General features: G+C 42.2%; 1 non-coding gene and 1 pseudogene across 1 annotated transcript; both read right to left on the minus strand.

Annotated features, from left to right (window-relative positions):
- Positions 1-2,207: 2,207 nt before the first annotated feature.
- LOC123570858 (U6 spliceosomal RNA) lies at positions 2,208-2,314 on the minus strand. Its single transcript, XR_006695075.1, has one exon. It is a non-coding gene; the product is annotated as a U6 spliceosomal RNA (small nuclear RNA).
- Positions 2,315-38,463: 36,149 nt separating this feature from the next.
- On the minus strand, positions 38,464-39,777 carry LOC102140829 (aspartate aminotransferase, mitochondrial-like; annotated as a pseudogene).
- Positions 39,778-72,089: the final 32,312 nt, after the last annotated feature.

Raw genomic sequence — 72,089 nt, forward strand, 5'->3', positions numbered from 1 at the left:
TTCAAAAAGACACCTAAAGGCAACACTCTGGTGATGGCTATGCCAGGCATGCTGCCTTGACAACTGTGGCCGTCCTGGCTTGGGGGCTGGGGCAGATGTGCACACTTCTGCTTCTGACTGGAACAGAAAGGCAAAGAGGGAACGCTGCCAATGCCTTTGTGCAGATTCATCATTTTCAATGCTCATTCTTCACATATGTTTTCGATCTCACACAAAACATGGACTTCTGGTTTCCATTACCTTTGTTTCATTTCAGAATATAATGTTTTTTATAGCCTGGGGAAGGGAGGGAGAAAGTAAGCGTGTGAGCTGATATGATTTTTATTTTTCCATCAGAAGAAAGAGGGAAAGAGAAAGCCAAGAAACCAGGGATGGCAGAACTGCCTGGGAGTTGATTGCCCAAGCATTTATTCCCCAAGCATTTATTGAGTCAATCATTGATTCCCCAAGCATTTATTGAGCACCTACTCTGTGCATGCAGAGAGACGGGATAAAACAATGACTAACACATGGTCCCCGCAGTCAAGTAATCTGCAATAAGCAGATAAACTGACTCATAGCACAAAATACAAGACAGATTTTTCTTCTGGAAGGGAAGAGAAGAAAGCAGGGAAAAGATAAAGGTTAGGAAAAAAAGAAAAAGTGAAGAAATAATAAAAGGAGGGAAGAAAAGATGGGAGGAAGTGAAGAAAGAAGAAGGGATAGGAAAAAGAAGGGACAGAAAGAAGCTAACATGTATTCATCACTTCCTATGTGCCAGGCACTATGCTAAGAACCTTACATCTTGTATTTTATTTAGTCCTCATAACTTCCCTTTAAGGGAAGCCCATTTACCATTTTACAGGTGAGAAAACAGAGGCTTAGGTAATACCCAAGGTCTCAGCTGGTAGCACAGTCTGGAGGTGCGCAGGCCACAGAGCTCCTTGCCTGGCCTCCTCACACAAAGGTGTTACCAACTGGCTCTGCTCTAAAGAAAAAACCCTCCTTCTTACATGCCTGAGGAGCCCAACACCTGGTTATTCCACTCGCTCCTCAAAAGCCTCCCAGAAACATAGCCAGTTAAAATGGATGGACCTTAGAGATCATCTGATCCAACCCACCTGAGGAGACACACATTCAGAAACAGGTGGAGATTTGCCTGAGGTCTTGTGGAGAATACAGGAGACCTGGGGCCCAGTCCTCCCCACTGGAGCCCATGGGGAAGTCAGCAATGCCAACAGCTAGGGCATTTAATTGCTTCCAGACCAGAGAAGACTGCAGTCCACCCTCCTCACTCCATCCCGTCCTGGCTGAAGCATTCCCAGGTCTGCTGAGCAGGAAGGTTTATTTTGGCAGAAAGCTGGGTGCTGTCCAGCTCGATAATCATTTGTGTTAACACGCCATTATGTGTGTCGTTAACAGACTTGGCAACTGGGACTTGGCTTTTTCTTCCCTTACATTTTCTTTTCATTTTCCAAAAATAGAAAAATAAAATGCAACTCCCATATATGAATCAGAAAGACCAAGATTCCCAGCCACACAGGTGCTTGCAGACTCTTCCCGGAAGAAGAGGCTTTACCAAAAGCATGTCATTGCCCAGCAAGTATCTCATGGCTTTGTTCTTCAAGGAGGCTCCATCTGACATCATGGCTAGAGTTTGCTCCTCCTGACCAGGGCTCATACATCCAACCTTTCCTACCATGGCACCCAACTGCCCTCTCTGCCAGCCTAGCTCATGGAATGGAAAATGTCAGGGCTGTGGAGTCAAACAGACCTGAGATAAAAGACTGACTCCACCACGTTGTGTCTTTTGATAACTTGATGAAGAGATTTAACCTCTCTGTACCTCCGTTTCCTCATCTGGAAAATGAGGGTAACAATGAAAAATTATATCATTCTTCTCTTTATTTATGCCATGCTTGGCAATTCATCTATTTAAAAATGAGAAAGATAAAGAGGGTTAAATGATAATGTTGTACTCCTGATATTTAACAGGATTTGAATATAATGTACTCAGAATATAATGATAAATCAGACACAGGCCTTGCCTTCCAAAGGCTTACAGGCTCACAGGGGAGCTCAATATAAAGAAACTTAATTCCTTTATTATTCCACAAATACACTGTAAGCCGTGCTCCCCAAGTCCAAAGTTAACACCCTGGTTCAAGCCACCATGTTCTCTGACCTTGACGACTGCAATTACCTCCTTTTAATATATACGTATGTGTATATATATGGAACACTTCACGAATTTGCATGTAATACTTTCACAAGGGCCATGGTAATCTTCTCTGTATCATTCCAATTTTACTATATGTGCTGCCAAAGTAAGCACTGCAATTACCGTCTAACTGGTCTCCAAGTTCCCTCTCTTACTCCTCCAGTCTGTTCTCAGCAGAGAAGCCAGCATGATTCTTTCAAAACATCAGTCTGATCATACCATGCCCCTGCTCAAAACCTCCCAATGGCTTCCCATTCAACTTAGGGGAAAAAACCTAAATTCTTTACCTTAGCCTAGAAGGTCTGATGATCTGGGACCTGTCTGTCTCACTGCCCTCCTCACTCATTCTGCTCCAGCCACACCAGTCTGCTAGCTCTTCCGTGAGCACACCTAGAATGTTTCCACTTCAGATTCTTCATTGTCTCTCCTAGAATGATGCTTCCCCAGGTATCTGCACAGCTCCTTCCCTTACTTTATTCACGTCTCTGCTCAAATGCCACATTGTCAAAGAGGCATACTATCCAAAATAGCATCCCCATTGCTTACTATGCCCTTACTTTGCTTTAGAGAAAGACTCATCACTTTCTAAATTACATCATATACCTGTTTGCCTGTGTTTAGCCCCTCTCACAAGAAAATAAACATCCAAAGAACAGAGATTTTGGATCACCGCCTTGCATGTGCTATGTACTCAGTAAACATTCATTGGGTGACTGAATTAATGCAGAAATCAACACACACTATGTGCCAAGCTCTACACTAAGCACTGGTGAGACCAACTGGACAGAGTTCTTCCCTCCTAGTCAACGAGGGACTTGACAGAAGGAAACTCAGTAGGAAACCTGAAGAGGTACCTGTTCCAGCTGCAGAAGTTCAAACCCAGGGAATCATTTCAAAAGGAAAATATTTTTAAACCATGTGTTAAAGAATGAGTCAGAGTAGCCAGGTAAAGATGGGAAAATTAGGGGGAAGGAGAGGGGATCCTACATAGAGGAGACATTATGAGAAAAAGCATAGAGGAAAGAAAAATATTGGTGTGTTTTGAAGACCACAAACATTTTTGTTTTGCTGGGGCTATGTGTGTGTGAGGGTATTAGGGGTTAGTGCAGAAAAACAAGAGATGAATCTGGACACACGAAAAGGAAGAGATCATGGAAGGACTTCTATCTCAGTTGGGGATATTAGATCTTATCTGCTATAGGAAGTCATTAAAGAAGAGTAACATGGTCAGTTTTACGAAGTTCATTCTGACCAATGGGTACCGAATAGATTTGAGGGAGGTCTAGGTGTGAAGTATAGAGATAAGGTAGCTAATAATACAATAACAACAATAAAAATTAGAAGAAAAAAATTTGCTATCCATAACTACAACCATCTTCTAAAGAGGATAGATCCTATTAAATGGGAGAGGGACCTTTTGTTCTGCTAAGAATTTCATTGACTTTGATTATACAGATTTGAGGGCAGAAGGTGTGGAGAGCTGAGTCCTCTGTGTGATAGAAGAAAATAAATCCCAGAGAATCTCACTGGAAAAAAAGAGAAGCTAAGGAAAGAGGAGAAGGAAAGAGGAGCCAGCAAAACAATGTGATGTTACTCACTAATCAGAATGAATTTCCAATGAGAAAAATCAAGAAGCAAAGGAGCTTTTAAAATCAGGAGTTTGTATTTATGATTTTAAGCTGTTTGCTAAATAATAGGAGCTCTACTTCATGATATGATGAAATCACTGGTATAAAATCCCTCCCACCATTAAAACAAAACAGAACAAACATAAAACTGAACAAAATATAGAAGGCAACAGTTTTCTGGCATTGGACAATAGGCAACACATGACTGTGATCCCTGAAAGGAGATAAGCTTGCAAGGTGAGCCCCACAATTGCCCCAGCTCTCTGGGAATGGTTTCCCTCACTGCAGAACAGAGAGCTAGAGTCTGAGCAGAGCATAGTAGTTCTGATGAGCTGACCAGGCAGACGCCAGAGTTCACAGCAGCTGGCATGACTACAATCTGTAGGGTACAGCACAAGAGAGGAGTGAACTGCATAGACAGGGGTCCCCAGAAGCCTGTATATAGGTGCCCTGTGGAGTCCTTCACTGAGAGCGAGGCTATGCCTTCTCAGGGTGAGAGTACACAGGCTTACCACAATGTAACTACAACAGGATAGATAACAGAACAAAGATGCTAGAAGTTAAACAGTTCTAGAAGACAGAGGAGATATAGTCCAGCCGGAGCAAAGGCATCTTATTCACACTTCAAACCTCCAACTGAGAAACCAAAATGGTGACAATTTAAGAATAAGAACCACAGACTAGAGTAAGGCATACTTTTGATAAGCACTGTTCAATATAACTTTCTGCGATAATTTTAATGTTATCTGTACTTTCCAAAATGATAACCACTAGCAACAGGTGGCTACTGAGTACTTGAAATATAACTAGTGCAACTAAGAAAATTGTCTTAAACCATTTTATTTAATACAAATTTAAATTGCTACATGTGGCTGCCATATTGTGTAGCACAGCTTTAGATACACCCTAACAAAGCCTAAAACCAGGCCTTCACAAAATTCACAGGGGACACAGACTTTGAGGTTGATCCCATTAAGTTAGAGGAGCATGGGAAAGACATTGGGCTTTACACAGAGCCTGCCTATCAAAGCATAAATATGAGCCTACAGAAATTTAAGGTGATGAGACAGTAATTGAACCCCTTACTGCCCACTAGAATAAAAATTAGCATTTTTTCAGAGGAAAATAACAGAATCAAAAATCTCTGTAACATATTACCAATGTTCCATATAATCAAAAATTACTAGATATGCAAAGAATAGAAAAACATGACTCCTAGTCAAGAAACCAATCCCAAGATATACTAGATGTTGGACATAGCAGACAATTACTATAAAGTAAAAGTTATAAATATGTTTAAATAATTGTGGGAAGATGCTGTTAATAAGTGAACGAATAGGAGATCTAAGCAGAGATACTAAAACTAAAAAGAACTAGGACTGAAATTCACGATAATTAATTTTTTTTAATTGACAGGATCAATGGACTTAACACAAATTGGGGGGCAAAAGTGTAATGAACTTGAAGATAAACCAATAGAAATTATCCAATCTAAAGAAAATAAAAGAAAAAGATTGGAGAAAAAATGAACAAAATCTCAGGATCTTCAAAACTATGCCAAATGGTCAAAATACATGTAATAGATGACCCATAAGGAGAAAAGAATAAAAATGGGAAAGAAAACATTTGAAAAAATAATAGCTGAAACATTTCCATAGTTAGTAAAGATATACATTTATAGATTCAAAATACTCAGTGAACACCAAGTAAGATAAATACAAAGAAAAACACACATAGATATGTCAGGGTCTAACTATGAAAACAACAATGAGTCTTGAAAATAGTCAGAACACAAAGATATGTTTATACAGATGCTTCTTGACTTATGACAAGGTTATGTCCCAATAAACCCATCATAAGTTGAAAATATTGTAATTTGAAAATACATTTAATACATCTAAACTACTGAATATCATAGCTTAACCTAACCTACTTTAAACATGTTCAGAACATTTACCTTAGCTTGCAGTTGAGCAAAATCATCTAACACAACAACAGTTTTATAATGAAATGTTGAATATCTTACATAATTTATTGAATACTATATGGCAAGTAAAAATAAGATGGTTCTATGGATACTTAGAGTACAGTTTCTACCAAATACATTGCTTTCATACTATTATAAAGTCAAAAGATCATAAGTCAAACCATCATAACTCAGGGACTGTCTGCACAGAAAACAATGAAACCTTACCAGCCAGAAAGGATTGGGGTTCTATATTTAACCTCCTTAAACAGAATAACTGTCAGCCAAGAATTTTGTATCCAGAAAAACTAAGTTTCAGAAATGAAGGAGAAATAAAGTCATTTTCAGACAAACAAATGCTGACTTTGTCACCACCAGACCAGCCCTACAACTATTGCTAAAAAGAATTCTAACTCTTAAAACAAAAGCTTGACATGCACCAGAAGAGAACCTCTTGAAAGCATAAAATTCACAGGTCCTATAAAACAATAACACAATGAAAAAAACGAAGTATCTAGGTAACAATCAACATGATGACTAGAACATTACCTCACATCTGAATATTAACTTTGATCATAAATGGCCTAAATGTTCCACTTAAAAGATCCAGATTGGCAGAATGGATTAAAAAATTACAAATCAAATATCTGCTGTCTTCAAGAGACTTGTCTAACATATAATGATTCATATAAATTCAAAGTAAAGGGATAGAAAAAGATATTCCATGCAAATGGAAACCAAAAGGGAATAGGAGTGGGTATTCTTATATCAGATAAAATGGACTTTAAAGCAACAACAGGTTAAAAAAAAAAAAAAGACAAAGATCATTATAGAATGATAAAAGGATCAATTCAACAAGAAGATATTACAATCCTTAAAATATATGCACCTAACTCTTGAGCTCCTAGATTCATTAATAAAAAAATTACTACTAGATCTAAGAAGTGAGACAGATAACAACACAATAATAGTGAGGGACATCAACACTCCATCGAAAGTCCAGACAGATTATCAAGACATAAAGTCAACACAAAAACAATGGACTTAAACTACACTCTAGATCAAATGGACCTAACAGGTATTTACAGAACATTCTACTAAAGAACTGCAGGATATACATTTTTCTCATCAGCACATGGAACATTCACCAGGATAGACTATATACTAGGCCACAAAACAAGTCTCAATAAATTTTTTAAAATTGAAATCATATCAAGTATCTTCTCAGACCATGGTGTAACAAGACTAAAAATCAACTCCAAAAGGAACCCTCAAAACTATACAAATACATGGAAATTAAACAACCTGCTCCTGGATGATTTTAGGTTAACAATGAAATCAAGATGGAAATTTAAAAATTCCTTGAAATAAATGACAATAGTGACAAAAGTTATCAAAATTTCTGAGATATAGCAAAAGCAGTGCTAAGAGCAAAGTTTACAGCATTAAATACTTACATCGAAAAGTCTGAAAGATCACAAATTGACAACCTAACGTCACACCTCAAGGAACCAGAGAAACAAGAACAACCCAAAACCAAAGCTAGCAGAAGAAAAGAAATAATAAATGGGAGCTAAATGATGAAGACACATGGAGACGTAGAGAGGAACAACATACAGTGGGGCCTTTAAGAAGGTGAAGGGTGGGACGAGGGAAAGGATCAGGAAAAATAACTAATGGGCACTAGGTTTAATAGGTGGGTGATGAAATAATCTGTACAATAAACCCCCAAGACACAAATTTACTTATGTAACAAATCTGCACTTGTACCCCTGAACTTAAAATAAAAGTTAAAAATAGAGAAAAGAAATAGCAAAGATCAGAGCAGAACTAAATGAAATTGAGACCAAAAATATTCAAAGGATCAATGAAACAAAAAGTTGGTTCTTTGAAAAGATAAATGAAAATGGATAGATTAGCTAGATTAACCAAGAAAAGAAGAGAGAAGATTCAAATAAGTTCAGTTAGAAATGAAAATGGAGACACTACAACCAACATCACAGAAATACAAAAGATCATTCAAGACTACTATGAATACCTCTATGCACACAAACTAAAAAATCTAGAGAAAGTGGATAAATTCCTAGATACATACAACCCTTCTAGATTAAATCAGGAAGAAATAGAAATCCTGAACAGATCAGTAACAATCAGTGAGACTGAATCAATAATACAAAAAAAATGCTAACGAAACAAAAAGCCCAGGGCCAAATGGATTCACAGCTGCATTGTACCGGATGAAGAATGAGTACCAATCTTAATGAAACTATTCCAAAAAATTAAGAAAAAGGAAATTCTCTCTAACTCATTCTATGAAGCCAATATCACCCTGATATCTAAACCAGGAAAGGACATTAAAAAGAAAACTACAGACCAATATCCCTAATGAACATAGATGCAAAAATCCTCAACAAAATACTAGCTAACTGAATCCAACAGCATATCAAAAAGATAATATGCCATGATTAAGTGGGTTTCATCCCAGAGATGCAAGGTGGTTTAACATACATACACAAATCAACAAATGTGATTCATCACATAAACAGAACTAAAAACAAAAACCATATGACCATCTCAATAGATGCAGAGAAAGCATTCAATAAAATCCAGCATCCATTTATGATAAAAACCTTCAACAAACTAGACATAGAAGGAATATACTTCAAAATAATAAAAGCCACATATTACAAACCCACAGTCAACATCACATTGAATGGGGAAAAGTTGAAAGCATTTCCTGAGATCTGGAACAAGACAAGGATGCCCACTTTCACTACTTCTATTCAACATAGTACTGGAAGTCCTAGCCAGAGCAATTAGCCAAGAGAAAAAAGTAAAGCTTATCAAAATTGGAAAAGAAGAACCAAACTATTGCTGTTCACCAATGATACGATGCCCTTTCATATACCTAGAAAACCCTAAACACTCCTCCAAAAGACTCCTAGATTTGAAAAACAAATTCAGTAAGACTCAGGTTACGAAATCAATGTACACAATAGTAGCACTGCTATATACCAACAACAACCAAATTGAGAATCAAATCAAGAACTCAATCCCTTATGCACTAGTTGCAAAAAATACTTACAAATATACTTAACCAAGGAGGTGAAAGATCTCCATAAGAAAAAAGAAACTACAAGACACTACTGAATGCAATCATAGGTGACACTAACAAATGGAAACACATCCTATGCTCATATATTAGAAGAATCAATATCATGAAAATGACCATCTGGCCAAAAGGAATGCCTACAGATTCTGTGCAACTCTTATCAAAATACCAACATCATTTTCACAGAAATAGGAAAAAACAATCCTAAAATTCATATAGAACTAAAAAATGCCCCAATAGCCAAAGCAATCCAAAGCAGAGAACAAATCTGGAAGCATCACATTACCTGACTTCAAATATACTACAAGGCTATAGAGTTACCAAAACAGCATGGTGCTGGTATAAATGCAGATACATAGACCAATGAAACTGAATGGAGAACCCAGAAATAAAACCAAACACAACTGATTGATCTTTGACACAGCACACAAAAGCAAACTGAGGAAAGGACACCCTATTTAATAAATGGTGCTGGGAAAACTGGATAGCTACACGTAGAAGAATGAAACTGGATCTCTATCTCTCACCTTATATAAAAATCAACTCAAGATGGATTGAAGACTTAAATCTAAGACCTGAAACCATAAAAATTCTGGAAGACAACCTAGGAAAAACTATTCTGGACATTGGCCTAGGCAAAGAATTTATGACTAAGACCCCAAAAGCAAATTAACAAAATCAAAAATAAATAAATGGAACCTAATGAAGCTAAAAAGCTTTTGTACAGCAAAAGAAATAATCATCAGGGCAAACAGACAGTGGGAGGAAATATTTGTAAACTATTCATTCCACAAAGGACTAATATTCAGAATCTACAAGGAACTCAAATCAGAAAAAAAAAAATCCCACCAAAAGAGGGCAAATAACATGAATAGACATTTCTCAAAAGAAGATATACAAATGGAAAACAAACAAATGAAAAAATGCTCAACATCACTAATCATGAGGGCAATGCAAAATAAAACTACAATGAGATAGGACCTTATCCTTCCAATAATGGTCATTATTAAAAAGTCAAAAAAAATAGATGTTGGCATGAATGTGGTAGTAAGAGAATGCTCGTGGGAATGTAAATTAGTACAACCACTAAGGAAAACCGTATAGAGAGTCCTAAAAGAACTAAAAGTAGATCGACCATTCAATCTAGCAATCTCACTACTGGGTATCTACCCAGAGGAAAGGAAGTCATTACATCAAAAAGACACCTGCATGCATAGGTTTATTGCAGCACAATTCAGAATTTCAAAGATATAGAATCAATCTAAGTCCCATCAACCAATGAATGGATAAAGAAAACGTGGCCTATATATACACCATGGAATACTACTCAACCATAAAAAGAATGAAATAATGTCTTTTTTGGAAAATTGGATGGAGCTGGAGGCCATTATTCTAAGTGAAGTAACTCAGAAATAGAAAACCAAATACCATATGTTCTCACTCATAAATCGAAGCTAAACTCTGGGTACGCAAAGGCGTACAGAGTGGTATAATGGACTTTAGAGACTCAAAAGGGGGAAGATGCAAGGGAGGAGAGGCATAAAAAACTACATATTAGGTACAATGCACACTACTTGGATGATGGGTGCACTAAAATCTCAAACTTCCCCACTGTACAACTCATCCATGTAACTAAAAACCACGTGTACCCCAAAAGTTATTGAAATACAAAAAATACATATTTTTTTCCAGAGTATAACTATTTTATTCTACCCAGGTCATCACAAGTCCAATATTTTCAGTTGATGGTATCAGTAAGTCACAATTTTGCTGCCTTAAATTGGTGTTTTCTCCCATCCTTTTCCCTCCTTAGCAAGAGTCATTACAACTTTATCTCATTTTTCATTATTCTGCTTCCTGTTACTTTTACCTCATAAGGATATTGAACCTTTAGTGATTCAATGACTGGCTCAAAGGACATAATCAGTTACAGGAAGGTCTAGGGCTTGACTCCTTGATGCTTCTTTTTTTCTTTTATTATTATACTTTAAGTTCTAGGGCACATGTGCACAACGTACAGGTTTGTTACATATGTATACATGTGCCATGTTGGTGTGCTGCACCCATTAACTCGTCATTTACATTAGGTATATCTCCTAATGCTATCCCTCCCCCCTCCCCCCTCCCTCCTCCTCCCTCCCCACAATAGGACCTCGTGTGTAATGTTCCCCTTCCATGTCCAAGTGATCTCATTGTTCAATTCCCACCGATGAGTGAGAACATGCGGTATTTGGTTTTCTGTTCTTGCATTACTTTGCTGAGAATGATGGTTTCCAGCTTCATCCATGTCCCTACAAAGGACATGAACTCATCCTTTTTTATGGCTACATAGTATTCCATGGTGTATATGTGCCACATTTTCTTAATTCAGTCTGTCGCTGATGGACATTTGGGTTGATTCCCAGTCTGTGCTATTGTGAATAGTGCCGCAATAAACATACGTGTGCATGTGTCTTTATAGCAGCACGATTTATAATCCTTTGGGTATATCCCCAGTAATGGGATCGCTGGGTCAAATAGTATTTCTAGTTCTAGATCCTTGAGGAATCGCCACACTGCTTTCCACAATGATTGAACTAGTTTACAGTCCCACCAACAGTGTAAAAGTGTTCCTATTTCTCCACATCCTCTCCAGTACCTGTTGTTTCCTGATTTTTTTAATGATTGCCATTCTAACTGGTGTGAGATGGTATCTCATTGTGGTTTTGATTTGCATTTCTCTGATGGCAAGTGATGATGAGCATTTTTTCATGTGTCTGTTGGCTGTATGAATGTCTTCTTTTGAGAAGTGTCTGTTCATATCCTTTGCCTACTTTTTGATGGGGTTGTTTTTTTCTTGTAAATTTGATTGAGTTCTTTATAGGTTCTGGATATTAGCCCTTTGTCAGACGAGTAGATTGCAAAAATTGTCTCCCATTCTGTAGGTTGCCTGTTCACTCTGATGGTAGTTTCTTTTCCTGTGCAGAAGCTCTTTAGTTTAATTAGATCACACTTCTCAATTTTGGCTTTTGTGGCTGTTGCTTTTGGTGTTTTAGACATGAAGTCTTTGCCCATGCCTATGTCCTGAATGGTATTACCTAGGTTTTCTTCTAGGGTTTTTATGGTTTTAGGTTTAACATTTAAGTCTCTAATCCATCTTGAATTAATTTTCATATAAGGAGTAAGGAAAGGATCCAGTTTCAGCTTTCTACTTATGGCTAGCCAATTTTTCCAGCACCATTTATTAAATAGGGAATCCTTTCCCCGTTTGTTGTTTTTGTCAGGTTTGTCAAAGATCAGATGGCTATAGATGTGTGGTATTATTTCTGAGGGCTCTGTTCTGTTCCATTGGTCTATATCTCTGTTTTGGTACCAGTACCATGCTGTTTTGGTTACTGTAGCCTTGTAGTATAGTTTGAAGTCAGGTAGCGTGATGCCTCCAGCTTTGTTCTTTTGGCTTAGGATTGTCTTGGCAATGCAGGGTCTTTTTTGGTTCCATATGAACTTTAAAGCAGTTTTTTCCAATTCTGTGAAGAAAGTCATTGGTAGCTTACGGGGATGGCATTGAATCTATAAATTACCTTGGGCAGTATGGCCATTTTCACGATATTGATTCCCCCTATCCATGAGCATGGTATGTTCTTCCATTTGTTTGTGTCCTCTCTTATTTCATTGAGCAGTGGTTTGTAGTTCTCCTTGAAGAGGTCCTTCACATCCCTTGTAAGTTGGATTCCTAGGTATTTTGTTCTCTTTGAAACTATTGTGAATGGGAGTTCACTCATGGTTTGGCTCTCTGTTTGTCTGTTATTGGTGTATAAGAATGCTTGTGATTTTTGCACATTGATTTTGTATCCTGAGACTTTGCTGAAGTTGCTTATCAGCTTAAGGAGATTTTGGGCTGAGACGATGGGGTTTTCTAAACATGCAATCATGTCATCTGCAAACAGGGACAATTTGACTTCTTTTCCTACCTGAATACCCTTTATTTCTTTCTCTTGCCTGATTGCCCTGGCTAGAACTTCCAACACTATGTTTAATAGGAGTGGTAAGAGAGGGCATCCCTGTCTTGTGCCAGTTTTCAAAGGGAATGCTTCCAGTTTTTGCCCATTCAGTATGATATTGGCTATGGGTTCGTCATAAATAGTTCTTACTATTTTGAGATACGTTCCATCAATACCAAATTTATTGAGAGTTTTTAGCATGAAGCACTGTTGAATTTTGTCAAAGGCCTTTTCTGCATCTATTGAGATCATCATGTGGTTTTTGTCTTTGGTTCTGTTTATATGCTGGATTACGTTTATTGATTTGCATATGTTGAACCAGCCTTGCATCCCAGGGATGAAGCCCACTTGATCATGGTGGATAAGCTTTTTGATGTGCTGCTGGATTCAGTTTGCCAGTATTTTATTGAGGATTTTTGCATCGATGTTCATCAAGGATATTGGTCTAAAATTCTCTTTTTTTTTTTTTTTGGTTGTATCTCTGTCAGGCTTTGGTATCAGGATGATGTTGGCATCATAAAATGAGTTAGGGAGGATTCCCTCTTTTTCTATTGATTGGAATAGTTTCAGAAGGAATGGTACCAACTCCTCCTTGTACCTCTGGTACAATTCGGCTATGAATCTGTCTGATCCTGGACTTTTTTTGATTGGTAGGCTATTAATTATTGCCTCAATTTCAGAGCCTGCTATTGGTCTATTCAGGGATTCAACTTCTTCCTGGTTTAGTCTTGGGACAGTGTAAGTGTCCAGGAAATTATCCATTTCTTCTAGGTTTTCTAGTTTATTTGCATAGAGGTGTTTATAGTATTCTCTGATGGTAGTTTGTATTTCTGTGGGGTCGGTGGTGATATCCCCTTTACCATTTTTTATTGCATCTATTTGATTCTTCTCTCTTTTCTTCTTTATTAGTCTTGCTAGCAGTCTATCAATTTTGTTGATCTTTTCAAAAAACCAACTCCTGGATTCATTGATTTTTTGGAGAGTTTTTTGTGTCTCTATCTCCTTCAGTTCTGCTCTGATCTTAGTTATTTCTTGCCTTCTGCTAGCTTTTGAATGTGTTTGCTCTTGCTTCTCTAGTTCTTTTAATTATGATGTTAGGGTGTCAATTTTAGGTCTTTCCTGTTTTCTCTCGTGGGCATTTAGTGCTATAAATTTCCCTCTACACACTGCTTTTAATGTGTCCCAGAGATTCTGGTATGTTGTATCTTTGTTCTCATTGGTTTCAAAGAACATCTTTATTTCTGCCTTCATTTCATTATGTACCCAGTAGTCATTCAAGAGCAAGTTGTTCAGTTTCCATGTAGTTGAGCGGTTTTGATTGAGTTTCTTAGTCCTGAGTTCTAGTTTGATTGCACTGTGGTCTGAGAGAGAGTTTGTTATAATTTCTGTTCTTGTACATTTGCTGAGGAGTGCTTTGCTTCCAACTATGTGGTCAATTTTGGAATAAGTGTGATGTGGTGCTGAGAAGAATGTATATTCTGTTGATTTGGGGTGGAGAGTTCTGTAGATGTCTATTAGGTCCGTTTGGTGGAGAGTTGAGTTCAATTCCTGGATATCTTTGTTAACTTTCTGTCTCGTTGATCTGTCTAATGTTGACAGTGGGGTGTTAAAGTCTCCCATTATTATTGTATGGGAGTCTAAGTCTCTTTGTAAGTCTCTAAGGACTTGCTTTATGAATCTGGGTGCTCCTGTATTGGGTGCATATATATTTAGGATAGTCAGCTCTTCCTTACGAATTGATCCCTTTACCATTATGTAATGGCCTTCTTTGTCTCTTTTGATCTTTGATGGTTTAAAGTCTGTTTTATCAGAGACTAAGATTGCAACCCCTGCTTTTTTTGTTTTCCATTTGCCTGGTAAATCTTCCTCCATCCCTTTATTTTGAGGCTATGTGTGTCTCTGCATGTGAGATGGGTCTCCTGAATACAGCAAACTGATGGGTCTAGACTCTTTATCCAATTTGCCAGTCTGTGTCTTTTAATTGGACCATTTAGTCCATTTACGTTTAAGGTTAATATTGTTATGTGTGAACTTGATCCTGTCATTATGATATTAGCTGGTTATTTTGCGCATTAGTTGATGCAGTTTCTTCCTAGCATTGATGGACTTTACATTTTGACATGTTTTTGCAGTGGCTGGTACCTGTTTTTCCTTTCCATGTTTAGTGCTTCCTTCAGGATCTCTTGTAGGGTGGGCCTGGTGGTGACAAAATCTCTAAGCATTTGTTGTCTGTAAAAGATTTTATTTCTCTTTCGCTTATAAAACTTAGTTTGGCTGGATATGAAATTCTGAGTTGAAAATTCTTTTCTTTAAGAATGTTGAATATTGGCCCTCACTCTCTTCTGGCTTGGAGAGTTTCTGCCAAGAGATCTGCTGTTAGTCTGATGGGCTTTCCTTTGTGTGTAACCCGACCTTTCTTTCTGGCTGCTCTTAACATTTTTTCCTTCATTTCAACTTTGGTGAATCTGACAATTATGTGTCTTGGAGCTGCTCTTCTCGAAGAGTGTCTTTGTGGCGTTCTCTGTATTTCCTGAATTTGAATGTTGGCCTGCCTTACTAGCTTGGGGAAGTTCTCCTGGATGATATCCTGCAGAGTGTTTTCCAACTTGGTTCCATTTTCCCCGTCACTTTCAGGCACACCAATCAGATGTAAATTTGGTCTTTTCATATAATCCCACATTTCTTGGAGGCTTTGTTCATTTCTTTTTACTCTTTTCTCTCTACACTTCTCTTCTCGCTTCATTTCATTCATTTGATCTTCAATCACTGATACTCTTTCTTCCAGTTGATCGAGTCAGTTACTGAAGCTTGTGCATTTGTCACGTAGTTCTCGTGCTATGGTTTCATCTCTGTCAGTTCTTTTAAGGTCTTCTCTGCATTGATTATTCTAGTTATTCATTCATCCATTCTTTTTTCAAGGTTTTTAGTTTCTTTGCACTGGTTACGTAGTTCCTTCTTTAGCTCTGAGAAGTTTGATCGACTGAAGCCTTCTTCTCTCAACTCGTCAAAATCATTCTCCATCCAGCTTTGTTCCATTGCTGACAATGAGCTGTGTTCCTTTGGAGGGGGAGATGCACTCTGATTTTTTGAATTTCCAGCTTTTCTGCAGTGCTTTTTCCCCATCTTTGTGGTTTTATCTGCCTTTAGTCTTTGATGATGGTGACGTACTGATGGGGTTTTGGTGTGGGTGTCCTTTCTGTTTGTTAGTTTTCCTTCTAACATCAGGACCCTCAGCTGTAGGTTTGTGGGAGTTTGCTTGAGGTCCACTCCAGACCCTGTTTGCCTGGGCATCAGCAGTGGAGGCTGCAGAAGATAGAATATTGCTGAACAGTGAGTGTTGCTGTCTGATTCTTGCTCTGGAAGCTTCGTCTCAGGTGTATACCCCACCATGTGAGGTGTGAGGTGTCGGTCTGCACTTAGTGGGGGATGTCTCCCAGTTAGGATACTCAGGGGTCAGGGACCCACTTGAGCAGGCAGTCTGTCCATTCTCAGATCTCTACCTCCATGCTGGGAGATCCACTGCTCTCTTCAAAGCTGTCAGACAGGGACATTTACCTCTGTTGAGGTTTCTGCTGCTTTTTGTTTAGCTATGCCCTGTCCCCAGAGGAGGAGTCTACAGAGGCAGGCCGGCCTCCTTGAGCTGTGGTGGGCTCCACCCAATTCAAGCTTCCCGGTGGCTTTGTTTACCCACTTAAGCCTCAGCAATGACGGGCGCCCCTCCTCCAGCCTCACTACCGCCTTGCAGTTAGATCTCTGACTGCTGTGCTAGCAATGAGGGAGGCTCCATGGGCGTGGGACCCTCTGGGCCAGGTGTGGGATATAATCTCCTGGTGTGCTGTGTGCTAAGACCCTTGGTAAAACGCAGTATTAGGGTGGGAGTTACCCGATTTTCCAGGTGTTGTGTGTCTCAATTTCCTTTGACTAGGAAAAGGAATTCCCTTCCCCCTTGGGCTTCCCAGGTGAGGCAATGCCTCGCCCTGCTTCAGCTTTTGCTGGTTGGGCTGCACCCGCGGACCAGTGCCAACTGTCTGACACACCCCAGTGAGATGAACCCGGTACCTCAGTTGAAAATGCAGAAATCGCCCATCTTCTGTGTCGCTCACGCTGGGAGCTGGAGGCTGGAGCTGTTCCTATTCGGCCATCTTGGGCGTGCTCCCCCAAATACATATATTTTTAAAAAGTGCAACACAGACCTATTAATGTAACAGAATAGGCAAACTTCACTGAGATAATAGGCAAAGTTCAAACAACAATAAGCCTTTAAAAACACTATCCCTTTTTAAGTTTTAGTGTGGTAACTAATAACGTCCAAAATTATGTGACAAAGACTATGAAAATATTTTCCCCTTCTAACTACATATCTTCTTCTGCTATACAGATTTTCTTCAAATTTTGCCATCAAAAACTTGCAGCAGGATAAATGAAGAAACAGGAGAGGCCAGGTGCAGTGGCTCACGCCTGTAATCCCAGGAGTTCGAGACCAGCCTGGCCAACATCGTGAAACCCCATCTCTACTAAAAATACAAAAAATTAGTCAGGCATGGTGGTGGCACCTGTAATCCCAGCTACTTGGGAGGTTGGGGCAGGAGAATCACTTGAACCCAGAAGGTGGAGGTTGCAGAGAGCCAAGATCGCACCACTGCACTCCAGCCCAGGTGACAGTGTGAGACTGCATCTCAAAAACAAAAAGAAAAAGAAACAGGAGAATCTAGCTGTCTCCTCTTAAACCAAACATATATTTTCAGAAATGTAAGACAACATCTTCCTTCTCACTACATGATTTCTGGTTTGGAAAATGCAGTTATGTTCTATAAAAAGATGAATGTTAATGTGTAATGGGTTTAATATTGTTATTTTTAGCAAATTAACAAACAAATATTTTTAAATTTTCAAAAAAAGATTTATTGCTGACTTGTCATCAGAAACAATGGAGGCAAGAAGACAATGGACCAACATTTTAAAGTACTAAATGAGAAAAATCTATCAAACACACACTTCTATATTGATCAACGATATTCCTCAAACTCTAGGATTATATAAAGACTTTTTTTAATCAATTCAAGCTGAGAGAATTTGATGTCAGCAAACCTGCACTGCAGAAAGTGCTAAAGGATGTTTTTAGGCTGAAAAGCATTAATATTGCCTGGACACTCAGGTCTAAAGGCAAGAAAAAAACAGCACAAAACAAAATTGTTTTTGTAAGAGGTTAAACATAAAAGAATTTTTCATAATTTTCTTAAAAGACAACTAAACATTTAAAGCAAAAGTCAGAACACTGTAAGGCAGAGTCTGTAGCTTATGCAGAAATAAAAAGTATGACATCAAAAACAAAGTATGAGATGTTAATTAACAGAATTATACTGCTATTCCATCTGTGAAGTGGGAAATAAGTGTCAGGTGTGAATTAAGAAATGAAAAGTGTGACGAGTCAGATGAACAAAGTAGGATAATATTAAGTGTAAATATATTTATTTTGATAAGTTAAAGATGCATATTGTTAGCCATAGAGCAACCAGTAAAAAGTAATAAAAAGAAGTATGGATGGGAAGCTAATTGAGGATATAAAATGGAACTCCAGAAATATATATAATTAAGAAAGGAAAGGATAATTAAAGGAATAAAAACCAGAAGAAATAAATGAAAACAAATACCAAGGTAGTAGACTTAAACCCAAACATATTAATAATCTTATTAAATGTAAAGAGACTAAAACTCCCCAACCAAATTAAAAAAAAAAAAAAAGGAGAATGACAAACTAGATAAAAAAGCAAAATTTAAGAATATTCTGTCTAAAGGGATGTACTTTACATTTCAAAACACAAATATGTTAACAGTGAAAGGATAGAAAAAATGTATGTTATCTATTGTTACAGACTGAATTGTGTTTCCCCAAAATTCATATGTTGAACCCCGAACTGCTAATGCGACTGACTGTATTTGAAGATAGAGCCTTTAGGGAGACAATTAAGATTAAATGAGGTCATAAGGGGAGGACCCTAATGGAATATGATTAATGTCCTTAACAATAAGAGGAAGAGGTATCAAAAATCTCTCTCAGGTATCAAAAATCTCTCTCAGAGAAGAGGTCAAGTGAGGACCCAGCAAGAGGGCAGCCATCTACAAACAGAAAGAGAGACCTCGCCATCAGACCCTGATGGCAACTTGATCTTGACCTCCAGAACTGTGAGAAAGTAACTTTCTGGCTGGGCCTGTGGCTCATGCCTGTAATTCCAGCACTTTGGGAGGCTGAGGCAGGCGGATCACCTGAGGTGAGGAGTTCAAGACCAACCTGGCCAACATTGCAAAACCCTGTCTCTACTAAAAAATACAAAAAAAAATTAGCTGGGTGTGGTGGTGTGCACCTATAATCCCAGCTACTCGGGAGGCTGAGGCAGGAGAATCACTTGAACCCAGGAGGTGCAGGTTGCAGTGAGCAAAGATCACGCCACTGCACTCTAGCCTGGACGACAGAGCGAGACTCAGTCTAAAAAAATAAAAAGAAAGTAACTTTCTGTTGTTTAAGCCACCCACTCTATGGTACATTGATATGGCAGCTCTAGCTGACTAAGACATTATACACAGAATAAACATAATAAAGGTGGAGTTGATATATTGATACCAGGGTATTTGCTGTTTGTGCTGTGTGATCCCATTGAGTGACAAGTCTTTAATGAAACCTCCTACATTCGTGAAGGCTTTGTGCAAGTGTGTTTCCTTTCAAGAAAGAGCTTGGGTTTCATGCCTAGTTCTAGACACTGCAGAATACAGAGAGCATATGCTAACATAGAAACCTAAAGCAGAGATGACCATGAAAACCACAGCACCTTTGAGAATTTGCAGAACCTCAAAGAGGATATTAAATGCCCACAGACCATGAAATAGTGGTTTAATCTACTATCTTGGGATGTTGGAAACTCCAGATGATATCTGGGTTTAATAATTTTTTAAAGCACCATAATAATATTGATGATGAGGAGGAGGAAGAGGATAGAAAAAAGTCTAGGTCTCTTATTCACAAGTTCAGGGCACTTTTCAGTAATACATAGCACTTTTTGCTTTTCAGAAGCAAACTGCATAATGGATATTGTGATTAAATAATGCAGAAGTTCAGGCTACTGGAGGAATCACAAAGTCTTCTTAGAGGAGGAAACTTTTTTTAATTTGTCTCATTTTATTTCTTGGTAATTACTAAACCATAGTTGGGAGGTATTAGAATTCTGAGGACAAGGTTTGAGAAGTGTTATCCTATATAAGCTACTGTTTAAAATTATTAAAATCTAGGGGAGGAAACTTTCACATTAGACCATAGAAAGGGTACAGTTAGAAAATCTGGAGACAGACTGAGCAGGATATGGCACCTCTGTGAAGGGTCACCACGGACATTCATGAGTGATGTGTCCTGTGTGGCCTGAGGGCTCATTCCAACAAATGAGCACCACTGTCAGGATACTGGGGCCTTTTGGCCAGAAAGAAATTGATACCTTTATTCTGGCCTTTGGTTTTAATCCTGTCCTATAGAGAAAGAAAAAAACTACTTAACCAGGGATCATAAAACCCACCTGAGAGAGCTGGAAGACATAATCAAGTGATTCTTTTAAAATGTAAGGAACAAGCTCATCACTTATCTGTTCAAAACTCTTGAAGGCAGAAAAGAGCCCTGAGAGACGAGAGAAGGAGAGAGAGCTAAGGTGAAGGGTGGAATTCAGGCCAAGGTTTTACAGGCAGAGCTTCCTGCTGGGAGAGGAACAAGAATGCTTCTTGAGAAAGGTCAAAATAGGAAGATTTTTCTAAAATAAAAATCTGGTTAACTCAAAAAAGCAAAATAATAATAATTTAAAAACCTTCACTAGCTTCCCATCTCAGCCTCCCCATTTCAGCCCCATTGCACCCACCAAGTTCTTTTCCTCTCTGCCCACCTTCCCTCCCCTCTGCTGCAACCATGGGCTCCTTGCTGTTCTCCAGCACCTTGTGCACACTCCCAGTCAAGGCCTTTGCACTTGCCCTTCTGACTCCCTGCAAAGCCTTGCCCCAAATGCAGACACTTACCCTCACCCGCTTCACATCTTTGCTTAATGTTCCCCTCTCAGTGAGGCCATGCCTGACTACTCTATGTAAAATCACACCTCCTGCATCCAGGCCCTATCTCCTTCTATGCTTTTATTTTTTCTACAGCACTCATTACCTTCTAATGTACTGTAAAAATTACTTATTTATTTTGTTTATCTCCTGTACCCCTTGCTAGAATATAAATGCAGGGGCATCAAATTTTGTCCATTTTGTTCATTGCTGTATCCCAGTGACTAGAACAGTGCTTGGCAATATGTTAGAAAGAAAGAGAGGTGGAGGAGGAAGGGAGGCAGTGAGGGAGGGAGGGAGGGAGGGAGGGAGGGAGGGAGGAAAGAAGGAAGGAAGGAAGGAAGGAAGGAAGGAAGGAAGGAAGGAAGGAAGGAAGGAAGGAAGGAAGGGAAGGAGGGAGGGATGGGAGGGGAGGGGAGGGGGAGGAGGGGGCGTGGGGGAGTAGGGGAGGGGAGGGGAGAGGATGGGGGGAAGAGAGGGGAGGAGGGGGAGGGGAGGGGAGGGGGGAAGAGAGGGGAGGAGGGGGAGGGGAGGGGAGGGGGGAAGAGAGGGGAGGAGGGGGAGGGGAGGGGAGGGGGGAAGAGAGGGGAGGAGGGGGAGGGGAGGGGAGGGGGGAAGAGAGGGGAGGAGGGGGAGGGGAGGGGAGGGGGGAAGAGAGGGGAGGAGGGGGAGGGGAGGGAAAGAAGGAAAGAAGGAAGGAAGGAGTGAGGGAGGAAGGAAGAAAAAGAGGGAGAGAGACATAAGTCATTTTCACAGTTCCTGGCAAGTAGTAAGTCTTTAGTAAATGTCAGCTTTTATTACTAGATAGGGAAAACAAAGCCTAGAAAGAAGAAAACATGACTTGATCAAAGGCCACAGAAAGTTGTTGATGGGGCCAGCAGTAGGCCCCAGGTTCCCTAACTTGGTAGCTTATAGCAGGCCCTCAATAAATATTCACCTTTTTATTATTTTACTCTTTGGCAAAATACATATGTGGTAAACACACTCGTTTTATGTTTAACACTTTGCCTTCCTATTATGTGTCCAGCACTTTCACGTTTAATATGCATAATAGTTATTGGAGGTGAGAGTGTTTCTTTAATTGTAATAATGAGAACCCTGTGCTCAGAGAGGTCAAGTGACCTCTCAAGGTCACACAGCTGGTAAGTGGTGGAGTCAGAATTCATCTCCAGACCTGTGATTTCAAGTCCAGTGGTCTTTTCCTCATAATGCAGAAGAGGGGTGTGGCAAAAGGTGCCAACAGCTTGAAATGAAATCCATCACACCCGCCCAAATGCAAACCTCCCTCCACTTAGCCTCAGGCACGTTTTCATCTTTGCCTTGACCTTAAGAGAAACCTGCTGGCACTGTGGCGTCTGCCTTTGAAAGTCAGCTGCCTGTTTTTCAGACTCATAAATTGCCTGTAAGAAGTGTTTCATTATTCTGTCCAGGAGACATCAAATACCTGAGCTGTATTTCATGAAAGTTCCCCTTCAGACGTAGGCCACAGGGTAGGTAGCATTTCTGTCTCCAGGAAACCCCTGAAATCCACCTTTTGGATTATTCCGCTTGAGACAAATTAGAAGTGAAAGCGGCTGCCTGCACTCTTTCATGTTCAAGCGGAGCCGGGTGGTGTGGGCTGCCAGGCACCAAAGAATTCTTTATTCTTCCGTCACAGGGGAAATGGAGGAAAGAAAGTAAACATCGCACTTTCCACTCCTACATCAGTCATGGGGACACCGCGTGGAAGCCCAAAAAGTGTCATTCCAAGGCAGAAAGCTACTGAAAGGGCTGGGACTGTCACACCCAGAGCTGGCCTCCGTCAAAACTATACATTTGATGGAGATAAGTGTTGTCCTGTAATGATCTGAAAGTCAGGAGTCCTTGATGCAAAACCCAGCTTAGCCATAACATGGCTATGTGTCTTTAAGCAACTCACTGCCCCTCTCTACACAGTGACCACGTGACCTGTCACTAAAATCCTTACTAGTTCCATCATGCTGTGGCTTTTGCATTAACCAATACACTCAAGTCACTCAAACTAGTAACATATTTACCATATAAATGAAAAACGAATGAATATAAAGCCAATTGCTAAGCTTGATAAGCCAAAAGCTTCTCAAGTCCATCAGTTGATTTTTCACTTTGACATCAAATCTTTCTTGTTCGCTAGTGTATGTCAAGCAAACACCATTCTCCCCAGACGTTTACAGTCCTGCACCACATACTGATGTTTTGGTCAATGACGGACAGCGTATGCGCAACTGGTCCCATAAGATTACAATACTGTATTTTTACTGTGCTTTTTCTATGTTTAGATACAGAAATGCTCTCCACAGTGTTATAACTGCCTACAGCATTCAGCATAGTACCATGCTGTCCAGGTTTGTAGTCTAGGAGCACTAGGCTATACCACATAGCCTAGGTGTGTAGTAGGCATCACCATCTAGCTTTGTGTAAGTACAGTCTATGATGTTTGCACTGCCATGAAATTGCCTAAGGAAGCATGACTTAGAGCACATTCCTGTCATTAAGCAATGCATGACTGTATGAATTCGTTGCCTTCCCTAAGGAACTGGTGAAGCCAGCACAGACAGAGATTACGAGAGAAGATCCTGGGTGCTGCCCTCACAAAGCTGGCAACAGTCCGGGAGGGAGGGCAGCTAACATCGATTGAAGGCATTCTCTCTACTGGGCACATATATGTTACTGTATTAATATCTCAGAATAACCCTAGCAGGTGTGTATTGTTATTCCTACTCTAAAGTAGGGAAACTGGGACCTGAGATCATACAGCTCTTAAATGATGATGCTGGATTCAAATTCAGTTCCATTTTTCCAGGCTGTACTTGCTGCATGCTTGGCCAGGCCTCCTGTAATACTGGGGGGAAGCAGTAGGCGCCAAAAGAGCATGACTACCTCCAGCTGAGTGGTCTGGGGAGGCTTCCTGGAAGAGAAGGCATTTCTGAAGTGGGCCTGAAGCCAGTCAGGATTTGGACATTCGATCCCATCACATTTGCACACACGTGTGGACACACACACTCACACACTCACAAACACACGTGTGCACACTCACATGCACAAACACACGTACACAGTCACACTCACACATTCACACACATGCACACACTCACAAACACACACATGCACACACACACACAAACACATGTGCACACACACATGTGCACACACACATGTGCACACACTCATGCATGAGCACAGTCACACCCACTCTCTCACATACTCACTCACACACTCATTCACACACACTCACACATTTCTGTGTGGACTCAGGGTGGCCCGCAGCCACTGGCCGGGCTGGAAGAATGTATGTACACACTCGAAGGAGAGCTGTTATTTTAGTGCTGGTGACACTCCAGCCATGAAAGTGGGGGGTCCCAGCACAGTTATTATTTCTTTTTCCACCAGCAGAAAACATCTGTCCAGTGAAAATTATATTCACTAAGAGATCAGCAGCATACCTGCCAGGAGCCCCGAGCCCTCCCCTCCCAGCCTTCCCGTCAGCAGAGGCACAGCCAGTGCTCGAGTGGGGTCAACTGTGCATCTGCAGGCTCTCGGCAGCCTGCGCTGGCAAGAAAGTGTGTGTCCTCTGACAGGACACCCTAAGAACTACTAAAATGGAGCTCAGGACTCTCATAAACAGAACTTGAACTCCACCTAAACAGTCTCTGGGTCACCCTTAGCTGGCACTTACTTGTAAGTCACCTAAACAGAATGCCACCCTCATTTGACAGAATTCAAAACATGGTAGGAGGAAAGAAGGGTAAAGAGGAATACATTTTCAAAGACCCTAATATGTCCTAGCACTGTGAAAGCTGCCCCTCTTTCTCTCTCTGCCTCCAACAGACCACCCAGGCACTGGGGCCTTCTGCATACTCGCCCACTGCTTTTTGGTGCCTACCGGAGATCAGAGAGGCAGCGTATTGTGACAGGCACGGCTCTGGGTTTGGAGTACTGAACCCAAGATCACGCAGGTAAACAGACAGGACTGAGACAGGATGCAGAGCGTGGGACTGTAAGGTATTTGTCCCTTACATCCTTACCCATAGTACTTCCCTGCAGCAAGTAGTCCCAGTTGACTGTGAGGTCAAGAATATTTATAGGTGCAGTGAAAAGATAAGCAGCATTTAGATTGGGAAAGGTTTGAAAGCCAGGATAATGAATTTGAGCTTAATTCAGAAAGCACTAGGGAGCCACTGAAGGTTCTTGAGAGGGAGGGCTTATCAGGTTTGCATGTTGGAGATTCAAAGATGATGCATTATAAAGGATACACACATAGAATCTGTAACACATAAATTTTCAACTCTGGATTCCACATGGGTGCTAGTTTACAGAGAGATTCCCCCGAGACCAACCTGATCAGTAGACGTTCTGAATCATCCTTGTGAGGACTGTGGACAGGCAGCAGCCGGCCCACAGCTACAACCGATGGAGGCTGAAAGGACCGAGCACATACAAATTTGGGAAATAGCCATGCCATGCCCCTCTCCCAGAAGCAGGGCCCATATCTAGTCCTGGAACAGATTTCCCTGAGAAAAGGAAAGAGAGGCACCTGGACCCTAGAATGAGCATGGCTCATGACCTGGAGCAACGTATGTCCCCTCTGGGGCCTGGTTCACTCCTGGGTGGATCAGGCAGTCTGGACAAAAGTCATATTTGATCAGGTGCTCCTTATAAGAATAAGCAGGAGTCACACCCCTGCTCTGGGCCAGGCTTCATGTTAACTAAGTCATACCATCTCTCTTGTCCCTGGCTTTCACGGACTGGGATTTCCTGTGGGCAGGAGCCACGTCTGATGTGTCTTCACGACCTCAGTGCACTAGGCGTGGGCTCTGGAGTTATACTCTGAGTTCAAGTTCAAACCCCCCACCCCATCACTAGCCATGTGAATTTGGGCAAGTGACTTTATACTGTAGTCCCTCATTTTGTCTCTAAAATAGTAATAATAATTGCCTAACTTGTAGGCTGGTTGAGAGCAAATGACTTAAACCTTAAGGTACTTAGGGCAGATCAAGGCCAGGCACATGGTCAACAGCTGATAAGTGTTAGCTATTGGTAACATGAATTAGAGCCGTGTGTCAAGAGAGCTACTCGAAAGGACCAGTGAGAGTGCTGTGCAACCTTGGAAGGGGGCAGGAGGGAGGGTCTAGGCCCATCTTACAGGAGTGGAGGCATTCGATCCAGCAGAGCTCGAAGGCTGAAGTGTGCTTGAAACCCAGGAGACTGGGACAGTGGAGCGCAGTGCATGGGGGAAAGATAGATGGGTCCCAGGTTGTGGACGACATCACAAATGGACTAAGGATTTAGACCTCATCCGGAGGCAATGGGGTCCATCCAAGGGTTTTCAGTAGGGACTAACCTGATCAGACTTAGAGAGGTGACTCCAGAGCAAAAAGAATGACCTAGAAGGGACATCACAGTGGCAGTTAGGCCAGACCCACCAGGAGAGAGCTAACAAGGCTGGATGGGGCAATAATGGAGAGGAAGGAAGGAGAGGAGTCTCCAAGGCCCATGGACAGATCTCAGTGAGGAGGGAGGAGGAGTTCACAGGGTCTCTCAACTCCCTTCAGCTCTGACATTCTGGGATTGTAGAATTCCTCCAAGACCCTCCACGTGGCGACAGCTGGGCAGCATGCACACTTTGAGGATCTTGTTCCAGTTCCTTGGAGCTCATGAAGCAAAAAGCTTCCCTGGGGGGAGTTTGGAAAGCTCTTCATTGGCTGTGCTGTTTCCTCCCATCTCTCTCCAAAAAGTCAGGGGAATTACAATCAAAGCTAGAGCCAGGCCTGGCCAGGGACAAGGAGGGGCGGAGGCCATTCTCTAAATCCAAGGGGATCTGCATCCCCACCAGATAGCTCCATGCTCTCAGCTTCCATCAATCACACTTATGGCCTCCATCCCAACTGCGTGCAGCAATCTCTGCTGTAAACACTCTGTTTATTGCTCCAAGAGGTTCATCATACTTGGAGAGGCTCTGCCACAAAGCATGCTGGGACCTTGATGAGGTTGGACCAAGGGAGGATGAGGGAGCAGACTTAGGACTGGGTGATAAACAAGTAAGAGATGCTGTCCCTTCTGAAGAAAGTGTGCCAAAGGGAGCTGGTGTTTACTGAGAGCCTTCTCCTGGCGGGGTGCTTTGTGAGTATCCTCTCAATCCATCATCCCAACCACCCAGCAAGGGAGCTTTGTTATTATCATTTTGCCCATGATAACATTGAAAATTAGAATGTTAAGTGATTTGCCTAATTTCTACAGGGATTCAACGACATGCGTGGATTCCGACCCAAATTCATTAGCCTCCAAAACCTATGCATTCATTTATTTATTTTTTCATCCAACAAAAATACATCATGGGCCTACTATGTGCCAGGCACTGTATCAGAGACCAGAGATCCAAGACACATACATTTCTCAGTCATTTCATGGGAGAGACAAACAATATCAAGATAACAAATGAACAAGATAACTCCAGGTGGTGATAGATTGTGAAGCATATGAAATAAGGTGAGCCAATCTAGAGCCAGGTTGTTCAGATGTGGCCTAGATTCCAAATCTCGCCCGTGGTCTTTGTGTGGAACTGAAAGCTAAGAATGGTTTTTATAGGTTTAAAGGGTTGTAAAACAAACAAAAGAAAATATGCAACATAGATAGTCTATGTCTCACAAAGTCTAAAATATTTACTATCTGAGCAGACAAAGGTTGTCAGCCCCTAGTCAAGAGACTGAAGGGGCATCCTTGGTAGTGGATGGTGGAGAGGAAGGAGAGGAAGCTCCCAAGCCCACTGACAGGCCTTGGTGAGGAAGGAGGGCAAAGGGAGATTGGGAGAGTTACAGGGTCTGTCAGGGAAGACACTCTATGTGGAGGTGATTTTGAACTGAGACCTAATGATGGAAAAGAACCACCAGCTGAAGAGGCCCAGAGAATGAGAACTCCAGGTAGAAGGAACAGCAAATGAATGTAAAAAGGCTTTGAGGTAGAAACAAGCTTAGTATGTTCAAGAAATAAAAAGAAGACCAATGTCCCTTGAGTGCAGGAAACAAGAGGGAAAGTGCTGCCAGCTGAGCTCGTGGACAAGCAGGAAGCAGGTGACATAAGACTTTCTGGGCCAAGACAAAGAGTGTCCTTTCCACTAGGCCCGACCCTGTGGTGTGGCAAAATCAAATGAGAATCTAGTGGATGTCAGTCTGGCTGGGGTGTCACTGTGTCAGTATCACAATCTAGAGGTTCAAGGACAGTCATCAGAATCTGGGTGCAAGAGACACTGGAGTCAAACAGGTGGTAGCACCACCTCCCAGATGATGTGGTCATTTACCTTAGGACCGTCCCCAGTGGTCAGAGGGTACCAGGACGATGCTCCAGCATGAACAGGGTTTCAGGAGCTTGGCAGGCTGTCAGGACTCTTGCCAAACAAACTGGGATTCAAGGTAGGGCTTAAGCTCCAATAGGAAATGGAGAAATAAATATGACAAACCACGAATGACAGAGGATGTGATGGAGGTGATGGTTAAAAACAGAGACTTCCTGAGCATTTGGCTACCCTGGCCTTACTGCTCCACATCAAGCCCTGGGACCATGCCACATATACTGGCCTCCTGCCCACCGTGTGTGCCCTATCCTGGCCAGGCAAGACTCAGGAAATGAGTGGGGCCAATCCAGGGAGAGGAGAGCCACAGCGACTCCTCCTGGAAGGAGCTGGAGAGGTAGATGCTGGTAAAACTGTGCAGAAAGCAAGTTTACCTGGCTAATTACTGCTTCATCCGTGGTATGGCCATCTGTGCAAGCAGGCTACAGGGGGCTTATCCACACTCACAAGTAAATTCCCATATGATCTGCTTGCCAAATTCCTGGCCATGGGGAGGGAGAGAAGAGAATCATCTGTGTGGATTGACTGTAACATTTTGTACTTTGGCGACCACTTAGTTTAAAATGCCTGTTCTCCTAAGCGTGTACCCAGGCAAAATGTGTACTGTAATTTGATTTTTTAAAAACAACTTTTATTTTTTTTTTCTTATTATAAGAGCAACACATGTTCCTTTCGGGAAAATCAGAAAATACAGAGAAACCAAAAGGAAGAAAATAAAATCACTAATCCATCCACGCAGAGATAGTCATCAATGCCTTGATGTTTACTGTCCAAGCTTTTCTTTGTGCGTAGTTTATTACACAAATGTAACCCAAATATCCTCTGAGTCTCACCAATTGTGGGCTCACCTGAGGTATGACTAATGGTTACACTGCTGACTTGATGGCTTCTAACTGCCTGTTATCAGATTCCCAACCACTTGTCAAGGGCCCTCCCGCATATCCCTGGATATCTTTAGGGGGCTCCACGCACTCTCCGATGCCAGTCCATCCCTTGCCTGGGCCTCTGTTCCTTCTCACCTGCAAGTTGCGCTTTTTGCTGCCCCCATTTGCCCCTCCCAGCTGGCCTGGGAGGTATAAATTGGGATTAAGCACCTACTAGATGTGGCATGCATCATAGCGGGAGCCACACTGTACTGAGTCTTGAAAGGGGGCACAAAGATTCAAGTGAATGTGGTTTGTGGCCTGAAGGGACTCACAGTCTAATGAGAGACAGGCACAGGCAGAGATGACCCTGATGTGAGACAGGGCATGTGCTCCTTGTCGTAAGTGGCCACAGGGAGTGTGCTTGGGGAACATGATGCTGGGTTCCAGGAAGGAGGAGGTAGCGTTTTTCTTGGGCCTGCAGGATGGCTGGGATCATATTCAGGAGGTAGGAGAGAGACAGACAAGTGAGCTAGGAGAAGGGTCAGGGTGTAGGTATGAGAGCTGGGAGGTGAGGGCCTGGGGAAAACACGCAGGGGCCTAATTGTGTAGAACAGAGAGAGTGAAAGGAGAGAGTGACAAGAAACAAATATAGAAAAATACACTGGAACCAGGTCACAAGGCAAATCAGTGCCACCGATGAGATCATGGTCAGGACAGGCAGAATGGAAAATTCAAGAGGAAAACTCAGTTTTAAGAGTACAGTCCTTAAACAATTGTTCTTGAAAATTAATTTGTTTCCACTAACTCATTATCCTTATGCCACATATTATCATATGAGCATAGAAAATTACACTAAATACATTTTTATGATCCTAAAGTTGACGATATTGATTTTGATCGGCAATGAATATTTAAAAATAAAATTCTATACTTTCAATCTATTCAATATTTCTGTGGTCATTTTTCTTCATTTAGGTAGAAAAGTCATGACTATTCAATGTCTGTGTCTAGGCAAGGTGTACTCTTGGCATTTCAGCACACGCCCTTCCTTATTACTGTCCCACCTTGTAGCCTCTGCACCTGCTATTCCCACTGCCTGGAATGGCTTTTTCTCTTCCACTGCACCGACATCTACTCATCTTTCATATTTCAGCTTGAACATCACTTTCTTTGACTCTCCAATTCTGGGTTAGGTCTCCCTATCTACATTCCTGGGGTGGTCAGTCTTTCTTATTAACACTTATTAAAATTAAATAACTTAAGGGTACACTCGGATGTGAGGGTGATCTGGCTGTGACATCTGTCACCCCAATCAACCATTGATTGCCAGGGTTGATTTGGTTGACCTGGCTGGCTAGGCGGGTGTCCCCGTCCTCCCTCACCGCTCCATGTGAGTCCCCCCCAAAGCTGCACACTCAAAGAGAACGACCATCTCCAGTAGAGGAGGATCAGCCTTTGGTCAAGGGCATACAAGTAGCTGCGCTCCCCTGCTAGAATCTCCAAACTTAATGGTACAACCATGCACACGTGCTTAAATTCAAACAGTCAAGGCCTACATCTCCCACTTAAATGGAAGCTCAATGAGGGCAGGAGCTTTTTGTGTCTGAAGTGTTTTTGCACGTAGAGACGATCATTAGGCATTTCTCAAGTGAATGAATGTCACTCCCTTTCCAATTATGGTTCCAAGAAGTTTTTGATAATTCCAAGATTAAAAAAAAAAAAAAAAAAAAAAAAGTGTTGTCTCAGAACAACTATCAGGTAAATTTTTACAACAATCATCCCTTTATTTTTATTTGTATTTGATTTTTCATAGTCTCCTTACTTCTAGAAAGAATTTAAAGGAAATTTATGTACAAGACAACAGACCTGAGAAGCTTTAAATTTTAAGAGGGCCTGTATTTGATGTATAAAGTGATTTAAATCCATGATCTCTGCCTAGACTGTCTGGGCAGGGCTAAAGCCCAGAAGATGCCTTTTCCTTATACTATTTGCAAATGTGCTGCTTCTTTTGGGTGGGCCTTCCGAGTAGTTCACCTTAAAGCTACATGAGGAAGGGACCAGGGCTTCATTAACACCAGGTGCGGTGTATAAAAGCATGCTATCAGTTCAAATCTTTGGGATTAATTATTGCCTCAAAAGCCTTGTGAAGGGCTTACTATCCCCAGTTAGATGAAGAAACTTAGGCCCAGAAAAGTGAATGACTTTGCCCAAATCACAAACTGAAGAAATGGAACAAAAGTGGGCTTTTCTGGGGAACTAAGACTAGACGCTTACTGCTCTCTGCTGCCTCCTATTGGTGTGAAGAAGAAAGAGCAAGCCTCTCTGAGTTTGCTCCAGAAACGAGCCCTGTGTTCCCATAGTGGGCGGGGGGCACTAGGCATCCTGGCATGCCTCCTCTGCCAGCTCCCTTTGCCTTTTGTCTCCCTGCCTTCCCACCCCACCAGATCCTCAGGATCCCTAATTGCTTCTATTACGGGCTAATAGCCAGAATCCAAGAATTGGAGCAGTGGGTTCCAGGGCCAGCAGGGCCAGCGGTGCCAGGCTCGCTGCACATGCTGCGTGGCCTCTTCTTTTCAGCCCAGTGACTTGTCACCTGCCCTCTGAGTTCTAGGTGCAGCCCTGGGAGAGGACCAGAGATAGAGCTCAGCACTAATCCACATGCGTGTCTTCACAGAAGCGCTTCACTCCTGCACAATAGGGCCTGTTTCCTTCTCTTAGACAGAAGCAGGATATTAGTGGCTTCACTAGGACATTGTGAAATTGAAACAAGATCCTGAGTTAGGCGCTCAGAAAATGTCCACGTCCCTCGCTTCCCTTTCTGTTTTTGCTGGCAGTGTCGGCAATGACTGAAATATTGATTGCTCTCCTGCTCTGCTCCTTGGCAAGGGCCTTAAGGCTGATTTTCTGGTGGTGAAGTCATTGGATGCGGAGCCAGGAGGATGAGTAACTGCCTCTCTCCTGCTGAACTTCATCTTCTACAGGTGTCTGAGGCAGACGCAGCTCGGGCTCCTCAGCCCAACCCCGAATCAGGCCCTCACACCCAGCACGTGCTATGAGCTAACAAAGCAATCACAGCCAATCGTGGCTATAAATCCCCAGTGTTTATAAAGTCTTTGTGTACCTCTAAACTCAAATAACCCCAAGTCCCATGGGACTAGAGAAAACAAGCTACAATTGTTGTTCACTCATCAAAAGCGTATTCTTCAGAGGAATGAGGAGGCCAGGGTACAGATGTCGCTCAGTAAATCACCCAGTGGCAACTGGGGAATGGTTGCAATGGTGAAAAAAATCTGATCAAACAATGCTTTTACATGGGATGAAGGAGAGAGCAGGGCTTGAAACAAAGAAATCAGCCTGGACAGGACTAGAACCCAGAAGATTCCTTTTCTCTGTACTATTTACGGATGTGCTTCCTCTTTGGGGTGGGCATTCCAAGTGGTTCCCCTTAAAGCTACATGAAGAAGCGTCAGAGCTTCATTAGCACCAGATTCAGTGAGTTATAAAAGCATGCTATCAGTTCCAATCGTTGGGATTAATTGTTCTTTTGGTGAAGATGGAGAAAAACAAGTTTGTTATCCAACCAAGAGATGGGGCCAACATGGCAAGGATAGGAGCAGGCTGGAGTTCAGAGACCTCACCCCAGGCACCCTAGTTATCAGGTCTAAGGCAACAAGCCAGCTCAGAGACAGTATCCCCAGGTAGGCAGAGAGTGCTGAGTCCTGCTGGCACTATGTAGGCTTGGCTCAGGGCCTGTTGGGGTGAAATTCTAGGGCACTGGAGGGGGTGGGGATGTCAGAGAGGAACATCGAGAGAGCATCTGGTGACAAGATCAACCCCTTCATGAGTAAACTGAGGCCAAGAGCAGAGAAGAATAACAGCCAACCTTGCCATTCATTTGATTCATATTACTCAAAATGAATGGACAATTGTGGGCCTCTTGAATTTCAGTGCAGTGCCATTTGTTCTGAGCTATTTACTCATAAGAATAGAATTTAAGGGTTGTCAGGGCCTGAATCTAATTCTGTGATGACAAATGTGTGAGCTGTATGATGCCAAATTGCCTCTACCCACTCATGTAGCTGGAGTTAGTATGTATCTACAGGTTTGTTTCTGCCCAAAAGGCTTTCCCAAACTCCTTCTGCTGAGCATGCATAGCTCCTTGGTTTCTTTTAAGAGAAAGAATGCACTGCTCCATTCTATGAAATCTAAGTGGGACTGTTAGTCAGTCCTTTACCCACTTACCCACAAGATTGAGAGCATGTGACCTGAGTCTAACCAATCAAAATATTCTCTCCTGGCCACAGTGATTGGCTTGCATATGGGCAAGGCCCAACATAGCCAAACCTAGCCAATCATAAACCACTCCAGGACTTGTCTACCAAAGTTAGCTGGGAGGCCAAGCTTAATAATCTTCATAATCTGAAAAGCCTTTGCTTCAAAACGAGACGTTTCAGCAGTTGAACTATCAACCACAAACCTAGAATGACTTTACAGCTGCTTGCCACCGTAACTCACATTTGAAGAACCTGCTTATATGAAAGCCTATGAGAAAGGAAGAAATTGAACTTCCCAAAACTGGGTTCAAGACAACTTCGTAACTACGATGACTTTCTCAGCTAAGAGTTATTATAGTAAAATAATTACATAACTTTGCCAAAGTTAATTTATAGGTTAGAACCCTTTCTATCTTCAGGGCATATCCATTTAAATTAGGCTTCCAAGATGCTACATCACCTATCACAGAACTCCTTCACTTTCGTGACCACACCCTAATAATGGTTTTTTTAATGAGTTCTTTAGTACTTTACATTATCTCCCTGATATTAACAACTAAACTCACACAAACACAATGGTATGAACTATTTTACCTGCTATTATCTTAATTTTAATTGCTCTTTCATCATTATGTATATTATATATAATAGATGAAATTATAACCCCTCCCTTCCCATCAAAACTATAGGACACCAATGATACCGAAGCTATGAATGCACAGATTATGAAGACCTAAAGTTTGATTCCTACGTAATTCCTACAACAGACTTAAAACCAGGAAAACTATGGCTACTTGAAGTTGATAATCAAGTAGTCCTCTCCATAGAAATATCAATTTGCATCAATTGCATCAGAAGATGTTCTATAGTCATAAGCTGTACCATCATGAGACCTAAAGCCAGATGCTATCTCAGGACTTTTAAACCAGGCAACCTTGACATCTACAAGGCCAGGTCTTTACCACGGTCAATCCCCAGAAATCTGCAGATCTAATCACAGCTTCATACCCACTGTTCTTGAACTGGTACCCCTAAAACACTTTGAAAATTGAGCAACATCTATATTATAATATCACTGTAGAGCTGACTAGCATTAACCTTTTAAGTTAAAGACTGAAAGTTATGATCCTTCCAATGAAATGCCCCAACTAGACACATCTACATGATCTATTACTATTATACCCACAATCCTATCACTTTTCATTTTATTTCAACTAAAAATTTCAAAATTCACCTATCCAACAAATCCAACACCAAAAACTTTTGAAACGCAGAAACATGAAACCCTTAGAGAAAAGAAGTTTAATTGGCTCACAGTTCTGCAGGCTTTACAGGAAACATGTTGCTGGCATCTGCTTAGTTTCTAGGGAGGCCTTAGGAAACTTACAATCATGGTGGAAGGTAAAGGGGGAGCAGGCCTGTCACATGGTGAAAACAGGAGCAAAAGAGAGAGAATGGGATCGGGGGAGGGATGTGCCAAACACTTTTATATGACAAGGTCTCATGAGAACTCACTATGACAAAAGACAGCACCAAGCCACAAGGGATCCACCCCCGTGATCCAAAAACCTCCTACCAGGCCCCACCTCCAGCATTGGGGATTACAATTCAATACGGGATTTGGGCAGAGGCAAATATCCAAACTATATCACTTGCTGTCCTGACTAATATTGTTAATCCCTCACAAAGCTCTTTACTGTAGAGCCCAGATATAGTCTTATGCTTCTCAACATAATGTTCCAAGTCATTGACATGTTGATATAATGAAACCAATTGGCCTTTGCAGATTCTAATCCAATGCTTTCATTTGGCAAATGAAGAGACAGAGGCACAGAGAAGGAAAAGGATTTGCACAAGATCATGGCCAACCAATGATAGAAATGGGTTCACGCCCCTACTTGTCATTTGCTATGCCTTGATCAACGTGTTGTCCAGCTAAAAGACCTGCCACCAAAAATTGAACAAAAGCTCATGCAAAGCTCTGCATCATGAGTCAGGATTTAGACCCTCTCCACTTAGTCCCCCAGCCCCTTAGCTGTAGTCCTTTACAGCCTTGAAGTTGCTCAGAATCTCAATGTGAGATTTCATGTGCCCTGTCAGAACACAGTCTTTTTTTTGTTGGGAGGAGTGGGGGACAGGGTCTGACTCTGTCACCCAGGTTAGAGTGCAGTGGTGTAATTTTGCTCACTGTGACCTCCGCCTCCTGGGCTCAAGCCATCCTCCCACCTCAGCCTCCCAAGTAGCTGGGATTACAGATGCATGCCACCACACCTGGCTAATTTTTGTATTTTTTGTAGAGATGGGGTTTTGCCATGTTGCCCAGGCTGGTCTCAAACTCCTGAGCTCAAGAGATCCACCTGCCTCAGCCTCCCAAAGTGCTGGGATTATAGGTGTGAGCCACCATACCCTCAGAACATAGTCTTAAGGGGGACTCTGAAGAAAGCTTCCTGTGTTGGCATTAAAGGAATAAAGAAAGGTCCATTTTATTTCCACTTTCCTTGTCAACAAGACCAGTTCCATGGAAGATTCTTCTCAAATGCATACTCATTCATCCAGCTCCCTCATACTTCATGGCCTCAGAGCTGAATCCTTGACTCAGAGGTACTCTGACCTGAGGAGAATGTTCCTCTTCTTTAATTCAGGCACTATGCTTCTTTTAGTACAACCTAAGATAGCATTAGCTTTGAGGGCAACTATATATTAACTGCAAAGAATCAAATAGCAAGGAGGAAAAGCAATTGAAAGAAGCAAGAATTTTTTGCCTGAAAATGAGAAAATTCAGAGGAAGCATGCTATTTTCACACTTTTGAAGGATTGTCACGGGTCAGGAAAATTTGATTTCTATAAGAGTCCAAGGAGAAGAATAAAAGCAAACCTCTAAGGAGACAGATGTATAGGTCTAGAAACTGAGGCTTTGAGAGTGTAAATGACTCACTTGCATCCACACAGCACATTGTTTACCAAAGAGGAACGTCAACTAAGACCTCCTAAAGAGTCAGATAGCTGGAGACAATTGGGTGCCACAAACTTAGGTTCAAATCCAGTTGCCACTACTTCCTCCCTTGGGCGGAAATTCTCTGAACCTTCTCATCTACAAATACTAGTGCAAACCTACTGGGGCTCTTAAAATCAAATGACACTCTGTGGATGATGTGTCTATCATGGGGCTCAGCTCATACTGACACTCAATCAGTCTTACTTCTCTCACCTTTCCCCTTTTCACACCACATCATCTCGTCTTTTCCTGTAATTTGAACAGCACAGGATTCACTTTAACCCAGTGTCCAGAATAGGTTCTCTTGGTTTAATTGAAGCACAGTTACACTTAGCTCATCCATTGCCTGGTCCCACAAGAGAATCAAGCCACAACAACATCAGTAGGAGGGTAGGTGCTCAGAAAGCATCTGGCAGTACTGAATAATATGGGAAAATAATGCTTCTGCCACACCCTGCACCTTACTGGCTGTCTCCATGAGCACCTCATCCATTACCTTCCCAAGAAAAGCAATTGTCTGTTCCCTCCTGTCATCAAAGCTGGTAATCCATTTGCCTCAGCCATGTATGCCAAACTGAGTTCCCAGAATATACTTTGCCAGATCCAACCTCCAAACTTTTGTCTAGACTCTTCTCTATGCCTGGATTTTTTCCCTCTCTTTTTCTATAAGGTAAACATCTTATCCATTCTTCAAAATTTAGGTGATTGCACATCATCTTCTACAGACCCTTCCTGTGGTCTCCAGGCTTGTTAGTATTAGCTTTGTTTAAAATGAATTGAATTGCCACATACAAAAGACTCAATAAAAACTACCTTTTATCATCATTGCCAGCCCCATCATCACTGACTGGAGTGTCATCTGCCTTGGAGGCATAGCTACAGAAGTCTAGAGAGCACAGGAATGGTAACTAAAGAGTGAGTACAGCAGGGTTCTCCTACTTTGGGAGGGGTGGGGGTTCTACAGTAATTTTATTCTAACAGAGAAACTAAGCTGCAATAAGTCTATATGATTAGAGCAGATGGTGGCTGTCTTTCCAAAGGGTGATGCCTGAGTCCAGCGGGCAGCTCACGAAGCCCGGAATATCCTCTTTCCTGGCACTATCCTGCACCGCCTGACTCATGGTGTGAGATAGTGACTGTACAACCACATTCAATGAAGATTGGAAGTCTAACTGGGTAGAGGCAACAACCCAACAGGAGACAATTACACAATCGATGAAAAAGATGCGGAGATAAAGTGCTACTCTACTCTCCACTATTATTTGCCAAGAAAGCTGAGAGTATGGTATGAGCAGAAAATTATGTTCTTTGTTCTTAAATAAATCCCAATAGAAATGAGGCTATGATCAAGCAAGCAGTAGAATGAGATGAACATCTAGGTTAGATAAAAATATGTGTGCATAAGGAAAAGAACAGCAATAACAAGAGAGAAGAGAGAGCCTTCTCTTTTACTTCAATAAGACAGGAAACAGCATCTTTTATTTTCCTTGCTGCAGTGGCTCATTCATTTTCATAAAACACAGTTTCTGCAATACAGTGTATTGATAAGGTTGCTTCATCATGGGAGGACAAATATGAGGCTGACTATTAATGCCAGAACTAGGTCTTCTCTCAAAGCCTCTAATGAGTGCCATTTCTCCTAAGGGACCCCTGACACCATACGACACTTCAGCTAAATCTTCTGAAATATTGCAGGGGCATGATTGACAAGGTTTTTTTGGTGCTATGACTTTCTTGCACATGTAAACTCTTTCAGAAAACTTGGCCATAAAAGGTTGGGGAAAGGTTTGGCTTAGAGTCACAAAGTTCCAGATGCCAGTCATGGGTGCCTCTGCCCTGTGTCACCACATCTTCTTTTCTGAGAATCACAGTCACTGAGAGTTATACATTGTGGTTGAAAGAAATGATCCATTTACCACCATCCACCTCATCCTCTGTGCAAAGCTCATAAGAGCAGAGGCTGAAAACAGAAAAGTTGTCTCTGTTCCCTCACACCAGGGACATTACTTGGTGACCTGGTAAATAGCATGGGCAAGGTAGCCCACGTTGCCAGAAGTGACCCCTGCCAAAGAGATGTGGCCATCCTTTGTCATCTAGATGGAGAATTCCTTGGTCAGCCACTCCACCTGTTCAGGCTTTAGCCCTGTGAAACAAAACTTGCCAACTTGGTCAGTGATGTGTTGCCAGTTGTGGGAGGAATCCTGCTTCTTGAGAGGAGGATTGTGGGAGAAGTCACTCTTCTTGAGGTTGAAAACCAGCTGAGTCCACATGCTAATGATGTAGTCGGCCATATTTTCACTTCTTGCAAGCACTGTTTTTATAAATCTGGAGTTTTCAGAATGGTAGAGGCAATCCAGGCCTCATTGAGAGGAAAGTTACAATACATGGGATGGAACAAGATTTTCAACTGTGACTCCACACTTTTGGCTTCATTCACATCTTTGCAGCTCATAGTAAAGTCTCCCACATGCTCACCGTAAGCCCATGTTTTGGCATATGATTGGCAGAGACAAATGTTAATGCCCTGTTTGATGAAGTGGCACACAGCCCCGGCATCCTTGTTACCATCACCTCTGGCAAAGCCTTGATAGGCCGTGTCAAAGAATGCAGAGATTCTTTTTCTTCATCCCATTGCTATTTCCTTCCACTGCTCTGGACAAGGGTCCACTTCCATGGGATTATGGGCCCAGGCATGCAGGAGAAGAACACTTTGTGCTGGTGTTTTTGAAATGTCCTCCATAGTGCCTGTGAAGTCAGAACCACAAGTCTTGGGGTCATAGTACTGATAAACTTGTAGCTGTGTGCCAGCATCCCTGAAGTATGTGATTTCCCTAGGATAGTTCGGGCACAAAGACATCTCAGCTGAACTTTAAAACTCTGTATAGAAAACTAGCTCTGATCCTTAAGGCCCCAGTTCCAGAAATAGCCTGCACAGTGACAAACCAGTCACTTTTCAACACTTCATTGTTCTTACCCAGGGCTACTCCTGCAGATGTCTTGCAAAATTCAACCAGTACCCCAATGAGCAGGTATTCCTTGTCCAGATATTTTGTGGCAGTCTGGGCCTCTGCCTTGCCGATGTTAGACAGCAGATAAAGCTTTCAGGTGTTGTCCTGGTTGGCACCAACTCCCAGATTCACCTTTTTGCCATCAGTGTCCCTCTTAAAGGCTTTAGTGACTCCCAAGATAGGATCCGGACGTCCCATCTCCACATGGGCCCACCAGGAGCTAGTCCTGTTGGAGGCTGCCATGGCAAGGCCCAGTTGGAAGGCAGTGGTGATCCAGGAGGGGATGCAACCTGAGTGCAGCAGGGCCATGGCGGATGGGAGGAGGGCAGTTGAGTAGCTGCAGAACAGAGTGGAGGGCAAGCGGGCCCCTCCCACTTTTTAAAAGCAGTCAGGACACTAACAGGGAAGGCAGGATGACCAGTTCAGAAGGCTGCACACAGGGACTTTCACTCCTGGGGTGAATGTACCAATATGTGGGGAAGGACCTAGGCTAACCAAGCCCATGATGTGTACACCTTGATACCCTTAAATATACTGACAATGGAAATGGAACTCCTGAGGGAACCTGAAACCCCTATGCTCCCACTCTGGCTGACCTCCTGAATGATGTTTGATGAGCAGAAGTTTGGAACCACAGAGAGCAGCAGTTGTAGAACTCAAATGCTCACTGTCATCAGTCTTCCCTCTAGAGAAATAGCCCCTAAAGACCAGACAGTCCTGCACATGATCAGTTTGATTCCTACTGTCATAGTCTGCTCACACTGCCATAATGAAATTCCACAGACAGAGCACTTAAACAACAGAAATTTATTTCCAACAGTTCTAGAGGCTGAGAAGTCAAAGATCCAGGTTCTGGCTGATGTGGTTCCCCGATGAGGGTTCTCTTCCTGGCATGCAGGCAACTGCCTTCTCACTGTGTCCTCACGAGGCAGAGAAAGAGAGAGAGGTATGAGTGGGGAATCTCTGATGGTTCTTCTTATAAGGACACTATCTCATCATGAGTCCCACTGTCATGACCTCATCTAAACCTATTCATCTCCCAAAGTCCCCATCACACTGGGAGTTAGGGCTTCAATATATGAATTTGGGTCCATAGCCCCTGCTCTCTACAAAGAAGCATCTGGGTCTATCTCCCTCAGAGACTGGCCTGAAGGAGATATCTCCTTCATCCGGGTCTATCTCCTTTGGAGACTGCCCAGCAATGCACACAGCGGTCAGATCAGAGCCTTGGGAGTCACACAGCCTGAGTCTGATTCAGGCTCCAGCATCGTCAGTTGTGTGACCATAAGCAGCTGTGTCCTTCCTGATCCGCAGTTCAGTTTACTTATCTATAAAATAGCGGTAGTGATACCTACCCCCAGGGCTGTTTTGAATATTAAATGGGATATTGTAAGACAGGCACTTCACACTGTCCTGTCAAAGAATCCATGCTCAGTAAATGGGAGCTGTTGTTTCCCAGGGTCGGGTAGCACAATGACCTCTTGGTTTTCTAGATCTGGAATGCGTCTATCTTGAGCCAAGCTTGAGGGAGTGCTGCCTCAGTAATTCATGTTCATTTCTGTCCTTTGACTTGCCAACCCTTTTTCAACTGGTACATTCTTTTTTAGATATGCTGATGGCCTTCTGGTCTTAAAATTAGTCTACTTTTCAGAGGGTGGTTCTTGCATATTTGCATCCAACATGTTTTGATTTACAGTAAAACCCTCAGAAGACAACCTTCCTTCTCTTTCAAAGTCTTTGTGGGCACCTCTTTAGCAAAATCATTGAACTGCCTAACAATTCTTGGGAGAGGAAATTCCACAATTTTTGTATCCAATGCCAGAGAAGCTATTTCCTAGTGGTTTTGATAGGGTGAGGCATGAGGTTATGAGTGCGGTTTGGAGGCTGTAAGATGAGCCCTCAGAGTGCTACTTATTGCTAGGTACACTGCCCTCAATGAGGTTGAGGTACCCTCCTGGGCTAAACAGCTTAGTCTCACTTGGGCATGCATAAGTGTGGTAGCAGCAGTAGTGGTAGTAGCAGCAGTTACAGCAGCAGCATGAGATGACCGTATCTTCAATTCAATTACATATTTTCTATGAAATGAGTTCATAGGCTCTGAATTGGTAGAGCACCACAGTTTAGCCAGTCCAATCTGTCATATTTGCAGATAAAGATATAGAGAGTCACTAGCCTGGTCAGCCAAATTAAGGAAATGACCCTGGAGAGTACTGAGATGATGAATGTGGATATCCAACACTCAGCCTTCCATTGCACTGATGGAAAGCAGAAGGCCAAAGAGACTGGTACATTATTAGAAAACCACAGAGCTAGTCACTGATGGACATTTGGGTTGATTCCAAAGACAGATTGGATTAAGAAAATGTGGCACATATACACCATGGAATACTATGCAGCCATAAAAAAGGATGAGTTTGCGTCCTTTGTAGGGACATGGATGCAGCTGGAAACCATCATTCTTAGCAAACTATCACAAGAACAGAAAACCAAACACCGCATGTTCTCACTCATAGGTGGGAACTGAACAATGAGATCACTTGGACTCAGGAAGGGGAACATCACACACTGGGGCCTATCATGGGGAGGGGGGAGGGGGGAGAGATTGCATTGGGAGTTATACCTGATGTAAATGATGAGTTGATGGGTGCAGCACACCAACATGGCACAAGTATACATATGTAACAAACCTGCACGTTATGCACATGTACCCTACAACTTAAAGTATAATAATAATAAATAAATTAAAAAAAAAAAAGAAAACCACAGAGCTAGTTAATGCTCATCTGAAGAACTTTCTGCCCTGGGAGTGACATACAGCCAAAGAAATACATCGACAGGGCAGCAGAAATTATTTACCATATTTCTTAAATTTATGTCAGATTACCTATATATATCATCTGTACTACATCTTGAGAAAATATCTTATAAACCTGCTAATTACTGTTAAAGAGTACAGTTGTACCACTATCACTATGCCTCACTCATAATCTATTTATTTCATTTTGGTTTAACTGCTATAGTACTGTTTGATTTGAAATTTTAAATCATATTATTTTACACCAAAAAAACTAACATTTTACATTAGCCAAAATTACTTCAATTGTTATACTTTTTGCATGCTGAAAAACACAAGTTAACAGAGTGTGGTTTTAGTGTTAAAGTGCTAATTTGTTACCTGTCACCATTTAAAGTAGATGATATTTTGTCACCCTGTTTTAATGACACTTGTTCACTTTTTGATACATCACCACAAATCATAAGATATGAAAGGGGCCCGCATCTCTCCTTTGCTGCAGAGAAGCCTTGGGAATAAGTGCTCAATAAACATGGGTTTGTTGGTAGTGGAAATGATGGTGGCAAAGGTGGGGTGGAGGACTGAAATAGTCTGTGGAATTATTCTTAAATTCTAGAGTGCAATAAGGACATTAGCCAACAGTATTATACTCAGATATCCATCCCCTTTGTTCTGTAGTTAGATATTAACATTAAATAATATTAGTATTTGCAATAGTATATGAAAATATGCAAAGAGAAAAATTTGTAAAATTTCAAATGTCTAAACCCAATTAAGCATTCTTCCCCAGAATACTATGTTTCTTCAGCTTTTCCCCCTGTGCCTCTCTCACTGCCAATTTTGCATCCCAGGATGGCGTGTGATTGGGAGTAATAGCAAATAGATGCAGAAAGAGAGGCACAGATGGACAGTAGGAACAGTTGAAAGTGAACCCGCCTGCTCTAGAGTGCTGTTCCCAGGCAATGGGTGGCAAGGCATTCTGGTATGTGCGTAGATGTTGCAGTCCGATGCTGTGGTTCTACTTTTGAGGTCAGTGTTGGTTATTTCTCAATCCCATTCCATCAACGCTGTGGCAAGACAAAATCCCTTCCAGAGACCTCCATTATTCATGAAAAGTCATTCCTTCCAGGCTGTCGCAACTTTATGTCTTATTCTGCATTTGGTAGTATTTTGATGAGAGAGGGGGTGGTTAAATCAAGCACTACTGGAAAGCCGCTATCATAACCCAGAAACTCCTCTTTCTCAACCATTAAGAACCCTGCCCAGCCTTCCCTTGGTTTTAATCCCACTGATGACATGGATTTGGTGTTTCTGGTTAGCCTCATGGTAAAAGCTCTTGTAGGAAGTCTTGCTTTTTATTTTGCCACCAACTCTCTTCCAAACCAGATGTATTAATACAAGAGGTGACTGGTGAAGCTGTTTCCAGTCATGCGTTTTCTCCAGCGCTCACCCATTCAGTCAGAAAATACTGATGCAAACCTACCATGTTCCAGGCCCTAGGTTGGCCCTGAGATTCAAAGATAATTAGCACATCCATCCACATTTCTTCTAATGCCATGGAAGCCTTATCTTGCTTATGGCCTCTGTCTTATTCTGTATTTTAATGATGAACAGATGGTCAACATCATCTATATGATAATTCATCATTCAATCATTTATTTTTTTTTTTGCACAAAAGTTTGTCCCTAGATGATCCTCAATGATGGATTTCTATTGCAATTCAGTTCAATATCCAGATGTGTGAGTATGTTTAGAAGAGTCACCAGACCCTTGGAACCAAACTTGTTTTAACTTGATTCAACTACAAAGACCTTTCTGAGACTCCGCTCAAGTTTAATATTGCTTTCCTGAGGCTTGTCTGTTCTCTAGTGCCTCTTATCATAGGTTCTTCCAAGCCACCTGTTATAGTTGACCCAGTTTCACTACACAAGAACTGGAGAGTCATTTCCTGTTTTAAGTACTGGAAGAGATTTTAATAAGATGATACAGAGCAGCTGTTTTCTCAAGCCACAGAAAGTAGAACAAAAGAAAGAGCCCTGGCCAGGAATGAAGAGACTTGGGTTCTTTTCTATGCAGACTCCACCTTGCTAAGTGGCTATCAAGAAGCTTCTTAAGTCTGGACCCATCTCTGTGTTCTCCCTCCAAACCTCACACCCACCCCATCACCCAATCCTACCCCTTTTTCAGAGTTTTCTTTGCCAAGGTTTTTACCCAAGCTTTATAAAGGATTATAGGATCTAATCCCCACTGTGATGTTATTTTATGACCATGTGAGCCATTATTAGAAGTCAGTAGTTCTAGAAGGGACTTGAACAAATGCTCCATTTACACTTTCTTGCTCTAACAACACTTTCATTTCCTGAGCACTTATGCTGACTCCAGCACTTCACTGGGAGCCAGAAAGACAAAGATGAAATAAGATTGTGCCATCAATACTAAAGGGAGCTCTGGGAGTTCAGAGGGGAACTTAACCCATCCTGAGGGAAACAAGATAAACTTGGTAAGAGATAGCATTGCCTTAGCTGGCTCTGGAAAGGAGAGTGTGGATCAGCTAGAAAGAAATAAGTGCTAAGCATAGGGAGCCATGAGCAACTGCACGGAGGTGTGAATGGTATAACTAGGAACTTACCAAGAGTGTGAAGTTACTAGAAGAAAAACTTGGGAGCCTGGACAGTCAGATGAGGATGACTAAGAGAAACAGAGGCACGTTTCAAATGCCTTGCAAGCCAAAAATGAGATCATTCCTCAACCACAACCTTTTAGTGGCTTCCTCTGCACCCAAATTAAGATCCAAATTCCAATTAATACTGAAAACACTGGACTGCTGCCCGCATTTCTTTCTTTTATCATGTCTCTCAGAGGTTCTTTAGAGAAGTACAAATTTTTCTGACTGTAGAGAAGCTTTATCTCCTCTATTTTTAAAGTATATGGAAATGATATGCAAGCACATTATTATTATGATTTCAGGCATATAAAAAGTATCAACAACAGTATAAGCATCTGCATATCTCTCACTTGTATTAAGGATTAAAATATTACAGATATACTTGATGTCGTCCTCCCTAATCTCATTCCCTTCTGTGCATCCCAGAGGAAACCACTGTCCTGACATTTATATCATTCTCTTCCATATTTTTATATTTCTATAACATATGTATTTATAAAACAGTAATACTGCTTTTGTGGGTTTTTAAACTTTCGCAAATTGCATTGATTCTCCTAATGACTTGCTTCCTTCACTCAACATAGTTTGAGACTTACCCAATTGATACATGTAATTGAATTTCATTCATTCTAATGATGAATAGTATTATATGAATATAGAAATACACTACAATTTATTTTAGCCATTCTCATAGGTTATTTTCAAATCAGACATGGTGGTGTGCACATGGAGTCCCAGTTATTTAGGAGGCCAAGGCAGGAAGATCACTTTACCCCAGGAGTTCAAGTCCAGCCTGGACAACGTAGTGAGACCCCCATCTCTAAAAATTTTTTTTTTAAAAAAGCTTATTTCCAGTATTTTTCTATTATAAACAAGGCTGCCATTTTTCTATATTTCTCTATGCATGTATACAAGGTTTCTCTGAGAAATGCACCTAAGAGTGGAGTCCTTGGTTATAAGATCTATACATCTTCAACTTTACTAGCTGTCTTTGTTAAGGCTGCTATAACAACTTACCATAGATTGGGTTAGCTGAAACAACAAATATTTATTTCTCACATTCTGGAGGCTGGAAGTTCAAGGTCAGGGTGCCAGCAAGATCAGGTTCTAGTGAGGGCTGTCTTCTAGGTTACAGATTGCCAGCTTCTCACTGTGTCCTCACATGATGGAAAGAGAGTCAGCTAGGTCTCTGGCTTCTTTTATAGGGACGCTAATCCCAATCATGAAGGCTCTACTCTCATCACCCCCCAAAGGCTCCAAATACCACCATATTGGGGATGCAATTTCAACATATGAATTTGGATGGGGACACAGACATTCGGTCCATTGCACTAGCTATTGCCAAAGTTCTCTCCAAAGTGATTTTACCAATTTAAACTCCTGTAGTAGTGTATGAGGATTCCTATGACTCCATATTCTTGTTAATACTTGTTACCAGATTTTTAAACGTTTACCAATTTTATCTTGGGGATATGAAATGGCATCTCATCATAGTTTTAATTTGCATTTCTTCAATTACTAATAAGGCTGAGCATCTTTTCTTTCTTTTTTTTTTTTTTTTTTTTTTTTTCCTTTTCTTTTCTCTTTTCAGACAAGCTCTCTCTCTGTTACCCAGGCTGAAGTGCAGTGGCATAATCTCAGCTCACTGGAGCCTCTGCTTCCCAGGCTCAAACAACCCTCCTACCTAAGCCTCCTGAGTGGCTGGGACTACCGGCACATGACACCACCACGCTCAGCTAATTTTTGATTTTGTTTAATTTTTTTGTAGAGAAAAGTTCTCAGTATATTGTCCAGGCTGGTCTCAGATTCCTAGGCTCAAGCTGTCCTCCTGCCCCGGCCTCCCAAAGTGCTGGGATTACAGGCATGAGCCACCAAGCTTGGCCATCTTTTCATTTTCATTGGATATCTGTGAATTGTATGTTTAACACCCTTGGCCGAGTTTTCCATGGGGCTGGTTGTGTCTTTCTTAGTGATTTATAGGAGTTCTATATATTTCATGGCTAAAAATCCTTTTGCACTGCACATATTAAAAAGAGCTGGAAAGGCCAGGTGCAGTGGTTCACACCCGCAATCCCAGCACTGTGGGAGGCCAAGCCAGGTGGGTTACTTGAGGCCAGGAGTTTGAGACCAGCCTGGCCAACATGGCAAAACCCCATCTCCACTAAAAATACAAAAAAATTAGCTGGGCGTGGTGGCACGTGCCTGTAATCCCAGCTACTCCGGAAGCTGAGGCACGGGAATCGCTTGAATCCAGGAGGTGGAGGTTGCAGTGAGTCAATATTGTGCCTCTGCACTCCAGCCTGAGCAACGTAGCAAGACCCCCGTCACAAAAAAAAAAAAAAAAAAAAGAGCTGGAAAGAAGGCCTGAAGGCCACTCAAAGCTGCATGGCGTGTCGCAGGCTGCCCCTACCATTATTGCCGTCTGGATGATTCAGGCAATTTTTGAGACTCTCTGAGCCTCAGACTCCTCATTTGCAAAACTATAATAATAATAGTTGCCCCAAAGGCAATCATGGGAATTAAATGAAGTAATGTATGTAAGCCACTTCATATATAAGAATTTAGTAATAATAAAATACCAACAATAACAGCTGACATTTATTGAAGCCTTCTTTATTGGACTAGACAAAAAGCCACAAGTGCAGAAGCCAAGGCTTAGACTCCAAAGCCCAGGCTCTTAACCAGGAAAATAAATGGTCGCTATTATTATTGTCCTAATGGAGCAAACAGCTAGCTGGGCATCCAGGCACAGTTCCTATAGCTGACTCTGCCTCCAACTACCCATGTGACCTTGTGCAATTCACACCCCTTCCCTGAGCCACAGACATTGATTTGCACATTCCTTCGATAAACTCTCTGCCTCTATGGTCTTTGGAGCTGTAGAAATGAGGATGTTTGGGAGCTTCAATTTCTTCACTTTTAAAATGGAGATTAAATATCTACTCAGTTCTAGGGCTGCTATCACAAAGCACCACAAACTGGGGGATTTGAAACAAGAGAAATGTATTATCTCACAGTCCTAGAAGTCTGAAATCAGGGTGTCCACAGCACCATGTTCCCTCTGAAACTTGTTGGAGAGAATACTTCTTTGTCCCTTCCTAGCTTCTGGTGGTGGCCAGCTATCCCTGGTCTTCCTTGGATTCTAGCTACAGTGTTCTAGTCTCTGCCTCTGTGTCTCATGCCCTGCTCCCTGTGTGGCTGTGTCTCCACAGGCCTTTTTATAAAAACCCCAGTCACACTGAATTAAGGGCCCACCTACTCCAGTATGACCTCATCTTAACTAATACATCCACAATGACACTATTTCTTTTTTTTCCTTTTTTTTTTTTTTTTGAGACGGAGTCTCACTCTGTCGCCCAGGCTGGAGTGCAGTGGCGCAATCTCTACTCACTGCAAGCTCCACCTCCCTGGTTCACGCCATTCTCCTGCCTCAGCCACCCAAGTAGCTGGGACTACAGGTGCCCGCCACCACGCCTGGCTAATTTTCTGTATTTTTAGTAGAGACGGGGTTTCACCGTGTTAGCCAGGATGGTCTCGATCTCCTGACCTCGTGATCCCCCCACCTCGGCCTACCAAAGTGCTGGGATTACAGGCGTGAGCCACCGCACCCGGCCCACAATGACACTATTTCTAAATAAGGTCACATCCTGAGGTACCTGAGATTGGAACTTCAATATATTTTTTGAGGAACACAGCTCAGCCCCAGACAACATCCTAGGTGGGAACCCTGCATAGGACAGGCCTTCAGGGCCCAAGGTCAACCTGGCATGATCTTCTGTGGCATCACTGGAGCTTTGGCCTTCTGGCTCCACAGAAAACGGAAGCCCAACTCCCAAGAGAAGGGCCATCACATTTCCCAAAGCAGAGTTTTCTTTGATGCAATCTTACAGATTAAGTCCAGCTAGCGATGGGATATCTTCGATAAAATGGAGGGGAAAGAGGCCATCCTACTCTTTGAAACTGAGAGATTAGGTAAGCAAAGTTTCAAGAGCATTGTACCAGATTAGTGTTCCCTTTTCAGAAAATACAGTCCAATTCTAAAAGTTTTGATAGGCAATAATTTGTCTCTTAAAAAAAAAATAGTTCTCAAGGACACAGGAAGGGAAGGAAGCCAGCATTTTTATTTAGAGGCTCCTCTGTGCCAAGCCATATGTGGAACGGTTTTACAAACATCATCCCTTGCAACCGTCGGGATAATTCTTTGATAATTAACCCCCATTTGACAGATAAGGAAGCAAGCTCAGAGAAGTTAACTGAATTTTCCCCAAGTCCCAAAGCTAAAAAGATGGTGGTACGAGGAGTTAAACCTAGGTTTGTCTGAAAATCAAGTTTATAATCTTCCCACTCTGCTAAGTTGCCTCTTTATTATTTTATATTAGATCATGTTATGTGAAAACTTGAACCATTTTACCTGGCAGAGAGTAGTCGAAATACATATACAGCCTTCCCTCTTGCAGAGAATGTCCTGGAATGAATGAATGAATGACAATGGATGAACATACAGCACCCTCTGATTCTCCTGTCCTCATGTGAACTCTTCCTCCTCTGAATTCCCAGTACTTTGTCCTTCCCACTTAGATGGGCCTTACTCCCCTCCCCACCCTCTACCCTCACCCCATAGCTCATTCCTCAGAGAAGGGATGAGGTCTAACTCATCTTTCATCCCATTTCACCCCAGCCTCCTTCACTGTCCTGATGCACACTAAATGCCCAATATCTGTTTGCAAAGCATCAATAAGCAAAAACTCCAATAAAACACAGTTCAGTATTGGTTAAAGAGATGGGTTTAACCTGACAGCATTCTTAGGAAATGTAGAAAAAAACCTGAGCTGGAACTCAAAAACAGGTTCCAGACTTGCGCTGTTAACAAATTTGTTACGCAAACTTAGGCTACTCTTGGACCTCTCTTGCCCCGTACATCAAATAAGGGGCTTGAACTAATGATTTTGAGAGCTATTCTAATCCATCAGTCTAGGTCTTGGTATCTCCAAAGGTCAGAAGGGGTCATGGGCTACAAGGCATCCAGATGCCAGTAGGGATCATGCTGTCCAAGTTGAAGAATCCTCTCCCAGTTTCCAGTTTTAGCATGTGGGCACCTTGCAAATGGTCTCTTGCAAGTTCCAGGCAAGAACTTCCCAAAGACAGCTGAAACAAAGAACCAAGATCTTTCAGCAGGAGGTTCATTGTATGCAAGCCTTCCTGGGGCCAAAAAGAATGCCAGAACCTGGGGTCCATTCGCTGAAACAAACAGAATTTCTACTCTCTATCTCTTCCAAGAAGAAACCATAATGATGATAGTTAGCAATTATTGTGCACAAATGATTTGTCCTGCATTGCGTAAGCACTTTATAGGCATTACCAAAGTTGATTCTCATGTGAGGCAGATGTGAATTGTAATTTATATACAGAAACATAAATTGTTACTATTATGCATATTTTATTCTCCATTTTACAAGTCAAGAAACTGGGGAACCAAAGATTGAGGGACATTTCTAAGATTATCTAGGTATCTCTATACTTCAAAGTCTAGTTTTTATTTTTACTTTTTTTAAATATGAAATACATCACATGGTACAAAATCTGAAAGGTACAAGGATGTGTGCAGTATGTTTCTCCTATGCCTGGTCTCCCAGCATCTGCTGTCTTTATGGGAAAGGATCAATATTAGTAATCATTTGCCTATCTTTCAAGAGGTCTTCTCCACTAAGAGAAACCAGTGGTCATGTTTACCCATCGGCCACACACTATAGACAAAGTTCTGCACCTTTATTTTTCTAGTTACCAATATCACTAGGCAATCTTTCCATATCAGTGCAGAAATATCTGCCTCATTCTTTGCATGGGCTGATAATAGTCCACCATCTGAAAGTGTCATGATTTATTTTAAAGAATACACACTTCTCAAAAGAAGACATTCATACAGTCAACAGACACAAGAAAAAATGCTCATCATCACTTGCCATCAGAGAAATGCAAATCAAAACCACAATGAGATACCATCTCACACCAGTTGAATGGCAATCATTAAAAAATCAGGAAACAACAGGTGCTGGAGAGGTTGTGGAGAAATAGGAACACTTTTACATTGTTGGTGGGACTGTAAACTAGTTCAACCATTGTGGAAAACAGTGTGGTGATTCCTCAAGGATCTAGAACTAGAAATACCATTTGACCCAGTCATCCCATTACTGGGGATATACCCAAAGCATTATAAAGCATGCTGCTATAAAGACACATGAACACGTATGTTTATTGCAGCACTATTCACAATAGCAAAGACTGGGAATCAACCCAAATGTCCATCAGCGACAGACTGAATTAAGAAAATGTGGCACATATACACCATGGAATACTATGCAGCCATAAAAAAGGATGAGTTCATGTCCTTTGTAGGGACATGGATGCAGCTGGAAACCATCATTCTCAGCAAACTATTGCAAGAACTGAAAATCAAACACCGCACGTTCTCACTCACAGGTGGGAATTGAACGATGAGATCACTTGAACACAGGAAGGGGAACATCACACACCGCGGCCTATTGTGGGGAGGGGGGAGGCGGGAGGGATAGCATTAGGAAATATACCTAACGTAAATGACCAGTTAATGGGTGCAGCACACCAACATGGCACATGTATACATATGTAACCAACCTGCACGTTGTGCACATGTACCCTAGAACTTAAAGTATAATAATAATAATAATTATAATAAAAGCAAAAAAAAAAAAAAAAAAGAGTACATATGGGCCCCAAGCTTTTAAGCACTGGGATTTACAGGGAAGTACTAAGAAGTGGGTATGCCCTGTCCTCAAGCCCAGGGTCACTAAGCTCTTCTGATCAACTGGCCCTTTATGAGATCTTTACACAAAACTTTCAGTCTGATTGAAGGCTAAATTAAACAATTAAGGTTAAGCACTCTGTGTCTGGCACATCATAAATGCTCAGTTATTATGCTAATATCGGCAGGTATCTTACTATGTGGACCAAGACAGTTGGAAAAATAGAGAGTAGCAGAAGAAAGAATCTGCCTTCTTCTCCAAGGTCTGTGGAGTGATGGAAAGAATAAGACAGACCTGTGTTCAAAACCCAGCTCTGCTACTCACTGTGTTATTAACACACATATGTCTTAACAGAGAACTTCCACTCTCTAAGTTTGGGATAGGCAAATGGCTGCCAGCTTGCAACTACATATCCCCCACTCATTTGCAGCTGGGTGTGGCTATGTTGTTACCAATAAACTATACATGGAAATTGCTTCCCCTCCACTTCCTCTCCTTCCACCTTCCTATGGACTGAAATTCTTATGTGGTGCTAATGAAACACCTTCAACCAGATGGAGGAGGTAACAGTCTAAGGAAAGAGCAAAACTAGAAGGGACTTGGATACCTGAGTAACTCATAGGGCAGAGTTACACACCCCATGTACTTCATCCACGTGGCTGTGGACTAGACTATTACATGACAGTGCTGTCCACATTGATCTTATTTTAGAAATGGGATTTTGAGAGGCCAGGTGCGTTGGCTAATGCTTGTAATCCCAGCACTTTGGGAGGCCGAGGCAGGCCGATCACAAGGTCAGGAGTTCAAGACCAGCATTACCAACATAGTGAAACCCCGTCTCTACTAAAAAATACAAAAATTAGCCAGGCCTGGTGGCACGCACCTGTAATCCCAGCTACTCAAGAGGCTGAGGCAGGAGATTCTCTTGAACCCAATAGTCAGAGGTTGAAGTGAGCCAAAATCACGCCATTGTACTCCAGCTTGGGTGACAGAGCGAGACTCTGTCTCAAAAAAAAAAAAAGAAAAACAGAAAAAAAAAAGAAATAGGATTTTGAGGTTTCTGTTGGAGCATCTTAACTTTTACCCTAACTAATGGTGTGACCTTGAACAAATTACTTGACATCCCTAAGCCTCAATAGCCACATCTCTAAATTCCCCATGAAGAGAAGGCAAACAGAACACCTAACACGGTACTTGACACATCATAAAAGCTTGTTAAATGGTTATCTGGGCCTTGGTTTTCTCATCTGTAAAATGGGTGTATTAATCATTTCTTTGTGAAACTCAAATGAGACAGAGGACCATCCCGTTTATACAGTCAGGACCCAGCTGCCAGCAACCTGAGGTATAGTGTATTTTGCACAGATAAGAGGTAAAGGTTTAATCTTCCTTTTTTCCAGGTGAGTTTGGGCAAGTGCCCTGTTTTTGATTCAATGTAGGAGTGCATCTGGATTAGGGCAAAGGGAACCTCCACCTTTGCAGGGCCAAGGAAGTCAGGGCCATGGAGCAGGAAGCCTGCCTAAGGCCTCTGACCACCACACAATGCCTGCTAACCTAAGCATGAGTGAACCAGAAGCATGTGGTCCCATCACCTTTTTTGTGCATATGATTTTAAAGATTAATGAGAGAGGCAGAAAGCAATAAAAAAGAATTGAATTCTCACAATCACCCTCCATTCATTTCACTCAAATGAAAGGGTTTAAAGGCCAGTTTTTAGAGCTTTTGTGAGCTAGAAATCCCAATGTTGATTAGGTGCCTACTATGTTCCAGGTTGAGTACTTGATGCCTTAGGGATGCTCTCTCCACTGATGCTCACTGCAGCCCCAGACAGAATGTACACCCTTCACTCCTAGACAAAGGAAGAATTTGAAGATCAGAGCATTGAAGTACCGTGCCTTGCCCGAGGTCACACAGTTAGTCTGTAGCTGATCAGGATTTGAATACAGATCTGTCTGTATCCAAAATCTGCACTCATTGATTGAGTGTTCAAAATCTATAGTCATTGAGTCCACGATTCTAATGTTTATTGAATATCTATTATGTTCCCCGCAAGGACAAAGTGCCACGGGGAATAGCAAGACAAATCAGACATGGAGGTTTTATTTTCTGGGTAATATCAAGATGCTTTTTCTCACAGAAATGAATGGAGAGGGTATCAGAACTAGAGTCGGCAAGCATGGGTTGCTTTGTCCCTAACTACCTCTGTGTTGTTTTGCACATTTCTAGCTTCTCTAAGTTTTGTCCTTCTCACCTATAAAATAGAAATAATGCCTCTATCCACAGTGACCTCCAGAGTCACTAGGAAGATCAAATAAATGAAATAACAGGTGTACTGATGATGTGCTAACTATGAAGCACTGGATAGAGGTGCTTTAGGATATTCTGGAAACTTTGCTGTGCTGTCACAAATGCTTCATTAATGTCCACAGGGACAGTGAGCCAAGCATATTTGCTCCCTTGGGGACAAAGGGAGTCAACTGGTGCCTCTTGATAATGTTCCCAGAATGAGAAAATCCCAGAAGTTCACATGCATGAGTATGGGACCCTCTGACCTCTTTCCCAGCCAGGGCCAAGCAGCAGATGTCAACAGCTTTGTGGCCTTTCACAAATGCTGTCAGCCACAACAACCCTTCACGTGAGGATGGTACTTTAGAGTTTACAGAGTAGTTTCATGGCTGGAAATTCTTCCGACTTCCTTGGAACCCAGCAAATTAGGCAAGACTATTCGCATATGAGGAAGTTGAGGTGTCAAGGCTTCAAGATGCGCCACAACTTGCCCAGGGACTTACAGTTATTAACGAGCAGGGTCTATGTTATACAATTCATATGTCCAGCCTATATATCTGGGTCCAAAGTTCTTTGCATTTCCCCATTAAACACCACCTGCAACAAAGGAAATTATACTGCCCCTTTTGGGGCCCAGGTTACAAAGCATCATGCTGAAACCTGCTCGTTCATTCATTCATTCATTCAATAAATGCTCACTGAGAATCTGCTCTCTGCCGGATCCTGTGCTGGGCCTCACAGAAAACAAGAAGCCAGATGCAGAGCCTGCTCCCAATGGACTCACAGTCGGCTGGGTCACGGAACCAAGAGGTGGGGGATGACTAAGCCAGGACTTCACCTAAGCACTCTCTCATTCTCACCACACTGCAAAGTCCATGTTTTTCTCTAAATTTTATGATGGGCCAAGGAAGCTCAGAGACACTGAGTGTCTGGCTCAAAGTCAATCAGCCAGTAAATGACACAACTGGGATTGGATTACAAGTCTGTTAGATGTCAAGCTCAGGCCCTTTCCCCAAGAAAACATAGGACTCCTCAAAATATCTTCAATACAGTATATCCAGGATAGAATTGTAAGTGCCACGGCACCCATTTGGCTTCATTACATGATTTCAAGTGGCCAATTCAACTAACTTATTTTTCCTTTTGATTTATTTTTCTTTTTTTTTTTTTAGACAGAGTCTTGCACTGTCACCCAAGCTGGAGTGCAGTGGTGCAATCTCAGCTCACTGCAACCTGCACTTCCTGGGTTCAAGCAATTCTCATGTCTTAGCCTCCTCGAGTAGATGAGGGAGCTGAGGACCAGAAAGCACAAAGATTGTGCCCAACACCACACAGCTGTTCAGTATCAGAGCTGGAATTCAAGCAGAGGGTCTGATTTTAAAGCCTCAGTCATTTACACCTCGCTGGGTTCTGGGTCCCTAGCCGTGGGCTTGGCAATTTCACATTCTTTTTTATCTAGAGAATATCATCTGCTTGAGACAGGGACAAGTTACAGTTTATCTTTGTGTCGCCAATGCTGGGCATGTAGAAAAACATCCTCAATGAATGTGTAATGGTTTGATGGATGAAACAACAGCAATTACCCCAATATATAGAAGAAGAAACTGAGGTCCAGATAGATTAGGGTATCTGTCCAAGGTTACATGACTCACAAGTGGCCACGCCACGATTCAAACCTGGTCATTCTGGCTCTGAGGACCATTATAGGTCTGCCAGCAGGAGGTCCTATAGAAGGCATCAGATCCACAGCAAGACTGAAAACAGACACAGTATCCATTCTTAAATCAGCTCTCTTTGCTGTGTCCTCTTAGTGCTAGAAAGAGCCCTGGAGGTGGAGGTTTTGCAGGGGAACCAGGTAAGTACACTCAGCTGGAGGCCATGACAAGTGTGTAGGGGAAAGGAAGACCCAACCCAACAAGGCCCACCTCACAGATAGGACTCACGCCCAGATGGCCAAACTAGTCACACATGTTTGGAAGTCAGTGAACAGCTTTGCTGGGGGCCAGGAGAATGATCTGTTCTGGGGGTTCTGCCAGACATGGGGATGAGCCTGCCAGAAGGAGACCAGGCCAGGGGAAGGACAGATGAGGCCAAGGCTCTGCCAGAAGCCATGCTGGCCCCAGAGAATCAATCCTCTAACCAGAACCATGACTTTATTCCAAGCTCAGAGTGTTCCGGTTTCCCAGATTAGACCATGAAAAAGCGGTTCCATGTGGCCCTTTAGGTTTGGTCACTTCTCCAACCCCCAGCACTACCCCCCACCTCCAGCCCAGAGTCACAGGGCAGCCATTTCGTGTCAACATGAGGATGTTGCTCTTTATTTTCCTCTCTTTTGAATGTATAAAAATAACTCTGCCTGACCCAAATATCCATGTGAGCTCTCAAGAAGCTGGGCTTACACATGTTTGCACGTCAGGCCCTGAGCAATCCCACATGTGGCTGCTGAAAGGAGGTGTCCTCTACGTGGCAAAGGGCTGCCTTCCTCAACCTCAGCGATGCTATTGGAAGGAAGAAGTTAGCACACACGCAACTTCTTCCTAAGCTCTTTTAAATGGGTCTTCTCTTTTAATTTGTCATCTTACTTTTGTAGTTGAAAAACCTAAGGCTCAGAAAGATGTGTGACTAGTTTAAAGTCATTCTTGCACTCAACAAATGTTATCATTTTCACCAATGTGCCTGGTGTGGATTTCTGCAAAGAGAAACCTTATTCTTTTTTCTCTGCTAGATAAAACAATTCATTAATGGACTTTCTCAGTGTTCCATGAAATTTCCCAAAGTACATAAGATAGAAGAGTAATTCAAGGAGAGCTGAAGAGGCATTTGGGAAAAATTAGTTATATGCACAAATTAACCTGGAAATCACCGATTAAGCAACAATTTCTTAGGAAATCACTAATTAAAGAAACTAAACAGCATGGGATTTTCTTGAATACGGAATGTTTCAGAGCTCTTACTTGACTAAAGCATATTTAAATCTCCCAGAGGAGTATCAAGTATAGTGTCTCCCACTGCAATATTTTCCCAAATTTATGATGGAGAGTTCTAACAAAAACTTTTTTGGAAGCACTTCTCTAGTATATTGGGTTGAATCATATGAAATTGTCAATTTTTGACTGGTTTTGATCTACAAACCATATGGTTTAACCTAATAGGTACAATAGGGGTTTTTCACATGTTTTGTACCTCCATTATCATATTTCATAATGTGATGTGACAAATGGGCTATGAATGCCTTGAAAGTTACTTGTTATGTAGCCTCGATGTGTTCACGGTTGGGCTGGAAATAGTCCTGGGGTGTGGTGGTAAAATTCATGATTGTCCATCTACAACATGGAGCTGCCATGGGAAGCAGCCACCTAATAGAGACTAAGTTTCCCAGTCCCTTTATGTCCAGGTGGGTCTGGGGATGAGCGTCCACGATGGAGTGTGATTGCAAATGATAGATGTCACTGCCAGATGAAGGCTGGTAAGAATCAGGTGGGCCTCCCCCACCCTCTTGTTTGCCCATCTTCCAGCTACAAAAAGAGGACTCCAAGGCCCTGGAGGTTGGCAGATCCACAAGATGGAAGGGGACACCTTCTTTGATCCACCACCTGGTGGGAAGCTACCTACCAACCAAGAACACCCACATTGAGTTATTAGGTGAGGGAGAAAGGAACTGATTACCTTAAGCCACTGAAATGTGGGCTGGCAGGATGGGGTGGGGGGGGGTGGGGTTTTGTTGTTGTTACAGGAGTAAGTATTATCCTAACTACTACAGTAAAGTTGGGAGCAGACAGTGAGAGGACCCTGAAGATGGCAATAATATAGAGCAAAAGATGACCAACTTCAACAAAGCCCATATAACAGAGGAATCATGGTGGGAATGGCCAGGCTCTCATGTTTGGAAACGAATGTAATTTGCAGGAAGTATACCATGAAGCCAGAACTGTGCTGATTATGAGGGTTATTGATCACATTCCTAATCATTTGGTTGAGACGTCCGTGGCATCTGCCTCTCTTGCCCCCATGTCCAATCAACCCTCACCAGGTGCTATTGATTCTGCATCCTCTGGTATCTGCATCCATCTCCTCCTTAGCACCTCTGCCCTAGACACACTGTCTCCTTCAGGATTCCCTAACACCAGTCTCACACCAATCCCACCACAGCCCCACAGATGAGGATTGCCAAAGGGATTGCCTTAACAAATGAAAATCTAACCATATATCTCCCTGTTTAAACCCTTAAGCAGTCCCCAGTGTGCTTAGGATAAGGTCCAGATTCCCCAGCCTGGTAGTTGGGACCCTCCAGAGCGTGGCCCTTGCCTCCTTCCCCAGCCTCCCCACTTACGATCAAACCACACCCAACCCAGTGTGTGTGGCCAGTCCCCACCGCAGCCCTATGCACGTCTGTCTTATGGGCCATTACCTCCATAAGAAGATTAATATTAAAAAATTATTACTGGTATAATTTTAAATACTTTGAGGTGTTTTTCTTCTTTTGGCAAAAGTTAATAGATTTCCATAACCCCTAGAAATTCCCTTTTTTATTCTGATATGGAAAAAAATTAAAACATTTTTCTAAAAAACTAAAACATTCCATGTTCAGGGGGCTTTTTTCCTTCTGATTTTGAGAGAAATTAAAATATTGCCTTGGTCCACTGAAAGTCGTGTGTGCCCAAGGCACTGTGCCTGCTGTACCTGACAGATGAGTCCCACAAGGAATTACTGTGAAGTTCCTCCTCCCTTCTCTAAGTCTGTCCTTATCTGGGATGTCATCCTGCCCCTACCTTGAGGAATAACAACTACAGTTTCGTGTATTTTTTCTCTCCACTATGTCCATATAACACGAAGGTTCACAACGTTGGCATGCATCGGAATCACCGGGGGCTTGTGAACATGCAGATTCACAGCTCTGCTCCCGAAGGCCAAGATTCTTCAAGTCTAGGATAGACCTTGGATTAGCTGGACTTTTACAGTCTCCTCAAGGGGTTCTGGGACAGATCACCTTCCCAAATACCTTGAACCTTGTAAGACCCACTTTGGAAGTCCTGTGTGTGGTGCTGGAACATCACAATGTCCTCTGTAAGAGCAAAGGCCATGCCATGCTCATCTCTGGGTTCTACTGCACAACACTGTGCCTGGTGGCAGTGGGTGCTGAGAAAGGTTGAATTGAGTTGAGCTGAACTAAATGGATGTGAAGTTCTTCTCTTCTCCTATGCTCTACATTTACATCAGGAGGTGATGGTGCAAAGAACAGCTAACATTTCCTCTCTCCTCACCATCATGGGAAAATTAAAACACAGCAGGTTCTCACCCAAAGGATTGGACGAGTGAGGCTCTGTCTTCTGAGTTGAGCTTATTGAGTGAAGTGGGAAGATGGTGAATTTTAGAGAAAGACTAATCTGAGTTTGAGCCTTGATTTCACCACCTCCTGTGTAGCTGTGATCATGTACCCACATGTTTGATCTTCCATTTCTTTACCAGCAAAATAGGAACAGTACAATGCCATGCATATAGAATGTGCTCAGTGTTAAGTCTCTTTCTTTTCACATGAATAGAGCAAAGGGCACTAGACTTAGAGGTGTGGGGCCCTGACTCTTCTGTTGGGCTGACTACTCACTGGGCACCTGGCATAGAGCAGGAGCTCCCTGCATACCTGCCAGACAGGTGAATGCTACAGCCCTGGCTCCAGGCAAGGTGCTGGCTATGCTCTCTCTGCCTCTCTTCAGTCTAACTCCAGGAGTAAGAATGTGGCCGTTCTCTGGAGAAAGTACTGCATTTTGCTGCCTCCACAATGTAGAGTGAGGACCAAACTCTAGAAGGACAGAAGAGACCCTTCCCCTCACCTCCCCTGCTGACCTCCACCAGATCACACCAAAAGAAACATTTTTGCCCATCAGAGAAGCAGACAGACGGTAGCAATGGGCATGCTAGCCCTGGGCCTACCAGCAAACCGGCCTCCAAACTAGGCAGGCTAGACAGTTGATCTTACAGCCCTCTCTGCTGATCTTTGAAAATAAGACAGAAGGGAAAACATTTACCTCCCCATAGCAAACATCTGCTTTGCAATTTCTGAGGATGGGCCCACAGAGAGAGCTCTCCCTCTATGAGGGCTCCCAGAAGAAGCCAACAATGCCTGGGGCATGTTCCCATGAAGGAAGGGCCGAGTTCCCAGAGATGTCCCCAGCCACCCCTCCCTCAGGATGATGCTGAGGCCCTCTTTACACACCTGCTCTTCCTTTTCTGGGCCTGGGACAAATCCATCTCTGAGGGGGCTCATCTCATCACTGATCTCATTTTATGAAATGAGTATTTTTATTTGTTTCAGTCCCAGGGTTCTGAGGTTGCCTCACGGTGGTCCTTTATTCCACCTACACTCTTCAGCTAAAATAAACTGTAGGACAAGGGAAAAGGCAAGAAGTGGTACCCATATTCTCATACAAAAACCTCACAGGAAGGATAGTTGCTAGAGAGAGAGAAAAGATTCCTGATCCACTGAGCATTTTCAAATCATAGAATTATGACATCTAAATGTTCAAAGTAACCATGAACTTCTACCATTTAACTTGACAACCTCCCAAGATTACCCATTGGAGACCACATTGAAAGATAATTATCCACTAACAATTTACTGTATATCATAGAAACTGTTGGTTGACTGCCCAATAGCCATTTCCTTCCCACTTTTTTTGTGGTGACAGCTACACACACACACACACACACACCCCCCACAGCTAAAAATACAAAGTTCACTTTTTCCCAGCCTTCCTTACAAGTAGGAGTGGCTGTGTGACTTTGTTCAACTCAGTGATATTTAAGAAAAAAAAAAATACAGGAAGGCTTGTGGGAAAAATGTTCTTCCCTGATAAAAAGCGATAAAGACAGAGATGATACTCTGGCATCTCTGGCCATCCCTTGGCTTCCTGCCTTTGAAAATTGCCATTCGAGGCTGGGTGTTATGGCTTACAACTATAATCCCAGCACTTTGGGAGGCTGAGGCAGGAGGATCATTTGAGGCTGGAGTTCAAGACCAGCTAGGGCCACAAAGCAAGACCTCATCTCTACAATTTTTTTTTTTCAATTAGCCAAGTATAGTGGTGTGTGCCTATAGTCACAACTGCTAGGGAGGCTGAAGCCGGAAGATTCCTTGAGAATAGAAGTTCGAGGCTGCAGTGAGCTATGGTCATACCACTGTACTTCAGCCTGGTTGACAGAGCAAGACTCTGTCTCTAAAAATTAGACATTTTAGGACTAAAACTAAGGTAGGACTATTTAAATCCCAAGGCAACAAACCTGAAGACAAAAGCCAGTGCTCTAGGAAAGAAGAACAGAAGGGTGGAAAGAGGATGGGTATTTTTGCTTATTGAGCCACTGAACCAGCTTAGAACTGCCTACTTCTTAAAGCCACTGTTAGGCAGGTATCCTATTCCTTACGGTCAAAAGCATCTTAGCTGACACCTCACACATTACCAAACCCTAGCATAACAACATCTTGGAACATGAAGGAAATTCAGGGGGAGTAGTAATTCCAGAGTTAAAAGTAGAAAATAAATCTTTACAAAAACTGGAAAATATATGTGAATGTTTAATATTATCAATATATTCCCTTGTGAATGCCTCTGTTTATAAAATAGAAATGGTAATATCTACCGTATGGTAGGTATTCTAAGGATTAGATGCTTTAATATATGCAAAGTAACGTTGAAAGTGCCAGGCACATAGCAAGTACTATCTAATTATAGCTTTCATATTAATCAGTAAAAAGATATAACTTTCTTTAATAAATAATATGAGTTTGGGCAGGGCACTAGACTTGGAATCAGAAAACCTGGCTTCTAGACAGATACTTCTCTTTGATCACATATCAATTTTTGTGGCTGTTTTAGGACAATGAAATCTCAGTACAATATATTCCCTGTGTCAAAGAGTGTTGAAAGTTTGATGAATCAGATGAATTTTGAGTTATCATATGTTGCCAATTCAGTAATGAAATAAATGTATCATTGGAAGTCTTAAAAGGCTAAAAAAAAACCACTTGTAAATAAAATGGAACATTTTGGTTATGCAACTATGTAAGCGTGTGGATGGTTTTAAATAATTTCATGTGAAATTAGTTTTCTTCTTCTGAAACAATAGCTATACAATAACAAGTCTAAGAAGAAAAGCAGAGTGGAATAAGATAAACAGGGAGCTAGAGTGCATGTGGTCTAGTTTTAGTCCCACCACTAACCTACTGATGTGCCTCAGGCAAGGCCTTTCCTAAGCCCAGGTCTGCTCATTTGTGAATTGAGGGAAAGAGCCTGGAGTTAGGAAAGGACAACAGTCTTTACCCCAGCTCCACTCCTTGGTGTGTGACCTGATAAAGGTCACTTACTCTCTCTGAGCCCCATTGATATGGTTTGGCTGTGTTCTCACCCAAATCTCAACTTGAATTATAGTTCCCATAATCCCCACATGTCATGGGAGGGACCCAGTGGGTGGTAATCGAATCATGGGGCAGTTACCTCCATGCTGTTCTCGTGATAGTGAGTTCTCAAGAGAGCTGACGGTTTTATAATGGGGCTTTTCCCACCTTTTTTCTCAGCACTTCTCCTTCCTGCCATCATGTGAAGAAGGATGTGTTTGCTTCCCCTTGTACCATGACTGTAAGTTTCCTGAGGCCTCCCCAGCCCTGCGGAACTGTGATTCAATTAAACCTCTTTCCCTTATAAATTACCCAGTCTTGGGCAGTTTTTATGGTAGCCTGAGAATGGACTAATACACCCATCTCTAAAATGGGGATGAAAAAGACACTGACCTCATTGGAAAACTCTGAAGGTCAAATGTCAGCACATATGAAAAAATTCCTGGCACAGAATAGACCCTTAATAAATGTTGTCCATCTGGTTCCAATATTCTACAGCTCTGTGTAAGGCATGACCTGGAAAATGCAAGGGACCAAAAGAGAGAACGTGTTCTTTGTCTCACAAGACCATGCCCAGAAAGGATGGCTTGGGCCCCACTGGGAGGCCAGCATTCTTGGACAACCTTTAGCATGGGGGACATTTATTAGATTCAGAAAAAAAAACAGTTCATAAGGATTCCAGTGTAAGGAATGTTGGGGAATAAATATGGGGAGGGGCAAGCTCTGAGAAGCAGACTTCTATAGGACATCTTCAGGGCCTGAGTGTTCATCGTCAGACTCCCCACCATTAGGAGGTCAGGTTGGAGGCAAAGTCATGAAAACATTCACTATTGTACTACTGTATTAGTCTGTTTTCATGCTGCTGATAAAGACATAGCCGAGACTGGGAAGAAAAAGAGGTTTAATTGGACTTACACTTCCACATGGCTGGGGAGGCCTCAGAATCATGGCAGGAGGTGAAAGGCACTTCTAACCTGGTGGCAGCAAGAGAAAATGAGGAAGATGCAAAAGTGGAAACCCCTGATAAAACCATCCAGTCTCGTGAGACTTACTACCACAAGAACAGTATAGGGGAAGCCACCTCTATGATTCAAATTATCTCCCACCAGGTCCCACCCACAACCCGTGGAAATTATGGTAGTACAATTCAAGATGAGATTTGGTGGGGGACACAGCCAAACCGTATCGTTCCACCCCTGGCTCCTCCAAATCTCATGTCCTCACATTTCAAAACCAGTCATGCCTTCCCAACAGTCCCTCAGAGTCTTAACTCATTTTAGCATTAACCCAAAAGTCCGCAGTCCAGCCAGTCGTGGGGCTCATGCCTGTAATCCTAGCACTTTGGGAGGCCAAGGTGGGCAGATCACTTGTGGTCAGGAGTTCAAGACCAGCCTGGCCAACATGGTGAAACCCCATCTCTACTAAAAATACAAAAATTAGCCAGGCTTGATGGCGCACACTTGTAATTCCAGCTATTCGGGAGGCTGAGGTTTAATTGGACTTACAGTTCCATATGCTAGGGAGGCCTCAGAATCACAGCGGTAAGCAAAAGGCACTTCTTACATGGGTGGTGGCAAGAGAAAAATAAGGAAGATGCAAAAGTGGAAATCCCTGATAAAACCATCAGATCTCATGAAACTTATTCACTACCATGAGAAGAGTATGGGGGAAACTGCCCCCATGATTCAAATTATCTCCCACTGGGTCCCCTCTCACAACATGTGGGAATTATGGGAGTCCAATTCAACAGAGATCTGGGTGGGGACACAAAGCCAAACCATATCACCTACTATTTATAAAATTTAACCCCCATTCAAAGAGCACTATCCCCCCCCCCCCCCCCCCACACACACACACATGCTGTTTGACACTGATGATTATAACCCACAAAGAAGTGTCTGGAATGGTGGAAGTCTTCTCCTTCATGGCCAAATGTACCACTTCTATACTACAAGGAATATAAAATGCAAATGGCCCACAAAATAATACTGCAATTTACCAAAGATGCAGGATGTCATGAAGTCAAGGAAAGTAACACAGAAGAACTGCATAAATCACAAGTAGAATCACCAATAAGTGATAATCTGGCAGAGTTAGATACATTTGGCAGATCACAGATGGCAGAATTAGACACATTAGCCATCGAAGAAAATCAAAAAGGATAATGACATGATAGGTGCTTCAAAGGAAAATATTTCTAATATAAACAAAGCTCAAGGAAAACTTAAGACTGTTACTATATTTACAAAATTACTCTGTTGTTGATCATGCTGCAAAGGCCAAAGGTAAAGAATATATTTTTGCTAGCATACAATGTATTGGGATAACTGTACTGAAGAAACAATTGATTCATTCTTGGTTCATCATAAGCATTCACATATAATTGCAATGCAACTCAATTTTATTAAATAAACATGACAATTTTTTGTTCCATTTTCAAAATAATTTCCCACCGAATCTCGGCCTTTTATGATTCTCTATGAAGCCATTGTCCTCATTTTAAGTTTATTCATCTTGAATAACACGTTTTGGGCATGAGGACTTCTTTTCCTCTTTTATATGGTCAGACAAAAAGATAACCAACTCCATTCATCATTGATGGATGAATAGGAACATGCCAATTTTGGGAAAGGAAAGAAGAGCCTATTAACAAAGGAAACACCATATACAAAAGCAAAAATATATAAAAGTCTATTCGGTTTTAAAAGTGATTTTTAACTCTTGGTGTAGGCAGAGGCTCTTTGAGAATTTGGTGAGAGATATAAATACTGTCTTTCAAAGAAACACATAGAGGTGCAAGCACACAAAAATTTACCTACAACTTCAGGGTGTTCATGAACATTCAAGGTCTAATCATGACCTTCAGATTGAGAACCACAGGTTAGGAGTCAGCCTGTATTCTGGTATGACTATGGAAAAGACTGTGCTCATTCAAGATGTTCAGAAAGTATCACATATTCATTTAAAAAGCATGTATTTCACACCACACTGTGCCAGACATTGTTCTAGACTGTAGCTGACTGATTGCATTAGTGGCCCCAAATAATAGATTTCCTATATCTACCAGTGGCTTGGTAACTTTGCAGTCTCTTCCATTCTGGCTCTGGGCTTGGCCATGTCTCTTGCCCTGTCCAGTGAGACAGTAGCAAACTTGACATAAGTAGAAGCTTGAGAAAACACTTACATATTTCCACTTCCCCTCTTGGACACCTCACCACCCTCCTGCCCCTCACATACACACACCGGGCAGTCTGGGATAACTTGTTGGGGGCTGAGAAACCACATACAGCAAGTTGAGTCTTCCCATCACAGTCATCCTAAGCCAGCCAGCACCTAGCCAACCTTCCAACTGATGTGATACATGTTAGAGACATGAGCTAGCCCAGCCAAAATCAGTCGAGTCTGGCCCAGATTAATAGATCATGCTTATTTAGAGGTTCATAAGAAATCATTAATGGTTGTTGTTTTAAGCCACTAAGTATTTGAGGATAGTTTGTGATACAGCAATAGCTAACTGACACATAAGCAGTGTGGATACAGCAGTGAAGAAAACAGACAATACTCTTGTATTCATGGAGCTTACATTCCAGCAAAGAGTAAAGGGAAATGAAGGTGGAGAAAGGTAAAGCAAGACCAATTTTTGAAGGTCAGAAAGGCCTTACAGAAGATCTTGGTCACATTTCAAGACGTAATGAGTAGCAACTGAGAGTTTTTTAAACAGTAAAGTGATATAAGTAGATTTTTATTCTAAAAAGATATTTTTGGTAGCTGTGGAGAGGAGCAAGAATTGCAATGCACTGACCAATTAGAAATGTGCTCTGATAGCACCAGTGAGAAAATAAGGAGGCCTAAATCATGGAATTGGCAATGAAGATGGAGAGAAAAGGAGTAGCTTGAGAAATATTTAGGAGGTAATGTTAAAAGAAGTTGCCAGTCATTTTTATTTGAAAAATGAAGAGAAAAGCAGAGTTGTATATAACAACAAATTACTTCTTCATTTATTTAATGAATATTTACTGAAGGTCCACTATATGTCAAGCACACTGCGCAGGTATTAGGGATTTATTGGTAAGTGAAACTGGCCAGGAACCCTGTCTTCTGAAGTGTGGTGGTGAAGATCATTGATCAAATAAACACTTAGATAAACACACACTTACAAAGTAGGACAAGTGGCATGAAAGAGAATAATAAGAAAGTTCCAATTTACAACTGGGCAGGAGCACTTAGAGAAAGTCTCTCTGGAGACATTAAATTTAAACTAAAGCCTAGTGAATGAAAAGAAATTAACCAGACAGAGAGTCAGAGAACAAGTACATCAGACAAAAACAAACAAATAAAAAAAATCCTGTTTGAAGACCTTGGGGCAGGAAAGGCTTTTGAAGATGTAAATGAAAAAGTAAGAAAATGAGTAAAAGGAAGAGTGGCACAATATGAATGAGAGAGAGTAGCAGAGACCAACATAGGCAGGGCCTGTGGTTCATGATAGGAATCTAGAATCAAAACTCAAAGTGCAGTAAGAAGTGACAAAAGGCAGGAACAACAGGTCTGGAAGCAAATGCTGAGCTCATTGTGGGAGGGACTACTAGGTTAAGGTGCCTGGAGAAATGTATGTGGACATGCCCAGATGGCATTAGAAAGGGAGGTCTGAAGGTGCTCAGAGAGGTCTGACCCAAAGACAGTGGTTTGGCAATTATTAGTTTGGAGGACACAGCTAAAACCAGATTTACGTTTGCAATCCCCCAAAGAGAATATGTAGATGCGAAGAGAAACCCACAAGCGGAAACTCTTGAAAAACTGAGCAAGAGACTGTAGCCTTCCCAGATGACTCAGGCTGGAATATTGTTACCAGGTCTCCAAGCAATTACAGGAGGAAATTGGGGATGGAAATGAGAAGTCCAAGACTTCTTATGGCAATGGAATATTTATTTCTATTCCTCTCCATGTCAAAACGTTATTATTGTTAATGAATTTGACTTGTCACATGTTGTGAATTTGGTAATAAAATAAAAATTCTAACTTGATCTTTAAGAAAAAATTTTGAACTGGTCAAAATGGCCTTTTCTTCTCGTAAATTTTTTTTAAGTCTTGGTATTGGCCTCAGTGTAAGGCCAGCCACTGTTAAATAATTTCACATGGAACTATAGCCTCTCCCTACTTCAACCCTAACTAAGATTTCAAATTTGAAGCTGCAGAGTTTGACTAAGAATATAAATGAAATAAACATCAGGTGGCCCAGATTCTAATTATTGTCCTCAACACCATTGGTAGGTGTTGAGACCTGAGCTAAATCATGTTTATCTGTACCTCAGTTTTGTCCCCTATGAAATTAGATAAACGGACTTGAATATGCCTCACATCTCTTACAGAGTTCTATCAAAAAGGCAGGCCAGTAAGCCACTCTCAATGAACTTCTGTCATTTTCCAAACCTACACTTATATCATCTCATTTGATACATGCAGCCTACTATGAGGTATAAGTATTGTTGTTGCCAGTGTAGAGATGGGAAGACTAAAGGTCAAAAAAGTCAGTATTCTGGATATGAACTGGCAGTTAAACTAAATAAAATGTTGAAGTAAAGAGATACACACAACCCTCAAAACGTTGCGGCATTATAACCCCATCACTGAGATTTGTAGGGTGCTGAGCAGAATGTAAGCACTCTAAGGTCTCAGTCACAAGTACACATCTCTTCAGTAGAAGCGTGAAAGCAGACAAAGACTATATGTAAACAAACATGGCCATGTTCCAATAAAAATCATACACACTGAAAAAAAAAAAAAAGGTAGTGTACTAGTCTGTTCTCACACTGCTGTGAATAAAAACCCAAGACTGAGTAATTTATAAAGGAAAGAGGTTTAATTGACTCACACAGTTCCACATTGCTGGGGAGGCCTCAGGAAACTCACAATCATGGTGGAAGGCCAATAAGAAGTAGAACCATCTTCACAGGGTGGTAGAGGAAATGCCAGATGCTTATAAAACCATCAGAGCTCATGAAACTCACTAACCATCATGAGAGAAGCATGGGGGAGCCACTCCCACGATCCAATTACCTCCATCTGGTCCTGCCCTTTACACGTGGGGATTACGGGGATTAAGATTCAAGATGAGATTTGGGTGGGGTCACAGCCAAACCATATCAGGCAGTGTTATAGTAGAAAAAATTTGGGTTTTGTGTCAGAGAAGCCTGGGTTTTCGTAGGTTCTAATACTTACTGTGCCAGTCATCAGTGTATCACCTCTCAGTGCCACATTCATCCTTCAACTGCCCAGTCTTGTGAGACTAGAGCTGGACCGTATGAACATTTCTCCTTCACCAGCTGGTATTATATTATGCTTTGTCAGTAGAGGGCACTAAAGGCCCACTACAAGGGACTTTTCTTCCTGGTTCCACATGCTTACCTGCTTGCTCTTTGTCGGTAGCAACCGACTTGTAAAGGACATCCAGTTATGCTCATAGCTTAGCACGTTTCACTGACATCCCAGAGGGCAGCTTCCCAGCAAATTTCAGCAGTGCTTCCAGGAGTGGCTCCCCAGAAAGTCTTGTCACACCCCCAGAGGACAAATCTCTGGAGAGTTTTCTCAGCACCCCAGAGGCTGGTTTCCCACTGTGGCACCTCAACAAAACTCTCCATCCTCCAGTGGGCTATAGCCACACCCCTCCAACGAGGTCTGAATCCCAGCGTTGAGGAGAGGGTGTTATCTTCCAGATGTGTTCCTTCCTTGGGTACCCTGCCTCAGCCCTAGGGGTGGTACTGCTCCCTAAATCCTCTATTCCTGCATTATTTCAAGTAACCCTTACCCCTCAGTAGTTAATCTTCCTTGTTGCTAGTTAGCAGCTCTTTATATTAAACTTTCCCTACTCAAATGAGTGTGCATTTTCTATCTTCTGACTGGACCCTGACTGATACGCTTAGAGAAATTCACTTAACCTCTCTGAGCTTCAACTCCTTCTGCAAGATGAAAATAATAATACCTCTCTTGCCAAATTGTCAGAAAAAAATTAGAGCTGCTGTAATATATAGCACTTAGAATGGTGTTAGTGACAAGTATGAAATAGTGGAAGCTTTTTATGATTATTATCATTATTATTAATTTATTCAAGTCACATAGCTAGTAAATGTTGGAGATGGGATTGAACTGGAATTTAAAGGAATGTAAAGACGACTTTCTTGCCACAGTTAAATGTTAACGTATCCATCTCCTTAAAAACACGAGTCCTTTGAAGGTAGTAAGAGCAGAGGACTGCTTGTTCCACCCTCCCCTCCCCCCGCCCCTGTCACCACAGTGCTAGGCCTCCACACACAATGACCTCGGGCCATCGCTCACACTCCCCAGAGGTGGCATTAAATCTGGCGGCTTCCACTCCAGGTTGCTCTGGGCCACAACTAAGGCCGGCTCTGTGACCTCGGACAAGGCATGTCCCCTCTCTGAGATGTTTTGTAGAACAGAGATAATAAGAGTGGCTATCTCACAGAGGTGGAGTAGCAGAGACTGTAAGAAACATTAAGCTGCAGCCGCCCTCCACAGAGACCCCTGAACTGAGCAGGGGCTGAGGCAGGAGTGAGAGCTCAGTCCCGACACTCTGGCCTCTGGACAGCAGCTCGGGTTCAGATTTCTTGAGGAAAATGATTTACACCTAAACACATTCCAAAAGTGTCTCTGGATAAATTGGCTCTTGGTCAAATTATAAAAAAGAAAAATAATAACTAATTTTTGAGCACTTTATCCCTCGCTAAGCATGTCACATGGAGTGACTTATTTACTCATCATCATAACCCTAGCCTACCCCTATTAATAATATGCATACAACACCATATATCTATATAGTTTTTTGTTGTTGTTTTTTTGGTTTTTTTTTTTTTTGGTTAAAGCAAACTGTCACATCTTTAATTTCTTTAATCTTCACGATGAGTCTAGGTGAACATTTTTATTATCTCCAATTACAGCTGTGTAAACAAGCCCAGAGAAGGGAGGTGACTTGCTAGTGGCAAGGAGAATTAGTGACAGAACTAGAGAACCCAGGTCTCAATCCTGGGCACCAGTGCTTTTTCAACTACAGGACTCAGCTGCAGAGACAAACACGGAATAAAATTGAACAATATGGAAAACCTCAAGTATAAGAATTGCTGCCATGCCAGGCATGGTGCCTCACGCCTGTAATCCCAGCACTTTGGGAGGCCAAGGTGGGCTGATCGCCTGAGGTCAGGAGTTTGAGACCAGCCTGGTCAACATGGTGAAACCCTGTCTCTACTAAAAATACAAAAATTAGCCGGGCGTGGTGGCGCATGCCTATAATCCCAACTACCCAGGAGGTTGAAGCAGGAGAATTGGTTGAACCCTGGAGGTGGAAGTTGCAGTAAGCTGTGATGACACCATTGCACTCCAGACTGGGCAACAGAGCAAGACTCTGCCTCAAAAAAAAAAAATCAACTACAGGACTCTTCTCCCTGCTGCTGACCTCCCCACCCTCTTCCCACAGATTCCTGCTCCACCCCACCCTCCCTACTGCCCCTTCCTCTGCCTCTGGTGCCTGCTATAAACCTTCCCCCACCTCCTCCTCCAGACTCTGTGCTCTCAGGGGATCTGGGTTTGAGGGTATGCTCTGCACCCACCAGCTGCACAATCTTGGAGAATCACTTCTGCTCCCTGACTCTTAGTAGCCTCATCTGTGAACAAGGAGAGGGATGGTACTATGTAATTCCTAAGGGCCTTCCTAACAGTAAGTAGTCTGAGTAGAAAACAGCTGACAAACTCATTTATAGTAAGGTGTGACTGATTGCTGAGTAGGCTTGCTCTGTCATCTCATCAAAGAGAAGTTGCATTAAACAGGGCATGGCTGAAGGGGGTATTATTTAGCCAAAGGAATGACTCTGTCATTATAGAATGAAAGATACCTTGAGTTACCTAGCTGTAGTGTTTGGGACAATTTAGGAGTGGGAGACTAATGAAACTTCTTAGGTCTATCATATAAACATCCTTCAAGCCCCACAGAGATCATGTCCCATCGATACTTAAACTCCCTACAGGTTATAGCATAAAATCCCTTGCCTGCTCCAACCCCTTCTTCCAGATCTATCCACTACTGCTTGCCCTTGTGTTTCCCCTCAAGCCAAAAGGAGCCCCCATTATTGCTCAGACATGGCTCTTTCCAACTCTTCATCTCTGCCACATACCAAACTCATCTGGAGTCAAATTCCGTTTCCCTCCCTCCACTGACAAATCCCAATCCCTCAGGAGAACCCACTCATATACCCCATTTTCCTGAACTCTCTTTCAACCTACTTTTCTCCCTCTCCTCCAACCCCTTGGAATGCTCATCTTGCACCTCTGATGACTCTGATGGCATTAGCACATGTGATCACCGTCACTAGGGAGCAGGCCCCTCGAGGGCAGAGACTGCTTGTCTTAAAGTTTGTACAGAAAGTACACCTTATAGACTCTCAGTAAGTGCCAGGTGAATTGGATGAAGGAACTAATTGCCAGTGAGTGGAAGAGGCAATATGAAGAGTCATGTGCCCTTAGAAGTAGTTTGGAGCCACCTCCCCCAGCCTCTTTAGGCCATTTACAGGCCATGGAAATACACCACCAGCTGCCCTTCAGGAGGCCCAGCCGAGGATGCCGACGTGACCGCCATGGCTGCTGCCCCTCTGCACCTTCCTCCCCATATGCACTGAGGCAAAGCTTTCCCGGACAAGCACCCAGCCAATG

This window comes from Macaca fascicularis, chromosome 1 (genome assembly GCF_037993035.2).
Source record: "Macaca fascicularis isolate 582-1 chromosome 1, T2T-MFA8v1.1".
In the NCBI taxonomy this organism is placed as follows: Eukaryota; Metazoa; Chordata; class Mammalia; order Primates; family Cercopithecidae; genus Macaca; species Macaca fascicularis.